At 37.8% G+C, this 72,089-nt stretch overlaps 1 long non-coding RNA gene across 1 annotated transcript; it reads right to left on the reverse strand.

Annotated features, from left to right (window-relative positions):
• Positions 1-6,451: 6,451 nt before the first annotated feature.
• Positions 6,452-41,996, reverse strand: LOC128057880 (uncharacterized). Its single transcript, XR_008200345.1, has 3 exons — positions 41,887-41,996; positions 35,530-35,630; positions 6,452-6,652 (listed from the first exon to the last, which is right to left on the reverse strand). It is a non-coding gene; the product is annotated as an uncharacterized LOC128057880 (long non-coding RNA).
• Positions 41,997-72,089: the final 30,093 nt, after the last annotated feature.

The raw sequence follows: 72,089 nt of genomic DNA on the forward strand, positions 1-72,089 counted from the left end.
CCTTTTGTTGGATCTTGTTATGTAACCAGAAATGAGATAATTAATTATGGTGGAAAGAGCCTTGGCAGAATCAGTACTTCAAACAAGACCTCTCATAGAACTTGGTAGATAGGTTTTGTTGAACCTAAAACCCATGCAAGGCTCAGAACATAGTGGGCATCTTCAAAGTTGGATAGAAAGACATCACAGAAATTAGGGAAGCAGCTGCTACCTGAAGAGCCCAGGCAATTACCACCTTCAGGGATTCTGTCAGTCCTGGATAAGGGAGAAAGGAACTGATCCCATCTCTAGAGAGATGAGACATGCTGGGCAAGTGTATCTGACACAGGAATTCAATCCAGAGACTGAGACACACAGTGGGGGTTGGGAGGCAGTTTAAGAGAGGGTAGTCTTGGAATAAGAAGATTGTTATTAGTATTTGGAGCTCAAGTTCAGAGAATGTAGTAACTTATGTTGTGGCCCCTTGAAATTGAACTTGGCTTCTTAAATCCTTTCCTGACTTAAGCAAGACTGGCATGGGGCTGAATCTTCAGTTGGAAGTCATGTGGGTCTTATTATTCCAGAGGAGAGAGTTCAGAGGTTGTGGGTGCAGTGAAAGTGAAAGGGAAGTCACTCACTCAGTCATGTCTGACTCTTTGAGACTCCACAGACTGTAGCCTGCCAAGCTCCTCCATCCATGGGATTTTCCAGGCAAGACGACCAGAGTGGGTTACCATTTCCTTCTCCAGGGGATCTTCCCAACCCAGGATGGAACCAGGGTCTCCCACACTGTAGGCAGGCTCTTAACTGTCTGGGCCAACAGGTAAGCCCTGGGTGCAGAGGGAGTGGAAAAGCTGAGATTAGGTCTTGAGAGTTTAAGGAAAGTTAACATCCTCCACTCCACAATTTGGTGAACGTCCTTGTCATGGTTTACAGACACACAAGCAGATCCTCAGCCATGGAATGTTGACCCCTTGTGCTTCCAAGCATCTCAGGAATCTTCCCATTCCTCTATCAGCTGCCTGGCACCATTCTGTAGTCCCTCTGGCTTTCCATTTTCTCCTGATAATGTTCTGAGCTCAACCATTCCCAATCTAGTTCTTCTCTTTCCAATACACTCCAGTCCATATACAGGGCAGAACTTTTTGAAAGGGTTCAGTGTTAGGGCTGTATTAGTTCCACTTTGTAGAAAGTACTCAATAAGCATGTGTTGAATTTTGTCAAAAATTTTCTCAACAAACAAAACTTTTTCAATGCATTAGATTTTCTCAAGTTCTCAGCATACCCTGGTGCCAAAAAGGTGGCCTGGGATGGAATCAGGAGCTAGCTATTAACAAGCCCTATGATCTTAAACAAAGTATTTATTTTTTGCTCTCCTTATAAAATGATTCTTTTAAGTCCTCAAAAGACATTCTTGTTCCAAAGTGTTGGATTATCAGGGATCACAATTGCACCTCTGATGCCTGGGGTCTCCCATTTCCTGTAAATAGTTAATCCCTGGCAAGGGCATGAAGCCTTAGGGTTCTATCCCATCATCAGTCTACTAAGCCACACGATATTTCTTTCTAATCATCTTATGACTCCCTCCTGATCTCAGATCCGAAATAAACCTTTTGGATTTGGGGATAAATTATAGCAAAAAAAAAATTGAATTAAACATATAGGGTATAAAACAATGGCTTGAAAACTGGTACAAATTTTAATAATTATTTTCATATTTTGAATACCAAAGATGATTTGATTTATATGCTTGAATAACTAAAAAAAGAATCTTTTAAAGCTGAATTTTTAAAATCTGTCCACTAGTCTCAAACCATTTGGCTTCATTGCTTTTTAACTAAAATAAAGTGAACTAATTCTGATTAAATTTGGGTGAGGTAAAAATCTTCAGCATAGATAACAAATTATATGCCAGATATTGGCTCCCTATGATTCCAAACCATGTTGCTAAAAAGCAGGCTTCTGGCAGATCTTTAATTATCAATGTTAGTAATATGGACATCCAAGCCTAATGCATAATATGAATATAAAATACATGATTAATATAAAATGCACGCTGAAAGAATTTTAATTAATGAATGAACATCACTATTGCATTAGCTTTCTTGAGTAGGTCAGAGCTTAAATCTGTCCAAATAATAGATTTTTATGTTTCTCTTCTTTTTCCATCTATCTCAGGGCAAGAAATTAATTTTTTCCTGTTCCAAAGTCATCACTGGATTAATGACTGTCATATGAAGCCTGGCTACAGGGAGCTCCTCAAGTACACAGCCATGTGTAGCTCCTGAAAAATGAACAGAATCATTTTTCTCAAAGAATATGATTATAGTGGGATATAAAATAGATTATTTTTTTCTGAGAAAGAATTGTTAAATTTGTCCTGATGACAGTAGTGAAATGAGACTCAGAAATATTAATGCCTTTCCCTTCCATCATGCCTAGCTTATGTTGTCATAGACATTGTTTCAACTTATAAAACCATTCTGAGCACACTGTGTAAAACCTTACTGAGCACTACATATGGAAAAACACAAGACTCCTGGCCTGCAAGAACTTATATTCTAATAGAGGTCATACAATCTCATCCACTGATACATGCATATAACACAGGCAAATAAGCATTTTTTAAATGGAAAATTAGTTCTCAAACTGGCATTTCTTTCCTTTTCTAATATTATAAAGTTCCAACAGTGAGAATTTTCTTTGGTAGTCTACAATATCACTTCAGGTACTATTAGCTGGACCTTACATCCAGAAGTTAGAGTGGATGGATGCAGTGAATGACAGGTAGAGTTCTCTGAGATGCGGATTCTGACTAATTAATCTGCCCTTGCCTTGCAGGGGCAGATGAACCTCTTGAGCTCTATGGCAACTGAGACCAGAGCAAGCAGAAAGCTCTTGGAGGAGGATGCTATTGACAGGAATCAGGCATGTCTTAAAAATGAAATGAACACAAAAGTATTAAAGGACTATTTTCCATAATATTGCTCTGTTATACAAGTGCCAAGGACCTTTTAAAAAAAATTGTGGTCTGGAAAAAAAAAAAAAGTAGGTCCTCAAAGCATCTTTGGGACTAGATATGTTTAATGTCCCCTCCAAAATGCTTTGAGGACATAAAATTATTTTTTCCCAAACTGCATAGTGATACTGGGGTATGAATGGTTGGTCAGAAAATTAAACAAGGTACCAGATCTAATTCAGAAATTAGCAGGGAAAGAGAATCATCTGAAAGCTCGTTTTTATTTAAGATGTTATGGGTGTCTGTCTCTTGCATTGAACTGCCTCATGAATCCTGGTTCACCAGTACCTGACTTACTGTAGGTGCTCCATAAATTGCTGGGTGAAGAAGCCAGCCTGTGGGTTAAATGAAGGGGTAAAGAAGTGAGAGAGAAAGTGGGTGAGTGAAGAATAAATGAATGAATGAATGAATGAAATGTTTACCAGGAAGTACATTAGAAGGCAATGATCCTTGAACCTCAAACTGAAGATGAGTAAATGCTTCTTAAATCCTAACTGACATAACATTTGGAATATACCCCTTACTTCTAGCCAAGGGCCTTCTCAAATTCCTCATTTCAATTACGACAATCATACTGAAGAGAAGCAGTCACCTTCTTTATTTTTAAGCAATTCTCTTTCAATCAACATTTAATTATCCTAAAGGAGGAAACCAATGGTGCAGATAATCCCCCAATCTCTTGTTGGAATGCATTATATGATGGCTTTTTACAGTAGTTTGCCTTCCTAATTATGTTTTGATTAGGTTTCTATTACAGTTATCAAGAATTCTCTTAGCAGAGAGGACAGCAGGTCAGGCAGCCCCAAGAACACAGTGATCATTGCACTGAGGTTGGCTGGGACTGATCCACACCTTAATTTAGGCCTTTCTTTTTCAATTGCATAGTGCTAACCACTTTGAGACATACAAAGTCACAGAAGATTTTTAGGGCTAACTTATTCAGCGGCCAGCACTGAGAATCTTTAGAAGGTAGGTTCTTTTCTACCTTTGTCAAAGCAAAGAGGAATAAGATACAATCTAATATAATAAATAATGATATATAAGCTTGGAATTTCAGGAACTCACTGCCTAGCCAGTATGATATAGGCAATACAAGGCAATGTGTGCTAAATGACAAATGGGCTATGGGAGCTAGAAGAGTAGGAGAGGTCACCTGAGGTGAGAACTTAAGGAAAACATTAGAGGAAAGTTACTTGATTCAGGTCTTAAAGAAGTGACATTTGAATGAGTGGCAGAGATTCAGGATTCTCTACAGCAGTGTTGTTCAATGGAAAGACATGAGCCACATGTACAAATTTAAATATTCTAGTAGTCAATTTAAAAGGAAAAAAGAAATGGGCAATGTTGATTTTAATAATGCATTATATTTAACCCAACATGTTCAAAGTATTTTAACATGCAATCAATATAAATTAGATATTTTACACACATTGTTTTAGACTAAGTCTTCAAAATCCAGTGTGTACATTTGCTGCATATCTCAGTTCAGACTGGGTTTCCCTGATGGCTCAGTGGTAAAGAATCTGCCTGCAATGCAGAAGATGCAAGTATAGTCCCTAGGTCAGGAAGATCCCCTGAAGAAGTAAATGGTAAACCACTCTAGTATTCTTGTCTGGAAAATTCCACGGACAGAGGAGCCTGGGGGTCTATAGTACATAGGGTCGCAAACAGTCAGACATGACTGAGCACACACACACGGAAGTGATCACTTCAGACTAGCACACTGCAAATGCTTGACAGCCATATGTAGTTAAAGGCTTCCATACTGAGAAGCACAGCTTTAGAGTCTTGCTTCTCAAGCTATGATTTGAACATCAGTCTCATTGGCAGCATCTGAAAAAACATTAGACAGGCAAGATTTCAGGTTCCACCCTAGACCTACTGAATCAAAATCTTCATTTTAGCCAGATATGTAGGTAATACTAAAGGTTCATATTAAAATTTGAGAAGCACTAGTCTAGGAAGGTGTAGTGTAGAGAAAAGATCTGAATGATAACTGGGAATTAGGAGCACTAAAGAAATGTATAAGAACCACCAATGACTATAATGAGTGAGAAGGAGAAGAATTCAAGGGTATGTAGGTAGTTGTTTATAAGGAACCAGATAAAACCATTTTAATCTGAGTGTTTTATAATCTTCAAAATGAAAATAATCCAGCCCATTTTGCAGGGCTGTTAGGATTAGAGACAGGATGATAAAGCAATTCACATGATGGCCTGGCTTCTGGACATGGAAGTTTTATATAACTCTATTACTGATGATCAAGAGTCAGATGAAGACTCTAGTGCTGCAAGATTTTAACTACAAGGAACGTGTTTGATATGATATGAAAATTAATCAAATAGGGAGAAGTAGAGAGCATCACTGTTGTCACAAGCACAAATTCTGGGTGATTGACAGAATTCTCAAGTGAAAAACTCATGTCAGAGCAAATTCACCCAAGGTAGGATGGGAGAGGGGAAATTCCCTCAGAGGTCAATGCACATGTTAGAATTCATACATTATGTTCATAAGTACACTGTGGCCATCCCTCACCAAAATATGTTGCACAACTTTGGGTGTCTGATTTACCAATTAATTAACAAGACTAAAAGGACCAGATAACTGGTCTGTGTGCTCATCTAACATCTGGCTCTTCCACTAAATGGCATGTTGGTCAAGATGCCTTATTCTGACTATCAAAAGAGGTCAGCGTATTTGGGAACATCATCCAGCTGTAAGTAATGCAATACTAAGGAAACCTACTAATATATTTGCTAGAAGTTTTACCCATCCCTCCTTTATTCTAAGGACTATGTATCAAAAATATCAACTATTACAAAAAGAAAGGGAATTGATTCTGTGGGAATAGAAAGGTTCTGGTTTGGGGAATCACAGTTGTAGTTGAAGCTGTTCTAGTCCTGTAGGAGTTCTAGTTGTAGCTCTGACATATTGTTTTCTTAACTCAGAATTTTAACCTCTTGTGGCCTCACTTCTGACCTATTAAAACAAGGTTTAATAGGTTACTCTCTTCCCTTTCTTATCTTTAAAAAATAGGGTATTGACTGAATAACAAAAGTGCTTTTCTTAAATATACGTTCTTAAATTTCTTTAGTCATTTCCAGTTGTATTTTTGTTTTTTTCAAGTTTTTACTTTTTATTGTGGTGAATACAACATAAAATTTACCATGTCAACCATTTTTAGGTGTACAGTTTGTAGCATTAAATACATTCACATTATTGTGCAGCCATCACCACCACTCATTTCTAAACATTTTGTATCTTCCCAAACTGAAACTGTACTCATTTAACACTAGCTCCTTCGCTCTGTTCCTCCAATCACCATTTTATCTTCTCTCTCTATGAATCTGGTCACCCAAGTACCTCATATAATTGGAATCCTACAGTATTAGTCCTTTTGAGTCAGGCTTATTTCATTTAGTATGATGTCTTCAAGGTTCATCCACTGTGCAGTGTATACCAGACTTTCATTCATTTTAAGGTGAAATAATCTTCCATCCTATGTATGTGCCACATTTTATTAATCTACATTTGGGTATAGTGGCATATGCTTTGAAGATGTAAGTTGCTGAAATTCACTGTAGTGGGGCTGGAACAGGGAAATAGATGCATTGGTGTATTTTCTTGGACGTCAAGGGTTAATGGCGCCTTTTCCTAAACATCAGGAAAGAGAACAAAGAGCATACAAGGTTATTATTTATCACGGTTAGGGGTTGATGCTGAAGTATAAAAACAGAGAAAAGCCTGTCTGTCAAAATGTAAGGGAAGGACAAACCCAACAATTAGAGCCATCAAAAGTCTGAAATAAAGCCGTGCAAAGACTAAGAAGCCACTTAAGCACCCAGTGCTGAAAGAAAAGAGGGAAATAAGGCACATTTTGGTCCCAAATGTGAATGTCAGCTATAGTATCTTCGGTAGGACATTCTTTCCATTGATAATTCCTTCAGATAATGTCAACTCTTAATGCATATGAGTTAGTCGGGGTTCAAAGGTTCACACCAATAATAATGTTTGTTTCCATGTGCCCATTTGGATTATAATAGATCTATGACTATCACTAGGTTTATGAATCATTAAAGTTTACTAACAGTTCCAACAAAGGTCCGTCTAGTCAAGGCTATAATTTTTCCAGTGGTCATGTATGGATGTGAGAGTTGGACTGTGAAGAAAGCTGAGTCCCGAAGAATTGATGCTTTTGAACTGTGGTGTTGGAGAAGACTCTTGAGGGTCCCTTGGACTGCAAGGAGTTCCAACCAGTCCATTCTAAAGGAGATCAGCCCTGGGATTTCTTTGGAAGGAATGATGCTGAAGCTGAAACTCCAGTACTTTGGCCACCTCATGCGAAGAGTTGACTCATTGGAAAAGACTCTGATGCTGGGAGGGACTGGGGGCAGGAGGAGAAGGGGACGACTGAGGATGAGATGGCTGGATGGCATCACTGACTCGATGAACGTGAGTCTGAATGAACTCTGGGGGTTGGTGATGGACAGGGAGGCCTGGCGTGCTGCGATTCATGGGGTCGCAAAGAGTCGGACACGACTGAGCAACTGAACTGAACAGTGACAGTTTTTCTAAAGTAAATTCTATTGACTTCAAGTAGCAAAAGAAAACACAAAGCAACTGAAACAATCTTTCTGGTGTCAGTAACTCTATGAAATTAATGAAATTTGAAAGTCATCTCAAAATAGAGTTCACAGAAAACCTTCAGGGCAAAAAGGAGTGGGTTAGAGGAGGTGATGCTGAAAAAAGTCTCTGCTCATCCCCACTATACTGACCTTTCCAGGAAAAGTTTGAATTGTTGGAGGCTGAAACTAGGTTAGAGATATGAGAAACGTGATTCCAGTTCTTGTTTTACATCAACTAGAAATAGATGTAGGTTAACAAGTTTCTCTTTGAAAATGAAATTCTTTCTCATAGCTTAGTTAGAAAGAAGTTAGGTTGGGGGCCCATCTCAGGGCACTCTGGACATTGGCATCCATATGCTGTGTGGAACCAGAGAGAAGTCAGGGCTCTCTGAGGTTATGTACGGACAATTAGCATATTCTTAATTCAAACTTTTTTTACTGGGCAAAGAGCAGAGATAAAAACTTGGAGAAGAAAAGGCTTTTTTTAACCGATATTTGAGAATTCATAAATGGTCATTCATTCATTAATTCATAATTCATTCACTCATAAATGTTCACATCTCCATAGTCAACTCTCTAAGGCAATATAGGACAAATAAAATATGAGAATATGGGTCAAAAAACTTCTAAGTTTGCTTTCCACCTTGCTATTTAATAGCTGTGTAACCTTGAACAATCTGCTTAACCTGTCTTGGTCTCAGTTTTCTCATCTTTAATTGCTTGTATGAGAATTGTCTGTGGTGTTTCATGATAATGTACAAAGAATGCCGCTGCCTAGTAGATACTCAATAAATGTCAGTAATCTCCCCTTGTTTTGTTAAGTTTCAGTTCAGTTCAGTCGCTCAGTCGTTCTGACTCTTTGTGACCCCATGATCCAGAGCACGCCAGGCCTCCCTGTCCATCACCGACTCCCAGAGTTTACCCAAACTCATGTCCATTGAGTTGGTGATGCCATTCAATCATCTAATTACCTGTCATCCCCTTCTCCTCCTGCCTTCAATCTTTCCCAGCATCAGGGTCTTCTCAAATGAGTCAGCTCTTCACATCAGGGGGTCAAAATATTAGAGTTTCAGCTTTAACAATGAACACCCAGGACTGATTTCCTTTAGGATGGACTGGTTGGATCTCTTTGCAGTCCAAGGGACTCTCAAGAGTCTTCTTCAACACCACAGTTCAAAAGCATCAATTCTTTGGCACTCAGCTTTCCTTATAGTCCAACTCTCATATCCATACATGACTACTGGAAAAACCATAGCCTTGACTAGATGGACCTTTTTTGGCAAAGTAGTGTCTCTGCTTTTTAACATGCTGCCTAGGTTGGTCATAACTTCCCTTCCAAGGAGTAAGTCTTTTAATTTCATGGTTGCAATTGCTATCTGCAGTGATCTTGGAGCCCAAAAATATAAAGTCAGCCACTGTTTCCACTGTTTCCCCATCTATTTCCCGTGAAGTGATGGGACCAGATGCCATGATCTTCGTTTTCTGAATGTTGAGCTTTAAGCCAACTTTTTCACTCTCTGCTTTCACTTTCATCAAGAGGCTCTTTAGTTCTTCACTTTCTGCCATAAGAGTGGTGTCATCTGCATATCTTAAGTTATTGATATTTCTCCTGGCAATCTTGATTCCAGCTTGTGCTTCTTCCAGCCCAGCATTTCTCATGTTGTACTCTGCATAGAAGTTAAATAAGCAGGGTGACAATATACAGCCTTGACGTACTCCTTTTCCTATTTGGAACCAGTCTGTCCTTCAATGTCCAGGTCTAACTGTTGCTTCCTGACCTGCATACAGGTGTCTCAAGATGAAGGTCAGGTGGTCTGGTATTCCCATCTCTTTCAGAATTTTCCACAGTTTTTTCTGATCCACACAGTCAACGGAATTGGCATAGTCAATAAAGCAGAAGTAGATGTTTTTCTGGAACTCTCTTGCTTTTTCGATGATCCAGCAGATGTTGGCAATTTGATCTCTAGTTCCTCTACTTTTTCTAAAACCAGCTTGAACATCTGGAAGTCCGTCGTTCACATATTGCTGAAGCCTGGCTTGGAGAATTTTGAGCATTACTTTACTAGTGTGTGAGGTGAGTGCAATTGTGTAGTAGTTTGAGCATTCTTTGGCATTGCCTTTCTTTGGGATTGGAATGAAAACTGACCTTTTCCAGTCCTGTGGCCACTGCTGAGTTTTCTAAATTTGCTGGCATATTGCATGCAGCACTTTCACAGCATCATCTTTTCGGATTTGAAATAGCTCAACTGGAATTCTATTATCTCCACTAGCTTTGTTTGTAGTGATGCTTTTTAAGGCCCATTTGACTTCACATTCCAGGATGTTTGGCTCTAGATGAGTGATCACACCATTGGGATTATCTTGGTCGTGAGGATCTTTTTTGTATAGTTCTTCTGTGTATTCTTGCCACCTCTTCTTAATATCTTCTGCTTCTGTTAGGCCTGTACCATTTCTGTCCTTTATCAAGCCCATCTTTGCATGAAATGTTCCCTTGGTATCTCTAAATTTTCTTGAAGAGATCTCTAGTCTTTCCCATTCTGTTGTTTTCCTTTATTTCTTTGCATTGATCGCTGAGGAAGGCTTTCTTATCTCTTCTTGCTATTCTTTGGAACTCTGCATTCAGATGCTTATATCTTTCCTTTTCTCCTTTGCTTTTTGCTTCTCTTTTCACAGCTATTTGTAAGGCCTCCTCAGACAGCCATTTTGCTTTTTTGCATTTCTTTTTCTTGGGGATGTTCTTGAACCCTGTTTCCTGTACAATGTCATGAACTTCTGTCCATAGTTCATCAGGCACTCTATCTATCAGATCTAGTCCCTTAAATCTATTTGTCACTTCCACATAATCATATAAGGATTTGATGGGTATGATATAATAGGTGTAATCATAAGGGATTTAATTTAGGTCATACCTGAATGGTCTAGTGGTTTTCCCTACTTTCTTAAATTTAAGTCTGAATTTGGCAATTATGATCCCAGCCACAGTCAGCTCCTGGTCTTGTCTGACTGTATAGAGCTTCTCCATCTTTGGCTGCAAAGAATATAATCAGTCTGATTTCAGTGTTGACCATCTGGTGATGTCCATGTGTAGAGTCTCCTCTTGTGTTTTTGGAAGAAGGTGTTTGCTATGACCAGTGTATTCTCTTGACAAAACTCTATTAGCCTTTGCCCTGCTCATTCTGTACTCCAAGGCCAAATCTGCCTGTTACTCCAGGTGTTCTTGACTTCCTACTTTTGCATCCCAGTCCCCTATAATGATAAAGGACATCTTTTTGGGGTGTTAGTTCTAAAAGGTCTTGTAGGTCTTCATAGAACCGTTCAACTTCAGCTTCTTCAGCGTTACTGGTTGGGGCATAGACTTGGAGTACTGTGATATTGAATGGTTTGCCTTGGAAATGAACAGAGATCATTCTGTCGTTTTTGAGATTGCATCCAAGTACTGCATTTCAGACTCTTTTGCTGACCATGATGGCTATTCCATTTCTTCTAAGGTATTCCTATCCACAGTAGTAGATATAATGGTCACCTGAGTTAAATTCACCCATTCCAGTCCATCTTAGTTTGCTGATTCCTAGAATGTCGATGTTCACCCTTGCCATCTCCTGTTTGACCACTTCCAATTTGCCTTGTCATGGACCTAACATTCCTGGTTCCTATGCAATATTGCTCTTTACAGCATTGGACCTTGCTTTTAACACCACTCACATCCACAGCTGGGTGTTGTTTTTGCTTTGGCTCCATCCCTTTATTTTTTCTGGAGTTATTTCTCTACTGATCTCCAGTAGCATATTGGGCACCTCCTGACCTGGGGAATTCATCTTTCAGTGTCCTATCATTTTGCCTTTTCATACTGTTCATGGGGTTCTCATGGCAAGAATACTGAAGTGGTTTGCCATTCCTTCTCCAGTGGACCATATTCTTTCAGACCTCTCCACCATGACCCGTCTGTCTTGGGTGGCCCCACATAGCATGGCTTAGTTTCATTGATTAGGCAGCTATGGTCCATGTGATCAGACTGGCTAGTTGTCTATGATTGTGGTTTCAGTCTGTCTGCCCTCTGATGCCCTCTCTCAGCACTACCATCTTATTTGGGTTTCTCTTACCTTGGACGTGGTGTATCTCTTCACGGCTGCTCCAGCAAAGTGCAGCCACTGCTCCTTACCTTGGACATGGGGTAGCTCCTCTCTGTCGCCACCCCTGAACTTGAGAGTGGGGTAGCTCCTCTCGGCTGCTGCCCCTGACCTTGGATGTGGGATAGCTCCTCTCGGTTGCTCCTATTTAGGAGTACATATTTGTTCACTCACTCAGTCGTCCATTCTTCAATTACCTATTTATATGTATGTGCCTAGCACTGTTGTAATCAAATGCAGTTATTCGTCAAATCATTCATTTTCAATGTTATTATCTTTACAATGAAGTACTGTAGCTTTAAAAATAATTAATTCCTTCTGAGTTAATTAATAATAAGTTCCTCCTTCCATAAGTCAGTTACTTTGGTATTATAAATGTTCATGGTTTGAAATTATGTACTGTATATGTAAAATGGGATGAAAAGTATATCAACTGAAATACCTTAACAATGAAACAGAAATAAAAGTCTCACTGAGACCTAACAAATTCAAAAGGATATTGTTGGTAAACTTTTGTTTTTATGTAATCTGTTACAGGGTTACCATATTACAATAACTAACTACCAAAACAGCTATAGAGTTGATCTTGGGTCCACTGGGAGTCCAACAATATCCTAAAAATACACTGATTAGAACATTTTTCAAATTTTTTTCAAATCCTACAGGATTACGGTGGGGAAAGCTCTGGGTAACTATCCTCAGAGAATTTTTTCTATAATCATTATATTTTGGGATGGGAATTCTAATGAAAGAGTGATAAATACTGAAACAGTCTAACAAATAGCCTTCTGTTCTTAAAAGCTAAATTACAGGGAAAATGGGCATGAGGAAAAAGCTAATTTAAAAATTAATTGTCTAGAAAATTTTCTCACTTGTTTATGATGTATTTTAAGAAATCAAATTCTAACTTATTTAAACTTGGTTAGCAAGTTCAAAATTAAACACGAGAACATTAATATTTCCTTAAGGCCACTGCAATTGTAATTTTTGAATGAATATTAAAGTTGAGCTTAAGAGTTGGGCTTAAGACGTATTCATTCAATTATGATAGTTTTGATAATTTTTGTATTCCCCTGGGAGTTGGACATTTTGTGTGTGTGTGTGTGTGTGTGTGTGTGTGTGTGTGTGTGTGTATTTTCTAATTCTAAGGTCATGATAACAACAGTCTATCTTGCTTCTGGAGGTACAAAGTGGGGCCATACTGGCCTTGAATCAAACTGATTTCCTTTGATTATTACAACTCATCTACCTCCTTCACATTTTTTTATAAATACGGAGTTCTTTTTTTGGGGGGGGTTTACATGTGGTTTTTAAAATGCATTTTTAAATTAATAGGCTTTATTTTTAGTCCAATTTTAGGTTTACAGAAAAACTGTGTGGAAAGGACAGCATTCCCAAATACCCCATGTCTCCCTCTTTCCCTATCCCAACACTATTTCCCCTATCATCAACATCTTTCATTAATGTGGTGCATTTGTTGCAATTGATCAGTCACTATTAACACATTAATTGAAATCCACAGTTTACATTAGGGTTCACTCTTTCTGTCATACAGTCTATGGATTTTGGCAAAAATTTCATGATATATATTTGCATTATAGTGTCATACAGAATAGTTTGACTGCTCTGAAAATCCCCTGTGCTCCACCAATTCATGGCTCTATCTTTCCCCCAGAGTTCCTGGCAACCACTTATCTTTTCATTTGTCTCCATTGTTTTTTTTTTTCCAGGATGTATGTAGCCTTCTCAAATTGCCTTCTTTCCCTTTGGCACTACATATATGTTTCCTCCATGTCTTTTTATGACTTGTTAGCTCATTTCTTTTAAATGCTGTATAATATTCCATTGTCTGGATGCACCACAGCTTATTTCATTCACCTTCTAAAGTATATCTTGGTTACTTCCAAGTTTTGGCAATTACAAACAAAGCTGAAATAAACATTTGCATGCAGATTTCTGTGTGGACATAAGTTTTCCATCTGGGTAAATATTGAGGGGCACAACTGCAAGATTATATCGTAACAGTATGTTTCATTTTATAAGAAATTGTCAAACTATCTTCCAAAGCTTTACCATTTTGCATTCTCATCATTAATGGAAAAGAGTTCTTCTTTCTTCATATCCTCACCACCATTTAGTACTGTCAATACTTCTGAATTTTAGCCATTCTAACAGGTATGTAGTTGCATGTCATCGTTGGCTTAATTTGTGACCCCTTGGAAGATAATGTTGGGTATCTTTTCATATATTTATGAAAATTTGTCAAGGTATATTTTCTTTGGTGTCCAAGTTCTTCGGACATTTTAAAACTGGGTTGTTATCTTACTGTTGCACACTAAGCGTCTCTATTTTAAATATCAGTCTTTCATCAGATATATATTTTTCAAGTTGTTGTTAGCTTATCTTTTCATTCTCTTTAACAGTGTCATTCACAGAGCAGAAGTTCTGAATTTTTACCTATTTTTTTTCCTGGATTATGCTTTTGGTGTTATGTCTCAAAAGTCATCACCCAACTCAAGGTCATATAGATTGTCTTATATGTTACCCTCTAGGAGTTTTATAGTTCTGTGTTTTAAATTTATGTCTATGATCCTTCTTGAGTTAATTATGCAAAAGCTGTAAAGTCTATTTCTAGATTTATATATTTTTTCCATGCAGATGTCCAATTGTTCCAGCACCATTTGTTGAGAAGATTATCATTTCTCCATTGAATTGCTTGTGTTCCCTTGTCAAAGATCAGTTGATTAAATCTGTGTGGGTCTTTTCTGGGTTCTCTACTCTGGAGCTTATGTTATTATCAATAATTGTGATTTATATCCTTTTGCTTCATTGCATTATTGGTTATTAATAATTTTCTTCTTGTTTTATTCACGTAAAATTTAGATACAGGAAAACACACAGACTCATTCTCTTCTCATACCTGATGAGCCTCTTGATTTTTTAAGTACAACAATATTAAACAGCTGATGTTTCATAATGTAGTATTTATGAGGGAAAAACCTTTTAAAAACTGAAAGCCCATCTTAAGTTCAGTTTAGTTCAGTTGCTCAGTCATATCCGACTCTTTGCGACCCCATGGACTCCAGCACACCAGGCCTCCCTGTCCATCGCCAACTCCCAGAGTTAACTCAAACTCATGCCCATTGAGTCGGTGATGCCATTCAACCATCTCATCCTCTGTCATCCCCTTCTCCTCCTGCCTTCAATCTTTCCCAGCATCAGGGTCTTCTCAAATGAGTCAGTTCTTCGCATCAGGTGGCCAAAGTATTGGAGTTTCAGCTTTAGCATCAGTCCTTCCAATGAATATTCAAGACTGATTTCCTTTAGGATGGACTGGTTGATTTTCCTTGCAGTCCAAGGGACTCTCAAGAGTCTTCTCCAACACCACAGTTTAAAAGCATCAGTTCTTTGGTGCTCAGCTTTCTTTACAGTCCAACTCCCACATCCATACATGACTACTGGAAAAACCATAGCATTGACTAGATGGATCTTTGTCAGCAAAGTAATGTCTCTACTTTTTATTATGCTGTCTAGGTTGGTGATAACCTTTCTTCTGAGGAGCAAGCATCTTTTAATTTCATGGCTGCAGTTACCATGCAGTGATTTTGGAGCTCCCAAAATAAATTCTCTCAGTTTCCCCTTCCATTTGCCATGGAGAGATGGGACTAGATGCCATGATCTTAGTGTTCTGAATATTGAGTTTTAAGCCAACTTTTTCAATCTCTTCTTTCACTCTCATCAAGAGGCTCTTTAGTTCTTTGCTTTCTGCCATGAGGGTGGTGTCATCTGCATATCTGAGGTTATTGACATTTCTCCTGTTAATCTTGATTCCAGTTTTTGCTTCATCCAGCCCAGCATTTCTCATGATGTACTCTGCATATAAGTTAAATGAGCAGGGTGACAATATACAGCCTTGACGTACTCCTTCCCGTACTCCTTTTCCTTTCCTTGACATACTGGTCCCAATTTGGAACCATTCTTTTGTTCCATGTCCAGTTCTAACTGTTCCTTCTTGAGCTGCATACAGATTTCTCAGGAGGCAGGTAAGGTGGTCTGGTATTCCCATCTCTTGAGGATTTTTCCAGTTTGTTGTGATCCACACAGTCAAAGGCTTTGGCATAGTCAATAAAGCAGAAGTAAATGTTTTTTCTGGAACTCTCTTGCTTTTTTGATGATCCAGTGGATGTTGGAAATTTGATCTCTGATTCTTCTGCCTTTTCTAAATCCAGTTTGAACATCTGGAAGTTCACGGTTCATGTACTATTGAAGCCTGGTTTGGAGAATTTTGAGCATTACTTTACTAGTGTGTGAGATAAGTGCAATTGTGAAACAGTTTGAGCATTCTTTGGCATTGCCTTTCTTTGGGATTGGAATGAAAACTGACCTTTTCTAGTCCTCTGGCCACTGCTGAGTTTTCCAAATTTGCTGGCATATTGCATGCAGCACTTTCACAGCATCATCCTTTAGGATTTGAAACAGCTCAACTGGAGTTTGATTACCTCCACTAGCTTTGTTCATAGTGATGCTTTCTAAGGCCCACTTGACTTCACATTCCAGGATGTCTAGCTCTTGGTTGGTGATCACACCATCATGATTATCTGGGTCATGAAGATCTTTTTTGTATAGTTTTTCTGTGTATTCTTGCCACCTCTTTTTAGTATCTTCTGCTTCTGTTAGGTCCATACCGTTTCTGTCCTTTATTGTGCCCATATCTGCATGAAATGTTCCCTTGGTATGTCTAATTTTCTTGAAGAGATCTCTGCCGACCTTACTCTGAGCTTATTTTTCCAGAGTAGAGGCTGTCACCATCATGACTGCCAGCGTCATGACCAAATATCCTGTAGGTGGACTTGGTTCAGTTTAGTCTGAATCCAAGGTCTGTGCTGCATTCACTTGTCATACTTTATGCAAATCAGGTAATCAAGAATCAGTGTCTACAATTAAAGAAATGGAAATAATTATGCATACTAGTCAGGACTGTGATAAGGATTAATGATAAAATGTATCTGAAAGGACTTTTGTAAAATGTGAAATCCTTCAGAGATGCTGGGTGTTGCTTTTACTTAATAATAGAACTTGGAAGCTTTCAAAGTGCAGTATTAGAGAAGACTTTTGACAGTCCCTTGGACAACAAGGAGATCAGTCAATCCTACAGGAAATTGGTCCTGAATATTCATTGGAAGGATTGATGATGAAGCTGAAGCTCCAATCCTTTGGCCACCTGATGCGAAAAACTGACTCACAGGAAAAGACCCTGATGCTGGGAAAGACTAAAGGCAGGAGGAGAAGGGGATGATAGAGGATGAGATGGTTGGATGGCATCACTGACTCGATGGACATGATTCTGAGCAAGCTCCGGGAGTTGGTGATGGACAGGGAAGCCTGGCGTCTTTCAGTCAAAAATGTCAGACATGACTGAGCGACTGAACTGAAGTAAGAACTTGGAAGAACTAATTTAAAGATCAGTACATCTAGATGCCATCAGACAGCTAATGGTTTCAAGTTAGCTATTAAAGCATTGAGTTCAGTTCAGTTCAGTTCAGTCACTCAGTCGTGTCCGACTCTTTGCAACCCCATGATTTGCAGCACGCCAGGCCTCTCTGTCCATCACCAACTCCCGGAGTTCACTCAAACTCATGTCCATTGAGTCGGTGATGCCATCGAGCTATCTCATCCTCTGTCATACCCTTCTCCTCCTGCCCCCAATCCCTCCCAGCATCAGAGTCTTTTCCAGTGAGTCAACTCTTCGCATGAGGTGGCCAAAGTACTGGAGTTTCAGCTTTAGCATCATTTCTTCCAAAGAACACCGAGGGTTGATCTCCTTTAGAATGGACTGGTTGGATCTCCTTGCAGTCCAAGGGACTCTCAAGAGTCTTCTCCAACACCACAGTTCAGAAGCATCAATTCTTCGGGACTCAGCTTTCTTCACAGTCGAACTCTCACATCCATACATGACTACTGGAAAAACCATAGCCTTGATTAGACAGACCTTTGTTGACAAAGTAATGTCTTTGCTTTTCAATATGCTATCTAGGTTGGTCATAACTTTTCTTCCAAGGAGTAAGCGTCTTTTCATTTCATGGCTGCAATCACCATCTGTAGTGATTTTGGAGCCCAAAAAATAAAGTCTGACACTGTTTCATTAAAAGATAATAAAATCACTAAGAATGCTTTTTATAAATGCCTTTCAAAGAAAAAGACTCAACCAAATTTCATCAAGCTGTGTTGAAGTTTGTTACTTAAGGCATATTTTGTTGTTATGCAGTCATCAGGTAGTGTCCGACTCTTCACAACCCCATGAACTGCAGCAGACCAGGCCTCCCTGTCACTCACCATCTCCTGCAGTTTGCTCAAGTTCATGACCATTGCATCACTGATGCCATCCAACCATCTCATCCCTCTTTTCTTTTTGCCTTCAATCTTGCCCAGCATCAGGGTCTTTTCCAATGAGTTGCTGTGGCCAAAGCATTCAAGTTTCAGCTTCAGCATCAGTCCCTCCAATGAGCATTCAGGGTTGATTTCCTGTAAGGTTGACTGGTTTGATTTCCTTGCTGTCCCAGGGACTCTCAAGAGTCTTCAATACCACAGTTCGAAAGCACCAGTTCTTCGCCACTCTGCCTTCTTTATGGCCCAGCTCTCACAACAGTACATGACTACTGGAAAGACCATAGCCTTGACTATATGGACCTTTGTTTTTTAACACAGTTTAGGTTTGTCATAGTTTTCCTGCCAAGAAGCAGTCATCTTCTAATTTCATGGCTGCAGTCACCATCCCACATGATTTTAGAGCACAAGCAAAGGAAATCTGTAACTGCCTCTACCTTTTCCCCTTCTATTTGCCACGAAGTGATGGGACCGGATGCCATCTTAGTTTTTTGAACGTTGAGTTTTAAGCCAGCTTTTTCACTCTCCTCTTGCACCCTCATCAAGAGGCTCTTTAGTTCCTCTTCACTTTCTCCCATTTGAGTTGTTTCATGTGCATATCTGAGGTTGTTGATATTTCTCCCAGCAATCTTGATTCCAGTTTGTGATTAGATATATAATAAAACTATTGTTCTTGCCCACCAATGTTATATACAATATGCTTTGGGAAACAGATGCCTAAGAGCAGGGTTCCAGGACACTGGTGGTTAAGAGAAAGGTAAAATGCCAGGCCAGAGGGTGTCCTAAATATAGGTATTTTCTGAATTCAGTTTCCTAAGTTGAAATAATAAAAGAACAATCTACTTCAGTTATATTTAATATTCTTATAATGCACAATTCATAGATTATCTTCTTTTACTCCAGATGGCTCAGAATACCTATTTACTTCAAAGCATGCCCAATAAAACCTTAATATCTGTTGCCATAATTGTTATCACAGACATGTAGTGACTTTCAGGAAAACCAAGGGTTTTTGCGTACATGAAGACAGCCAGATTTTTCAGCCACTAGTCTTACGGGGACTTTAGTAAATGTTTTGTAATTTTTATAGTGGAATAAATACTCTATTTTTTCCTAAAGGACTCAGGGGAAAACTGACTTTAGCCTGTTGTTTTGGTGAAATAAAATTGCTATTTCTGAGAATTAACTCATGTATGTGTTGTTTTGTTTGCTTGCCTTAAGATAAACTGTAGGATGCATAATTATAATGTGACAGATTTCCATTTGCCACATATATAAATTAATTTCATTATTTGGTATCTTTATCTTTTATAAAGTAGGGTTCCTCCCTTCAAAGCTTTTCCAGACTAGATGGGGAGAGAATATTAATAAATGTGAACCAAAATTAAGTGTAATCTATTTAACTGTGGAAATGGTTTGTAATTCCATGAAACTGAATTTATTTCATGTTAGTTCAAAAGTTAGCATTAGAATCCTTTCATCCTGTTGGTTTTCTTTTTCGTATAAAAATTCTACAAGGTGTTACATATTTTTGTAGCTGTCTGATAGTGCTACCTAAAATCTTTCTAGGCTCAGATCCCTTCAAAGTTTTTCTTTTTTTCTTTGTGTTGTGCTACTACAGGGCATTCTGACCATGAAGCAAAAAAATAGGCAACGGATCAAGAGGCAGAATTTTCCATTTAATTTGGTGTTATCTTAGAAAAAGGGGCTAAAGTTGCTAATTTGAATAGATACTTTGTCTACATGATTTTTATTATAGGGGACAAAAGAGAAAACTCCCTAGAAAAACTGAAAAATAAAGAAAAATAAAATACATCTCAAAGTATTTTTTGAAACTCTTAAAATACATATTATTTATTCAATAGAATAAATTGACTAGTAAGCTCCCCTTAGGACTTGTGCTCTGTGCCCAATCACTCAGTCGTGTCTGACTCTTTGTGGCCCCATGGTCTGTGGCCTGCCAGGCTCCTCTGTCCATGGACTTTTCCAGGCAAGAATCCTGGTGTGGGGTGTCATTTCCTTCTCCAGGGCATCTTTATGACTCAGGGATCGAACCCATGTCTCCTGCATCTTGTGAATTGGCAGGCAGATGCTTTACCACTAGTACCACCTGGGAAACTCTTAAGACTTACTGTGTATATAAAGCATGGATCCAATGAAGTACTGATCTCACAGACATTCACTTAAGATTTATAAGTAAATAGGTTGGCAGGTACAGTAGCAGATACTCACTTGAGCACACATTTCCCAGAGAACTCTATAATCTTTAGGTCAGTTCAGTTCAGTCGCTCAGTCGTGTCTGACTCTTTGCGACCCCATGAATCGCAACACGCCAGGCCTCCCTGTCCATCACCAACTTGTGAATGTAAATGTTAACACTTTTTTAATACATAGATACACAGTGTACTTTATACTTTTAACGTTTATGGTTAATGAGCTGTTTCTTACATAAATGCATTATTTAGGCTTCAGAAGGGTTGACTGGGGCTGTAGTAGCCTAGATTATTCTTGTAATTAGAATAGGAACCCCCATAACCATCACTTTTCACTACAGAGACAACCTAAAGGAATAAAGAACAGAAGCTACAAAGCCATGATTCTTTGTTACAATAATGTAGAAATGGGATATATGTCCTGGGTCGTTTAGTACATTATAGAAAACAGTAGAGAAGGTATTTAAAGAAGCGGTTTATAACCCAGAGCCATTTGAAGAAGTTGCATTATATGAAAGAAAACCTAGCATCCAGAAAGATAAGCTAGGGACAACTGAAAACTGAAGATTAGGATATTACTCTGCAGGCAAGGGAAGCAAAAATGAGATATTTCACTTTGCTTATTTGAGCAAATATATAAAAATTTATGTTTATGCTGTTAAATTTAATTAATATTTCCTAGGCTGTGAGGTATCCCAGCAGGCTGCTGACTTAAGACCCTCCAGTCATTGGTCTAATATTCCCTCTTGTTATTTTCTTTTTCAACCATCTATGCACTGGGTTTTTCACCTTCCCTGTTCTCATAAGCTCCCATGCTCTTAATTCCCAGAAGAAGAATATTTCTAGGTCTTCTTAAATTTTACCCTTCTCACAACACAGTCACACTGCAAAAGGTGAGCTGATTATTTCTGTGGCTGGCAGGCACTTGCTATAGACCATGTAACATCTCATTTCTGGACTCCTGCATAGCATCTTTCTCTCATGAAAAGAGGGAAAGGGTATAACATACCACTCCCCGCATTAAAATCTGTTCAAGTTTCTGTTTGAGAGTTAGTGAACTTGAACACAAACTTACTGCTGACAACACTGCGTAAGAATGTGGTACAGTATAAACAAGGAGCATAGCCCAGGTCTCTGACTGGGGAGCAAGCTCAGTATCTGATTTGTGTAACTAATAAATAATATAAAATATGCAGAAAGATACAAGCACTACAGACAGCTACCACACTTAATTTTTAACTACCAATACATTAGAAATTTTGTTCATTCTCAAAAGCAAAATAACCCTAAAATAAGTTGAATTTGTGATAAAGATTTTAGGGGTTGAAAGAATTTGGTTCATTTTGTGAAGAGTTTCTCACCTGGGTAATTGTGATGGGACGTACTGTGAATTTTAATTGCCAAGCCAACCAAAAATGAAGGTAATTCAACTTGTCATTCCTTAAAGCATAATACTCATCAGAATGGAAACTGAGCTCTTCAGAGAGAAGCAGATGTCTTCCCTTATGTATCTGTTAAATGCCCAGAAACTTCCAAAAGTGCACAGAAGGAGCTATCAGACACCAGACTAGAAATTCTGCCAATCTGTGGGGACTGGAACCTCCACCAAAGGATTCTTCCTTAGGGATACCAAGAGCAAGGTGCAGTGCAATGTCTCCAAATCTCTGGACGCCTGGGGGAACATCATGAATGATGTTAAGAAGCAGCATCTAATGGGCGCATATCATTTACTACCACAGGAGCAGTAGAAGACAGTATTTACATATCCTCCCTTAGCCATGTCTCTAAACATCTTTCAATTAAAGCTTCAAAGAAAATTCCAAAACAAATCCTGAACAAAACCTAGCATGATGTTTTGTTTTTCAACCATGGCTTAATAACCCTTGCTTTTAATGGAGGACTCAGTATGTGTGAAGTAACAGATTCTGAAAGTGCAGGAGGAGGAAGAGCTGGGATTATGTTTTCCCACAGCTGCCCCTCTATGAAACTCTTCTATAGGAATCTGAGTCAGGATCGTTCCCTTAAATTAAGTCGACAGCTTAAATTAAGTCGACAGCTTCGACAGCCTACGGTCTAATAAGGAAGAAAGATATGCATCATCAAGAGATTTCAGTAAACATTTTGGAAACAAATTAGATAAGGGCGAAAGTAAAGAAAAAGTAATCCATTTAGTGATGAGTTGTTACATAATTACATAGGTATGCTTCTTATAAATGTTTGAAGTATGGCTCCTCTACATTCCCTTTTAATACATTATAATACTCTGGTTCAGAAAAGTGGGGGAGAGGTCATTAGTAAGCTTTTATATGGAGATAAACTTGGTAACATTAACTATAAGTTTAAATCATCTATTGGTATCTTGATACAATGCAAAATTTTGCTTATTTTGTGCCAAGATGAATGGTATTACCATCCAGTTGATAGAAAAATCATATCCTCAAATAATATAACATGCACTTGAGAATAGGTAGCTGGTTTTAGAGACTGTCACTTCCTGTCCCATACTCTTTCACTAATCTATCGATGCAGCTAGAGGGAGGCCTAGCTTAAAGAGCCAATAATACAATATTCTTTACATTAAACTTGTGCTTAGAAGAAACCAGCCACATGCTTGTTTTTTTCCTTTGGATAGCAAATTTTTAACATAAAGAAGAGTAATTAATATTTCTGCCTCAAAGTTTAGTTGATTATTTATTCTGTTCCCATTTTATCATAACCAAAATAAATACAGGACAAAAATAATTGGTATAATGCATACTGTATATTATAGTTTAAAAGTGAAATAATGTAAATCCATTAAATTTTAAATTTGTGATGAAATACTTGCTGTAATTATCATTTCCAGACTGATGCAGGCTTTTTTAAAATCTTCCTCTTCTAACTGAGATGTTACCTCTATATGCTGAAATTGCCTTCTATTCACTTTCTCATTTAATGCCGCTTTCCTCTAACTTCATGACATAATTATCATGTAAAGGTATTAAATCCTCAAAATGCCTTCCTATTTTTAAATATAAGCTCTTCTTTAATCATAAATAACTTACCTAATCAGCCCAGACAGGGGATTCAGGGAAGGCTTCCTGGAAATGGTGTTTTTCTTATGAGCTCCTCATGTCATGACATTTATATATATTTTTACGGTCATTGGAAGGACTGATGCTGAAGCTGAAACTCCAATACCTGGACCACCTCATGTGAAGAACTGACTCACTGGAAAAGACCCTGATGCTGGGAAAGACTGAAGGCAGGAAAAGGGAACAACAGAGGATGAGATGGTTGGATGGCATCACCAATTCGATGGACATGAGTTTGAGTAAACTCCTGGAGTTGGTGATGGACAGGAAAGCCTGGTGTGCTGCAGTCCATGAGGTTGCAAAGAGTTGGACACAACTGAGAGACTGAACTGAACTGAACTGAACTGAACTGAACAGTCATATGTAGGGCTTCCCAGGTGGTGCTAGTACTAAAGGATCCACCTGCCAATGCAGGAGATGCAAGACATGGGTTTGATTCTAGGGTCTGAAAGATCCTCTGGAGGTGGAAATGGCTATCTGTTTCAGTATTCTTCCCTGGATAATCCCATGGACAGAGGCACCTGATGAGACACAGTCCATAGGGTTGCAAAGAATCAAACATGACTGATGCAACTTAGCACACATGCACACCATTGTCATATTTAATATTGTCAAACTGTTCTTCAAAGTATTTGACCATTTTACACTTTTACCAGTGGATATGAATGGGAAGCAGCACTAAAGCTTACATTGCTTTTCTTGCTTTTTTGACAAATAATGTTGATATAACATCATATATAAGATTATTTAATATATTTAGGTCAGCCATTTAATATATTATGTATACAACTTAATATTCTCCCCACCTTCAATATGTAAAATTTCTAGACCTAATGCTAAATAAGCTGATTTTTTAAACAATATAAAACAGATTTATTTGCATGCACAACAATGAGGATTAGGATCTGAGATGAAAAGGCAAGCATGCTTCTGTCAAACAGAGAAGATCAAGATTCATAAGAAACTGTCTTTGGGACCTGCTGGGTGGGAAGACCTGCTGTGTTACCTTCAGATACTGTCTCTTTACCTGACACATTGGATGCTTCAGCAGCCTTTTTGGATTGTCCATCCTAGGCTGCTTTTTCTAAGTCCTTTAGATAGTTAAGCTAGTATTACTGATAGCTTATGTTCCTGATCTGTTCACCCAGGAGCTTTTTCATGAAGCATGAGTTTTTGTTTTTTTCTTTTATTCTTAGAAGCCGAGGTTCTTAGGTTTTTCAGGAGCTTTCTGATATATTCAACAACTCAAGAAACTAACTCTTACTCAATTATTAGTCCCTGGTGCTATTTACACTCAGTTAAACCAGAATGGCTGTTTACCAAAAGGGAAGTTCCCATATTCATTTTCTCTTACCCAGTTAAAACTGTGATTTCTATTAAGACAATTTCTATTAACACAGTAATGGTTATTCGTAGTTGAAAAAATGATAAGGTAAATATATAGGAAAACTCAATTCCTTAGCTTAATAAGTCATTAGAATAATTCTGTCCAAAAGTAAAGCTTAAATGTATTTCTTTTTCAGTTTATTCTGAATTTTATACAGACATATATGAAAGCAACCATACAGTACTTAGGGAACAACTCATTAACACTAGGTGGATAAACACACACACACACAAACATACATAATATGTATAAATGTGTGTGTGTATATATATATAAATAAATATTTTTGAAATATGTTAACAAATCTCCCTTGGATAAATATATAGCTAAATCAAATTCTATAAATTATGTCCAGGCTTTCAGTTCAGTTCAGTTTAGTCGCTCGTCGTGTCCGACTCTTTGGGACCCCAAAAATCACAGCACGCCAGGCCTCCCTGTCCATCACCAACTTCCGGAGTTCACTCAGACTCAAGTCCATTGAGTCCGTGATGCCATCCAGCTATCTCATCCTCTGTCATCCCCTTCTCCTCCTGCCCCGAATCCTTCCCAGCATCAGAGTCTTTTCCAATGAGTCAACTCTTCACATGAGGTGGCCAAAGTACTGGAGTTTCAGCTTCAGCATCATTCCCTCCAAAGAAATCCCAGGGCTGATCTCCTTCACAATGGACTGGTTGGATCTCCTTGCAGTCCAAGGGACTCTCAAGAGTCTTCTCCAACACCACAGTTCAAAACCATCAATTCTTCAGCGCTCAGCCTTCTTCACAGTCCAACTCTCACATCCATACATGACCACTGGAAAAGCCATAGCCTTGACTAGGTGGACCTTTGTTGGCAAAGTAATATCTCTGCTTTTGAATATGCTATCTAGGTTGGTCATAACTTTTCTTCCAAGGAGTAAGCGTCTTTTAATTTCATGGCTGCAATCACCATCTGCGGTGATTTTGGAACCCCCCAAAATGAAGTTTAACACTGTTTCCACTGTTTGCCCATCTATTTCCCATGAAGTGATGGGACCAGATGCCATGATCTTCGTTTTCTGAATGTTGAGCTTTAAGCCAACTTTTTCACTCTCCTCTTTCACTTTCATCAAGAGGCTTTTTAGCTCCTCTTCACTTTCTGCCATAAGGGTGGTGCCATCTGCATATCTTAGGTTATTGATATTTCTCCCGGCAATCTTGATTCCAGCTGGTGTTTCTTCCAGCACAGCTTTTCTCATGATGTACTCTGCATAGAAGTTAAATAAGCAGGGTGACAATATACAGCCTTGATGTACTCCTTTTCCTATTTGGAACCAGTCTGTTGTTCCATGTCCAGTTCTAACTGTTGCTTCCTAACCTGCATATAGGTTTCTCAACAGGCAGGTTAGGTGGTCTGGTATTCCCATCTCTTTCAGAATTTTCCACAGTTTATTGTGATCCACACAGTCAAAGGCTTTGGCATAGTCAATAAAACAGAAATAGTTTTTCTGGAACTCTCTTGCTTTTTCCATGATCCAGCAGATGTTGGTAATTTGATCTCTGGTTCCTCTGCCTTTTCTAAAACCAGCTTGAATATCTGGAAGTTCACGGTTCATGTATTGCTGAAGTCTGGCTTGGAGAATTTTGAGCACTACTTTACTAGCATGTGAGATGAGTGCAATTGTGCGGTAGATTGAGCATTCTTTGGCATTGCCTTTCTTTCGGATTGGAATGAAAACTGACCTTTTCCAGTCCTGTGGCCACTGCTGAGTTTTCCAAATTTGCTGGCATATTGAGTGCAGCACTTTCACAGCATCATCTTTCAGGATTTGAAAGAGCTCAACTGGGATTCCATCACCTCCACTAGCTTTGTTCGTAGTGATGTTTTCTAAGGCCCACTTGACTTCACATTCCAGGATGTCTGGCTCTAGATTAGTGATCACACCATCGGGATTATCTTGGTTGTGGAGATCTTTTTTGTACAGTTCTGTGTATTCTTGCCACCTCTTCTTAATATTTTCTGCTTCTGTTAGGTCCATAGCATTTCTGTCCTTTATCAAGCCCATCTTTGCATGAAATGTTCCCTTGGTATCTCTAATTTTCTTGAAGAGATCTCTAGTCTTTCCCATTCTGTTGTTTTCCTCTATTTCTTTGCATTGATCGCTGAGGAAGGCTTTCTTATCTCTTCTTGCTATTCTCTGGAACTCTGCATTCAGATGCTTATATCTTTCCTTTTCTCCTTTGCTTTTGCTTCTCTTCTTTTCACAGCTATTTGTAAGGTCTCCTCAGACAGCTATTTTGCTTTTTTGCATTTCTTTTCCATGGGGACTGTCTTGATCCCTGTCTCCTGTACAAAGTCACGAACCTCCGTCCATAGTTCATCAGGCACTCTATCTATCAGATCTAGGCCCTTAAATCTATTTCTCACTTCTACTGTATAATCATAAGGGATTTGATTCAGGTCATACCTGAATGGTCATACCTGAGGTGGCAAGAATACACAGAATGGTTTTCCCTACTTTCTTCAATTTCAGTCTGAATTTGGCAATAAGGGGTTCATGATCTGAGCCACAGGCCTTACAAATATACTAAACAGAAGGGGATGACAGAGGATGAGATGGTTGGATGGCATCACTGACTTGATGCACATGAGTTTGAGCAAGCTTCAGGAGTTGGTGATGGACGGGGAATCCTGGCATGCTGCAGTCCATGGGGTCACAAAGAGTTGGACACAACTGAGCAAGGGAACTGACAGATTTAGTGTATTCACTCTTTAATCTCCCCATTCATATGCTGGGACTTTCTGATATATTCAACAACCCAAGAAACTAATTCTTACTCAATCATTTAGTGCCTGCTTCTGGATAGCAACCCTGTTCAGACAGGGGACACCAAACCAAAACTAGACTGAATAACAAGTGAAATTAGTTGATAACTTATCTCTGGTATATACTATTTCCATTAAATGCTGCTATCCCTAGGAAATATTTAAGAAAAGCTTCAAAGGTTTTTCCAGAGTCTTATTACAAATAATTGTCCCAGAAGTGTGCTAATCACCTTACAGAACCTTACAAGTCATATGGCCCCAGTGAGCTACATGGTAGTTTCCCTATCACTGCTACCAAATCAGGCCCTCACTCAACACTGGCATGTCTAAAGTTCATCCTCGGTTTTTCATACCCATTTACTACCCTCTCTGCAAGCCTAAGATTCCTCTCTTTGTCTTTATAATGATTTACTGTAAGTATGAAAGCAAGATGGCAGGAGTCCCCATAAAAACACACATCATGATAAAAGATTCCATACTGCAAAGAGACTGGGAACAACTACTCAGAAATAACGCCGCTAAGTTAATAATGTCTGTTCAACAAAGTCGGCTTAGTTTCCCAAGCATTTTCTCCCTAACACCTTATGCTTTAAAATATCTCAAATATTCATTTAAGTGATGGGCAAATCAGAAAATTCCTAAAAAACAGTATCTTTAAAAATAATCTCATTTCCTACAGAAATGCAAGCTCATAAACATATTTTAATATTTTATTACCAGTTAGTGATGCATGGCCCTATACACAGACTTCTAAGTGAAACATCAGTAATTTCAAGAGAAGAGGGACTCCCAGCATGAAGTGTGCACAGAGCATTTGACCCAGCTATTCTGACACTGGGGATGTTTCAACCCTGTGTAAGTACAAATATTTCAGTCAGAAGTATGCTGATTTTGATGAAAAAATATGCCAGAGCAAATTTATTAAGCTAATTTAGCCAACAGATCAATTCTCTACACAATGCAATTGAGCCATTTTCACTTTTGTCTTTTTTCATTTCAATTTTTCTGAAATGATCTATTGCTATCACTTTTCTATATAAATTAAATGAAGATCTGATTCCTGGATTTGTCCATAAAAATTTTATCAATTATAGCTTGGTCATTTTCCCTTTTGACCACTATTTCTATGAAATCCCATATTGTTTAAGTATTACCAAGCTTTAATTCTACTGTTGATTTATAGTCTCTGGCTGATTCCACCTCGTGAAGTTTTACCTACTGTCACTTAAGTTATATTTTGCCACAGTTCAGTTCAGTTGCTCAGTCGTGTCTGACTCTTTGTGATCCCATGGACTGCATCACATCAGGCTTTCCTATCCATCACCAACTCCCAGAGCTTGCTCAAACTCATGTCCATTGAGTTGGTGATATCATCCAACCATCTCATCCTCTGTTGTTCCCTTCTCCTCCCACCTTCAATCTTTCCCAGCATCAGGGTCTTCCCATGAGGTGGCCAAAGTATTGGAGTTTCAGCTTTAGCATCAGTCCTTCCAATGAATATTCAGGACTAATTTTCTTTAGGATTGTCTGATTGGATCTCCTTGCAGTCCAAGGGACTCTCAAGAGTCTTCTCCAACACCACAGTTCAAAAGCATCAGTTCTTTGGAGCTCAGTTTTCTTTATAGTCCAATTCTCACATCCATTCATGACTACTGGAAAAACCATAGCTTTGACTAGATGGACCTTTGTTGGCACAAAGTAACATTTAATATGCAACTTTTTAATATGCTGTCTAAGTTGGTCATAACTTTTCTTCCAAGGAGCAAACATCTTTTAATTTCACAGCAGCAGTCACCATCTGCAGTGATTTTGGAGCCCCCCAAAATAAAGCCTCTCATTGCTTCCATTGTTTCCCCATCTATGTTCCATGAAGTGATGGGACCAGATGCCATGATCTTAGTTTTCTGAATGCTGAGTTTTAAGCCAATTTTTTCACTCTCCTCTTTCACTTTCATCAAGAGGCTCTTTAGTTTCTTTACTTTCTGCCATGAGGGTAGTGTCATCTGCATATCTGAGGTTATTGATATTTCTCCCAGCAATCGTGATTCCAGCTTGCGCTTCATCCAGCCCAGTGTTTCTCATGATGTACTCCACACAGAAGTTAAATAAGCAGGTGACAATATACAGCCTTGATGTACTCCTTTCCTGATTTGGAACCAGTCTGTTGTTCCATGTCCAGTTCTAACTATTCCTTCTTAACCTCCTGATTTCTCAGGAGGCAGGGAGGTCTGGTATTCCCATCTCTTGAGGATTTTTCCACAGTTGGTTGTTATCCACACAATCAAAGGCTTTGGCATAGTCAATAAAGCAGATGTTTTTCTGGAACTCTTGCTTTTTTGATGATCCAGAGCATACTGGAAATTTGATCTCTGATTCTTCTGCCTTTTCTAAATCCAGTTTGAACATCTGGAAGTTCACAGTTCATGTACTATTGAAGCCTGGTTTGGAGAATTTTGAGCATTACTTTACTAGTGTGCGAGATAAGTGCAACTGTGGAACAGTTTGAGCATTCTTTGGCATTGCCTTTCTTTGGGATTGGAATGAAAACTGACCTTTTCTAGTCCTGTGGCCACTGCTGAGTTTTCCAAATTTGCTGGCATATTGAGTGCAGCACTTTCACAGCATCATCCTTTTGGATTTGAAAGAGCTCAACTGGAGTTCCATCACCTCCACTAGCTTTGTTCATAGTGATGCTTCCTAAGGCCCACTTGACTTTGCATTCCAGGATGTCTGGCTCTACGTGAGATATCACACCATCGTGGTGATCTGAGTCACGAACATCTTTTTTGTATAGTATTTTGCTACACTGTTTATTATTTACACTGCATGTGATCTTCCCTGGGTCACTAATTGTGGTTTCCACAAAGATGTCCTCATTTTTCACTGTGCTCTCCAGTTACAATTTAGCCATTTTCAATCTTATTTTGTGTTTACTATTCTTACCAGAATACTTGTTAGGAGTTTTATTTAAAAGTTAAGTCTTTGTATTTATTTCTTGGAGCAAAAAAAATTAGTGGTTGTTGTAGGTAGCAGGCAGGGTGTAAGCATTCTGCTTCAACAATAAATCTTTAAATGATGACCAAGTGAAGCTTAAATAGTTTGTGAAAGCTGATGAGTGCAGTAAAGCACAAGAAATGCACTGTGGGAATACTGGAAGGGCACTCAATGGCTTACTTCAGATGTAGAAGAATAAGAAATTACTAAATCATCAAATTATACAACTAAGAAGACACTGAAAACTGAAAACAAAATACAAAATTATTTAGTGTACAGGCTAGAACCAATATATGTTAAGAGATTGCAGGCCTGCTATAAGGTACAGAAGATGAGAAATAGACTGTGGATGGATGGAATTTTGGATGCCCTTGATAATGTGAGCTTCCACAGCTCTCCTTTGCAGGTTCCACAGAAATGAAAGTGAGAGCAGCCTTAAAACAAAGGATAGAATGTTGATCATAAAATGAAGTGCTATGATTATACTGAAAGGGGAAAATCTTTTCTTATACAGGTCTTCAGAAATGACAGAAACTGTGCTAGTGGCTTAACCTGTACTATAATCTCTTGTACTTAGTCTCTATCTAGGCAGTTAATGAGGAGGTGTAAGAATTGTGGTGCATTCTATAATAGATATAGGGACAAGTGCTTTAAGAGTGCAAAGGAGAAAGTAATTTATTGCACAAGGCAAAGCCTTCCCAAGAAATGGCATTGATTTGGGTCTTGAAGGATGAATAACTCGGAAGGTTATTATTAGAGAAGGAAAGAGAAGGGAACAGCTAGGGTGTCTTGAATTAAATCCCTGGCTGTGAGTTGCCAATAATGATGTCTATCAACTACACAATTCTTTGATCTGTTTTTGAGGCAGATCTTGGGTTGAGTGAGAATCTGCAGGTGCCTATAGGCAATTGATGGTCTCATGTGCTCTCCATTCCGAGGTTAGGAGGCTCAGGTCATAGATCACAGTGGTATGCAAAGATTCCAGAATGCATGGGTAATTCGCTTTCTTTAAATTTTACTGGTGTAGCCCTTTATTTAACGTCACCAAATAGGTTACTTATTTCATCAAAATATACCTTTTAAAAATCTTTAACTTGACCAAAAGCAACAAAGCTGTTAAAAAAAAAAGTGGGGAAAAAAAACCTTAGCAGTATTTTACCCTGTTCATTTTTAACAGCTCCTGCAACACTTATGCTCAATGTGATTCTTGGTTTACAAGGATTTCCTTGGTTGTTTTTGTCTTCTCAACTTCCAACTATCATGCTAGGAAATCCTCTAAAATGTATACAATTTTACTTATAATTATTGATATTTTTAGTCACAGTATATTTGCAAAACACGATTTCATTTTTTTAATGAGTCAACTGAGCTAAATTTATCCTTTTACCCATAAAATTAACCTTGTTTTGCTATATACATAGTTCATTTATTTTAACAAATATATAGTGATAGCTTAGGACTCCAGAATGAGTAAGACAGGATCCCTGAACTCTGGAGAATTAAAGGTGTACATTTTATTAATTAGGTGTACTTTTCCTAATTATTAAGCACGAGAAGTTAAAAGTATATACCATATGATTTCAGAAGAAAAAAGAGATTTACTGTTTTTTTGTGGAGAATCTAGAAAGGTATCATGGAGGAAGTGCCATCTGACCTGTACTTAAGTGTTGACAATGAACACATGGGACTAGAAAAAGGTTATTCTAGGGAAAGAGAATAATAAATAAGGCCATATATGCTAAAAGGTATATGTAGCCACACTGAAGAATAAACAAAGGTGTGAGTCACCTGGGGGCATGGTTATTAAGAAAATTACTGATGACATTACTTTCTCAGTTTAAAAAAAAAAAAAAAACCCATAGGAAACAGCTGAAATAAATGTGAAGATTTGAATTTCTAAATTTGGACACAGTTCTTAAAAAATCACCACTAACGTACATTAATCCCAAACTTCACACTGGCCCTAGATCTCATAGCTAAAAGGTAACAAAGAAATGAGGTTTGGAACCAAACAGCATTCATTTAAGAATATAACTCTATTACCCTCAGATAGCAGTGGAAATGTTATCTCCACTGTTATCGTCACATATTTATGAACTAAAAAAAAAAAAAAACCTGAAGTGAGATATTAAGCTGCTAAAGTTGAAAAAGACAACCAATTTTTTCAGGCTGACTGAGAAAACCAAAGGCCAGAATGTGTTACTCTTCAATTTGCGGCTGTGGTTTCTGCAGAAAAAAATGACAGAGCATTAGTCACATTATGTAGTACAATAATGGCCCCGGGGTGGGGTAATTATCAAATAATGACACCTTTGAAACTGTTTGACTAATGCTGTAAATGATTTCTGTATTATACAAAAAGCATTATCTTATGATTTTTTTGATGACTTTGGATTGCAAGGGATTAGCTAGTACTGCTGAAAAGCAACTCATTTAGGAGAATTTAAAATGAAGAGCAGTCTGAAGTTTTCATGGCTATTAACTAAACTTGATACACTGGAAGAAGCAATCAAGACTTTCAGTCAGGTACGCCAGCCCAGATCTCTGAAGTCCAATTTGTAATACACATCTAAAGTCATTCACAAAGACATTTTAAAAATAGAAAAAATGTAATGGAGGAAAAGAGGCATTTCTAAGAATTGAAATTAAAAAATAACAAAAAAAGAATATTTCTGGCAGTAATCACAAGGACTACCTATACAGTTTCAAAAGAAAACACCTTCGATTTGGGAGCAAACACTTGTAGAACAAACGAAAGAACTCAGTAAATAATTTTTTATCAGTGTGTCAAAAAAAAATCTTCCGGTTTATTGCGAAGGCTTTTGTGGCTCAGCTCGTAAAGAATCCGCCTGCAATGTGGGAGACCTGGGTTTGATCCCTGGGTTGGGAAGATCCCCTGGAGAAGGGATAGGCTACCCACTCCAGTATTCTGACCTGGAGAATTCCATGGACTGTATAGTCCATGGGGTCACAAAGAGTCGGACAGGACTGAGTGACTTTCACTTTCACTTTGAACTCTAAATTCTATAGATCATTTTTTCTTTTTTAATCTAAATTAACAACATTCAGGATTTAGTCTTTGTTCAAAGCTAACATCTATCTGTCAGAAATCCAGACCTCCCCTCCAATAAATCCTTCCAAGTTTACTTGGATTAATAACTTTACAAACCTATGAATTTCTATAGCAAAGAAGAAAGTAAAAAAGGTTAAGGAGGTAAGAAGGTAACAGAAAGACAAGATTCTTAAGCATTTTTTAATGCAGTGGCATCAACAGCGGCCTTGGAGAGAAATAACACTTTTCTAAAGCTTATTGATGCCTGCACTGAAGGTACTGAGAAAAATATGCCATCCGTACAAAGAATGCAAGCCTGTGGAACTATTATCAACAGACTGCAAAAGAGACGGAAAGACCTCAAACCAAACACAAGATGGCTTTAAACTGTGTGGAGCTTTATCTGAAGGACTCTGATTTGGTATTCCTAAATCTTTTCATTCCAACCAAAGCATAAAAATATAAAGCTAAAACTTACCTGATAATATTACCAATTCTGAAATACATATATTAATATTTAATGAGTAATCAGGGGTTTTAAGAGTTTTTAAATGGTGGACAGCTTGTGTATACAAAATAATTCTTTACTTACATACTCTCTAAAGGGGTTGGTTCTCTCTGGGTGGTTGTTGCCAAGATTTGTTCAGTTTCACCTGGCAACAATTTTTATGATGCCTGAAAGGACCCCTTTCTTGTGGTCCAATATTCCCAAGATTTATTATGTTCAGTTCTCCCACATTTTCAGGTGGCATTTCCCATTTTTTTCAGTCAAGTAGATTCCATGGAAAAAAACCAACCAACCTAGGCCTTTCTTCTTTTGAAGGCTAATCCTTTTCCCTTTAAAATAATTTCCTCTGTTTCCCTAAGATATTATGCTTTGAAACAGTCTATAAAGAGACTGTTTCGACATTTTTAAAGATAAATTTGAATTTAAGTTTGTAAACCAAGGTAAAGTTCTGTCAGAGAAAATATTTATATATAAAATACTTTAAAAAATGTTACATTATGATGCAGTTGAGTAGACAGGTAAATAAATATATACAAGTTGGCTTAAAGCTCAACATTCAGAAAACGAAGATCATGGCATCTGGTCCCATCACTTCATGGGAAATAGATGGGCCAACAGTGGAAACAGTGTCAGACTTTATCTTTTTGGGCTCCAAAAGCACTGCAGATGGTGATTGCAGCCATGAAATTAAAAGACGCTTACTCCTTGGAAGAAAAGTTATGACCAACCTATATAGCATATTCAAAAGCAGAGACATTACTTTGCCAACAAAGGTCTATCTAGTCAAGGCTATGGTTTTTCCAAGGGTCATGTATGGATGTGAGAGTTGGACTGTGAAGAAGGCTGAGCGCCCAAGAATTGATGGTTTTGAACTGTGGTGTTGGAGAAGACTCTTGAGAGTCCCTTGGACTGCAAGGAGATCCAACCAGTCCATTGTGAAGGAGATCAGCCCTGGGATTTCTTTGAAGGGAATGATGCTGAAGCTGAAACTCCAGTACTTTGGCCACCTCATGCGAAGAGTTGACTCACTGGAAAAGACCCTGATGCTGGGAGGGATTGGGGGTAGGAGGAGAAGGGGACGACCGAGGATGAGATGGCTGGATGGTATCACTGACTCGATGGACGTGAGTATGAGTGAACTCCAGGAGTTGGTGATGGACAGGGAGGCCTGGCGTGCTGTCATTCATGGTGTCGCAAAGAGCTGGACATGACTGAGCGACTGAACTGAACTGAACTCAGGATATTACCTACAATGTCAGTGACTGTCATTAATAGTTTATATCAAGCTCCCAGAACATGAAAATAATACCCACATATAACTCAGGCTTATAGAATAAAATACCACAGACTGGGTGGTTTAAACAATAGACATGAATTTCTCACAGTTCTGGAGGCTGGAAGTCCAAGATCAAGGCACCAGCAGGTTTGGTTCTTGGTGAGGGCTCTCTTCCATGTTCATAGAAGGTTGTCTTCTTCCTGTGTCCCTATATGGCAGAGAGAAGAGGCTCTGGTGTCTCTTCATATTCTTTTACGTGCACTAATCCCATTATGGGGGCTCCACCATCATGACCTCATCTAAACCTAATTACCTCCTGAAGGCCTCACCACCTAACACTCACAATGGGTGTTAGTGCTTCAACATATGATTTCAGGGAGAACACATTTAGTCCATAACACCAATTACATGATATTTTGAAGTGCCTTAACTCCTCTATTCTCTAGTTTTACTGTATTCCAATTGTACTCAAATCCTGCCAAAGCTAAGGTATATGTGAATGTCATGTTTTGTGCTTAAATGAGATTTCTTTTAGCTGAAAAATGTAGGTGCTCTTTTGGGGAAATAAGACATAACAGTATAAAGAACCTTCCCAAAGCATCCCATTTTGAGTTTCCAATAAAGAACATAATAGCAGTTCAAAAAAATATTTCCAAAGCACCTAGTATATAGTAGACACAGGGCCAGTACTAGGATTACAAAGATGAATGAGACAATGACCATGCTGAAGAAAGTATACCAAATAATAAAACAGTAAATCTTATGAAGAATTTGAATTCATAAACTTCAAAAAAGCAAGAAATCATTTCCCTGAATAAGCTCATCATAAAACTAATGGCTACAGGTCTCAAAACATTTTTGAGGAATATTATGTGAAATTTCAAAAGGAGATTTTTTTCCCCTAGATTTGTAGAGAATTACTATGCTACTTGGAAATAATCATTTCTTGGAAATAATCACAAGTCAGTAAAATGCCTAAAGTCAAGTCTGAATTTTAAAGTATCAAGTTCAGTTTATTTAAAGTTCTAAAAGAGCAACATAGTATCCTAATTTATACACTGATATCTATGGCTAAAGGAGCAACATTAGGATTTCTTTACACAAGATATCTTATCTCATGTTAACTTATAAACTCAGTGATGCCCTACAGACCTGAATGAGAGGCAGGATGATTTCATCTAGCTGGGAGTTGCTTTGATAAGTCTGTTTCTCTTTTCGCATGATCAATCACCAAATGTCTACTTCAAGAAGTAGGACTCTAAATATCTGACTCATTACCAAGGAATACAATGTAAGCATGTGGAAGTTGATAGACCCATAAACCCAGAATATTTAAAATTATTTTTATAAGAAATTTCCATAATGGGAACAAATAAGTGAGAAATAAAAGTACAGAAAGAAAAAGATAAGGGAGGCAGGAAGGGGATGAATCCAATACCTAACCATTATTATTCCACAAGAACAAGAAGGAATCATCTTGATTTTACAACGTCCATTTCTTTATGAATTTCTCTATCAGAAATCATACATACTGAAAGTCCATTATATTGTGCAGAATGCCAGTCTTAACTGCAAATATGACAGCATTAACCTTCATTTGTTATTACTTTTGATGGTTCTTCCTTCACAAGTTAAGAAGCCTGTGTCTGGGGAAGTTTCACAGCCACAGTTGTGTCATGCACATTTCTGAGGAAGAAACATGGTTATCTCCAAATGTGGGTCTTCAGAAATAAGACAGACTATAAAAATGAACCTAATATTAACTAAAGATGGAGTATTACAGTCAACAAAACCCTTTACCCGAATTCTGACATTAAGACCTAATATCTTTCTCTCAAGTTTTTAAGTGAAGATAGTGAAGTAAGGAGAGGATCAGTTTTGCCCAGAGTCACTTAATAAATAACAGCAAGGGCGTGTTCTCCCAAAGGGCATCATTAACCATCTTCAGTAAGTCATTTCAACTTCCAAGTTAAACTAGCATATCATCTGTTAATAATACTTTCTCTCACCCACTACATTCCTATTACATTCTCTTGAATTTGCAGGACATTTCAATGTAAAATTGGTGAGAACAGAATTCCCTATGTATCCTACTTTTAAAGGGAATAACAGTATTTTACTTTTAAATAAGGTTAAAATGGGTGTTGGTTTGAGATAGACATCCTAACATACGAAGGAATTAGCCTTCTAAGTTATGCTTTTGGGAAAATATTTAAGAATCAAGTACAGAATTTTCCCAAATGACTTTTGTAAACACAATGAATAAAATTATACAGGATTTTCTTATTTTACCTATTGATACAATGTGATACCAATACATTCCTTGATACTGAAGCATCTTTATTAGTTTCTGCTGCAGTAACCAAAAATAAAAAACCAAACCACACGTTATGTTAAGGCAGTGGATGGCAAGCTCTGTTACAGCCTGCAGGCTGACTGTACATATGCTCCACTGTTTTCTCTCTGCGTCCAGGCTGAAGGAGCAACAGTAATCACAGCAGAGGGGGTAATACAGAGAGACTGAGTGAATCATGCAACTGTTCTTAATGCTTGTGCTTGAAAATGGCAAATCTGACAACCATTCAGATTCCACTGGCCAAAGCAAGTCACATGGTCAAGCACAGTATCAATGAGGTATAGAAATAAACTCCTTCAACAGTGTGGGGAAAGGAGAATGAATATTTGTGAAAAGTAACACAAACTGTCATACTTACAGTCAAAGAACAGACCCTTTCAGGCCATGGTAAATTATTCTTTTAATACACTGCTAAATCTATGTGCTAATACATTATATATATGCATAATCATAAGTGAGAGTGGGTATATAATTTTCATGCTTTTTTCCCAAGGATTTAGTAGGCTGATTTTATTTGCTTAGTAAAATGAAATGGGAGGTGGGATGGGGAGGGAGATGGGAGGGAGGTTCAAGAGGAAGGGGACATATGTATAATCTGCTATGGCTGATTCATGTTGATGATTGACAGAAAAAAAAATTCTGCAAAGCAATTCTCTTTCAATTAAAATTTTTTTAAAGTAAAAAAAATGAAATGGGTAGCTTTCTATATTTTATGTTCTATATGTGGTTTTATCTCTTAAGGATAAAAGATTTCACCAGTACTACCTAGAACTGGATCCTTTGCTGGGGGAAGTAGTTACCCAGATAACTTTAAAAAACATTTTTATGTTAATGGTAGAATACCATTAGATTTTTAAGTAGTTTTTTATTTTCCTAGAAATCATCCACATCATGATTTTCAAATTTGATAGTGATATATTATATGTACACATTTAACATGTTTTCTACATGTTATAACTCCTCCATCACTTCTAATCTTTATGGGATGTTCCACATTTACTATTTTGTGGTTTCTTTACCTTTTCCTCCCCATTTTCTAACAGTTTTACTATTATTGCTTTTATCTTTACAGTAGTCTTCCTTTTGATTTCTCCTTTTCCATATTCTAAATTATTTAACAAAAGTCTTGCTCACAGAATAAAAAAAAAAATCTAGCCAGAATATTTTTAGAGCAGCATTAATTCCATTAAAATGAAAACTCAGTGAGAGCTGTATTTCTACCCCTTTGTTCACTAATAATCCTTAAGCATCTAGCACAGTATCTTCTTCACACAGAGGAGTTTCACAGTATTCACTCAGAGAAATCTGTTTCTGTAGTCTTTGTTTCCTTTTAGACACTATGGTTATTTCTTAATTCAAAGAGGCTTGAATTTTTGTTTAAACTTTCAGTATCTTAAGAAAAAAAAACTTTCAATATCTTATCTAATTCTGTGGTTCTCAGATTTTGACACCTATCAGACTAGCTTGAAGAACTTAGGGAAAAAAACACTGATTTTTACATTTTAAAACTTAGGCTCTCCCCTCAGTTTCTGATTCACTAGGGTCGAGGTTTGGCTCTAGAATTTATATTTCTAATAAATTCCCAAGTGATCCTGAAGTCATGCCGGGATCCACATTTTGAGATTTACTGGCTATTTCATTGTATGAAAATGTTGGTTCTGCTTTGGAAAATTTATTTGAGTTAGCTATCATTTTAACTATGTTTTTACAACCCTAAGGGTTGTCACTTACTTTTTGTGTAACTGAAGATAGACTAACAGTTGTACAGTACAATATATATTAAACAAGTCTTGTTTATTTCTTGGTATTAGAATAGCCTCCTCTGTCCATGGAATTTTCCAGGCAAGAATACTGGAGTGGGTTGCCATTTCCTTCTCCTCACCAGTCTACTCCATAGCAATAGCCTTAGTCCTTTTTCAGGAAACTATGTTGTATCAAGAAGTTTTCTATGCAGTGTGCTCACAATGAATTCATTCCTTTATTTACTTCAAGGCCATTATTAAAATCGCTTTTGACTCATAAAAACTTTACTGAATTATTGCCAAAGTAGCATTTCAGTTGTCTTCACTGATTGTTTCAAGTGAAAGCATTAGTGGCTCAGACCTGCCCTACTCTTTGAGACCCCATGGACAGTAACTGGCCAGGCTCCTCTATTCACAGGATTCTCCAGGCAAGAATACTTGAGTGGGTTGCCACTCCCTTCAACAGGAGATCTTTCCAACTCAGGGGTCCAACCTGGGTCTCTGGCATTGCAGGCAAATCCTTTACCATCTTTCCTGAGCCACCAGGGAAGTTCTCATTGATCTTTAATCAATATTAAAGATCTTTAATCAATATTAAAGATCTTTAATCAATATTAAATGTCTTTAATCATTGACATTTAATTAATATTAATTTTCAAATCAAGGGTGTATCAGTTATTTTTCATCATTAAGGTCAGTTACATCAGAGCAAACACTCTAAACTTTTTAAAAGTTTTAGAAATGATTTCAGCTATGAACATAAAACCTCTCCAAAAATATTTGTATTTCAATTATGTGCAAGGAAAAAACTCACAGTGCACAGCACACTTTTCTCACTGAAAGTAAATGCAGTGACATAGTCAAGATTTGACAGAATTAACTGAAGAGAAAAAGCCTGCAAACAAGATTAAGCCATTTTCACAAATGAGATGACCATGTTTAGAAATGAAAACACTGTGTATATTTGTACTGAATAAACAGCACAATATGGGTGGAATAGGGTTGGTAGAGGAGTTAGAAAAAAAACAAAAGAATCTGGCAAGATGCTGAAGGACTTTGGAAAAGCCTGGTGTCCACCAAAAAGCAAAACGAGAAAGGTAGGTAGGGCATTGCAACTGTGTCCTTAATTCTAGTCATTTCTTACTTACTGACTTTTAATAGCTAATGGGAAGGGCAGAAATTCCAACAAAAATCATTGAAATATTTAGTATACCTGGTATCACAGCACCCTCTATCACATTATAATTTACAGAACACATTTATGTGCAGCAACGGCTTTAACTGTGAATATTCATTTATGTGCAATTTTCTGGATCTAGTCCTTAGTTCATTACTTTTCAACAATGGATTTCTCCGGTTTCTATCATTAGCATCCAACCATAAGAGCATGACTGCACGTGCTGACAAAGTAACTCTGAACTCCAAATTATTGCAGGTGTGATCCTAGTACCAAGGACCTAAGTATTAAGCATCACCAGATAATTTATCAGAACTATATTAGATTGGCAAAAAAAAAATTCATTCAGGGTTTTCCTTAACATCTTAAGGGAAAACTGGAAGGAACATTGCGACAACCCAATAGAATTCTACTCCCTGACGTTCTCAGTTAAAAACTTTAGGGTTAAGGCCCATCTGGTTTAAAAAGCCTTCCAGGGACATCTAATGAGTGGACATCTAATGAGTTTGAGAACCACGAGTAGGAGAAACGCCCAGTGGAGCAGTCTAGTCAGTGGGAGCTGGAGTCTACAGGAAACTTACTTCACTAGCTTTCACTAGTATTCCCATACTCGGTTACCACAACATTCCAATAAGGAAGTAATAACCACCCAATACTAGCTACATATATATCATCAGGTCTACACCTTTCCAGGAAAACCGAGGTTTCCAAGCAACATCCAGGGAGAATCTACGTTGATTTTGCTGCCTTGGGAGAAATGATGTTTCTGTTAATCTCTAGAAACACGCCAGGCAAACAAACCTACATACACCATGCGTGTTCCTGAGACTACCTTTCTGAAATCTCTTTAGCCTGTTTTTATAGCAAATTCCCCACTTCCTCAGGGGCTCCAGACACATGCTGTATGTTTTTACAACACAGCTTTAATAAGCAAAAGGAAACAAAAGCTTTTATAGCACAGAGCAGTCTAAGCCACAAGGTCTGTGCCATCTTCCCACCCAAGAGAGAAAGAGTGGACTCTTGTCTCTCGGGACTAATGAACTGATAACAGAAAAATGCCTGAGAGGTATTCAGGAACAAGTCATGAGGAAACAAAAAAAAAAAACGTTTTGTTTTGTTTTTCTGGACTTAAAACTAGAGAAAGAACTCAGCTTCCTCTCCATCTTGGGTATTTATAGCTAACACGTACAAGAAGCTTCCGCTGCGAAGTCCTACAAAGTACCTCCTGCGTGAGAACTCGGCAGGGCGAAAGCTCGGCTCTCTCCCTTTCCGAGGGCGAGTGACGAAAGCACAGGCCACATTTTCTCTGGAAGATTCCCGGAGAAAGGCGCGCGCCCCCTCTGCGGGCAGCGCGAGACTCAGCACCAGATGGCGCTGCCGCACCGAGAGCCGGAGCCTGGGCGGCACAGCAGAAGGGAAGAAGCGTCACCAGATTCTTTCCTCTGCGTCCGTCGCCGGAAGTGGGCGCTGGCGCTAGCCTCTGGTCCCGGATATTAAGGCTTTGGATGGTTACCGCGTGAGGGCGGGGTTAGAACCGGAACCGAACGGCGACCGTCAGGCCTCGGGGCGGAAGCCCCGGGCGGCGCTAGTGGGGGCTGATTTCTGGTGCGCGCGCCTCGGCGGGAGCGTGAGGGGGCGGGGCCTCGCCGTGCGCTTGCGCATTGTGAGGACGTATGCGCAGCGCGTACGTCTTTCTCCATATTTGCACGTTTGCTGGCCCGGCAAGGCGGAAATGGTGGCGTAGTAGGTGTTTTTTTTTCCCGCTCACAGGGTTTGAGTTTCTGGCTCAGAGTCAGGTTTCTGGAAGTCTTTGTGGAAAATTAATAGTATACTCGAGCTGTATTTTCCTCTTGAGTATTATGTAAGCCAAATGCCTTCTGGGCGCGGTCCCAATGCTGTGATGGGCCCAGCCTTTCCTTCTAAATGTCTTCCTTAACCGGCTTGACCCACCCACTGTGTCTTTAAGCACCAGTCCTGAGGCGGTAGGGGTGTCACTAAGAAAAAGGAACGCAGGCAAATACACTATTCGTGAGGAACATAAAAGCGCTTCTTATTATGTAAGGAAGCATGTCTTTTGGTCTTTTAGCAGTGCTTAAGAATTTAAGGAGTTAATTAGCTTTATTTTTCCCTTTCTGTCAAAAACACTTTATATTCTGTGTTTTACTGTGTTGTCTTGGTCTTACCAAATTTTAGCTAAAGTAAGGCTGTCCGTGCTGTGTTTGAAAGGAACAGCATGTCCCTTTTCCATTATTACGAGTCAGAGGCAAACCACTTAATAGACGGACCGTGGTAAACTCGTGAGAGTTCACTGCCTTTGTTTTGTGATGCAACATGGAAACAACCAAGAAGGTTGCAAAAATAAAATCTGTGAAACTGTACCCACCCAATTTTAATTTTAGACTGTTTCTGAAAGTGTCAGATGCAGGTACTCAGTTCTTCCAAGAAATTTCTTCAGCTTTGGTAAACACTTTTAACTTTGTATTTCAGAATTCTTCCCAGTCTGATGCCTACATAAAAACTAAGTACTTGTGCAAGCCAGAGCAGTAGAAACTTTTCAGCAGTTATACTGAGAGAAACAGACTGGGGAATACAAGAAAGATAGCCTGCAGTAGCCATTTTACGATTTTTGGATAAAACCTTTTCATGGTTTTGGTTGTAGGTGTTGTAAAGAGAGCAATTGTGGGTTGAGGAGTACCTTGATTATTTATGTGAAAAGCCAAAAAAAATTTTTTTCCAAAAAGTGGGCAATACTAGAGGATCATTGAAGACTCATCACCAATAGTGTGAGAAGGACGCAAGATGGAGTGGGAAGTAATGGAAACACTAATATGTAAACATTAGCCTTCCTTTAGATAAAATTAGATAAAGATCATGAAAAGGTCAGAGCTAAAGCAAATAGATGTGGAAAGCCTGATGAGGAAGACAGGAAAAATAGATTTTAGACCTCAAATGGAATGCGTAGAATAAGGAGTAAGTTCATTATATGGTTCAGTTTTGGAAATACTGCATTTATAGCTGCTTATTTTAACTTTTGGTGCATTCCAGTCTTCCCTGTGTCTCGTATATAACCAACCTTAAATTGAGACAATGCTTAGTTTTGCCACCATTATACTAGTAACTTACACTAGCATAGAGCTTCATAGTAAAGAATTATTAATTCTGGCTATATGTATATATTAACAAATAGTGGCATTAAAGCCAGTTCCCTGCAAATACCCTCAACTCTTTATCCCTGACTTCTGCTTTCCTGGCAAAACCCAGATCATAAATGAATTCACACGTTTATCTTTTCTTGCCTGTACTTAAACCCAGGCAGCTTAACAATTGGGTGGACTAATGTGACCGCATCCAAATGGTCTCTCCTACTCTTTTCTGTAGTTATTTTGCTTGCTTTAAACGAAGTGTCTCATTCTTTCTCTACACTTTTGGAATCACTAACTTTCTCCTCAACCAGTGACTTTGCCTCATCCTTATTGGAAAAAGAGTTGTGAGCCTTGCCAAGAATTCTCTCATCTTCCACCATCTAGTCTACTTGCATCTGCCTCTTTATCTTTCCTTTAGTTTCACAGAATGATGAGTCTTTCAGTCATGTGGCAACAGTTGAGATTGTTTTTAGTTTTAGCCATTTGAATGGCTATATAGTGCTATTTCATTTTTGTGAAGTATGTTAAAAAACTTTGCCCATTTAAAAAATTGAGTTTGTTTCCTTGTAATTAAGTTGTAGGAGTTATTTGCATACTACGTACATATCTTTTTTCTTTGTTGAGATATGATTGGCAAACAAAGCTGTACGTGTTTATGTAAACACCTATATGTATACATGTATATGTATAGAACTTAATAAGTTTGGAGTTAAGTATACATCCACAATATATGTCATAATTAGACCCATCACCTCTAAAAATTTCCTCCTGCTTTCAATTTTTATTATTAAGTGATAGGAACACTTAGCATAAGCTCTACCCTCTTAGCAGATTTTAATACAGCATTCTTAGCTGTAGGGACTATATGTACAATAGAGTTCTAAGACTTAGTGATTGTGTTTAGCAAACTTTGTACCCTTTGGATAATACCTCTCCTTTCTCCTTCCCCTGTATACTTTTTTTTTTTTTTTTTTGGTCAAAATGTGTGTTGTGAATATTTTTATTCCAGTTTGTAACCTGTCTTTCATTTTCTTAATAACATTTTGAAGAAAAGTTGTTGTAGCTTGTATTTTTCTAGGGATTTATACGTATCATCCAAATACTAAAGTTCCCTAGCATAAAGATGTAAATAAAGCCCTCTTACTTTCCTTTTAATATTCACAGTACATTACATTTAGGCCTAGAATGCACTGAAGGTTAATTTTTCTATATGGCATTAATATAACAATAGGGAGTGATACCTTTATTTAAAAAAAATAAGAATCCAGTTATTCCAACAGCATTTGTTGAGAAGATTCTCCTTTCCTCTACTGGATACCACCTTTGCACCTTGGTCAAAAATCAACTAATTTTCTGAGTCTATTCAGTTCCCTTGATAAGCATGATGTATCCATGTGCCAACTTACCCAACTTTTTTTTTTTTCATTATTGTTTTGGCCATTCCAAGTTTTTGTGTGTTTTTTGCATTTTAATATAAATTTTACAATTGGTGTTTCAATGTCTATAAAGTCTATTGGGATTTTGGTTGGAATTCTGGTGAATCTATCGATCAGATTGGGAAGAATTGACATTTTAAAAATACTGAATTTTGCTGTCTATGATTATGTCATATCTCTCCATTTATTTATTTTGATGTTTGTAATTTTCAGCATAGAAGTCTTGCACATATATTGTTACATTTATTCTTAAGTATCTCATGTCTTTCATTATAAACAAATTTAAATTTTTAAATTTATTATAAATGTACTTTAAATTGCATTTTTAGTTTATTGAGTCATAGTTTTCAACTTCAGGATTTGTATTTGATTCTTATTTGTAGATTAATGTTCTCTAGTGAACTTCTGACATGGGCCTAATAGCTTCAACATTTTGGTCATCTATGGATCTTATTTATATTCCCTTTTCTTATTTTTGTTTTATAGTATGCCCAGAAATTCTTAATGGAATGCTGTCTTTGTTTGTGAAAAATATTAGGCTCTGAGTCATGGTTTTTTTTTTACTTCCAGAGAAGATTTTACTTTTGCTTCTGTTAGGAAACTAGGCTCAGAGCAAAACACCTTAGCTTAAATGGCTTTCAGTCTGTTAGTTGCCTCCAAAGTCCAATTTATATTTTCTCAGAACTATGGGACTCGTGAAAGCTCTTGGCTTCCATTCTTCTAAGCTGCCTGCTTCTAAATCACTCTTTCTGAGTGATTTCTCAGTCTCTGGAACAACTTTCAAATTAGCAAATGAGTCAAGAGGAAAAGCAGAGTTGAACATAGGCAGACTTCTCTGCACCTTCTCCTTAGGATCTTGTCCATTCAAGATGCTATCAAAAAGATATTTTTTATATTTTACCCAGCTTTTCTAGTTCACAGTTTATAGGGGTGAGACTACTTTTTTAAAAAGTCTATTACTGGCAGAAATAAATGTCTTTATTCTGAGAATCTCAATGATGCTAATAAAGGTAGTACTCTTTTTTTCTGTACCATTGTCACCACTTCTTGTCCCCACACAGCAGAAACAACCCAGAAGACACACCAATGGCTTGCTTTCTTGCTTCTGGAGGTGTCTCTAGGGCCTCCTAAGAAGTAATATTCTCTAGCCACAGATGGCTCCCTAAGGAATACTGTTAACTCTCTTTAGGGTTTGCCTGACTCTGTCTTCTGCCCTGGCCTCCTTCCAGTGAGGAACTATGATGGTTCTTCTGCTGCTGCTGTTGCTAAGTCGCTTCAGTCGTGTCCGACTCTGTGCGACCCCATAGACGGCAGCCCACCAGGCTCCACAGTCCCTGGGATTCTCCAGGCAAGAACACTGGAGTGGGTTGCCATTTCCTTCTCCAGTGCATGAAAGTGAAAGTGAAGTCACTCAGTCGTGTCCGACCCTTAGCAACTCCATGGACTGCAGCCTACCAGGCTCCTCTGTCCATGGGATTTTCCAGGCAAGAGTACTGGAGTGGGTTGCCATTTCCTTCTCTGATGATGGTTCTACTTCTACCCAAACCAGCGTTACTGTGCTATAGCTGTAAATTCAGTCTCTCTCCATTGGTGCTTTCACAATACAAATACATGTTACAGTCAGGCAGGAAGAAGTGCATCCTATTATTTTTTATAGCTAATTAGTAATATATATTGGAGAAGGCAATGGCACCCCACTCTAGTACTCTTGCCTGGAAAATCCCATAAACGGCGGAGCCTGGCAGGCTGCAGTCCATGGGGTCGCTGAGGGTCGGACACGACTGAGTGACTTCACTTTCACTTTTCACTTTGATGCATTGGAGAAGGAAATGGCAACCCACTCCAGTGTTCTTGCCTGGAGAATCCCAGGGACCGTGGAGCCTGGTGGGCTGCCGTCTATGGGGTCACACAGAGTCAAACACGACTGAAGCGACTTAGCAGCAACAGAAGCAGTAATATATATATGCTTCCCAACAGAGAATGGATTTGACTTCTTACTGTAATTTCAAGTAATAATTATATACATTGCCCCCCAGTTTGTGCTATAGAAACGACAGAATGACCAGACTTTAACCCAGATCCTACCACTTCTTCCATGGATGAAATTGAGTAAGTTAAGTTTTCTAAGCTTCAGTTTCCCTAATTTGAAAGATGTCTGCTTTCCAGGGTGAAAAAAAAAGATGGGCTTAAAAAAAAACATACTGCTTGTAATGTCCTATACATGATAGGTTCTATTATTACCTATACGGTTTTTTTCTGGAGAAAGATAATTTTAACTTCAAGGGGAAGTGGTAAGCCATAACTTCCTCGTGTGGCAGCCATGTTTAAGAATCCATAATATTGCAGATTTTTGCTCATCACATAGTTTATTTTATTCAGTAAACATTGATTGAACCTCTATTAAATACTGAGCACTGCACCAGTACAATGGGATGCAAAAATAGTGGAATATCTTTCCTCCTAGCAGTGTAGATATAGCTTTTCCATTTTATTGAAAGACAGAACTGTTCATTCGAAACGGTTTTACTTTTACTTAGTGTTCAAATGTAAGACTTTATTGTTTCATTCTCTTGCTGCTATGTAACAAATCCTGAAATTGTATATGTTACCTAGAATAAAACTTATTAGAATAATCTAGAGTAAAATTTGGTTTAAAGAAGCTCTAATATGAGTGACTTCCAAGGGACTTGTGTTACTAACAAACCAATAGACCAGCGTACTGATTGCCAGGAGAAATATCAATAACCTCAGATATGCAGATGACACCACCCTTTTGGCAGAAAGTGAAGAAGAAGTAAAGAGCCTCTTGATGAAAGTGAAAGAGGAGAGTGAAAAAGTTGGCTTAAAGCTCAACATTCAGAGAACTAAGATCATGGCATCCGGTCCCATCACTTCATGGCAAATAGATGGGGAAACAGTGGAAACAGTGGCTGACTTTATTTTTCTGGGCTCCAAAATCACTGCAGATGGTGATTGCAGTTAAGAAATTAAAAGACGCTTACTTCTTGGAAGGAAAGTTATGACCAACCTAGACAGCATATTAAAAAGCAGAGACATTACTTGGCCAACAAAGGTCCATCTAGTCAAAGCTATGGTTTTTCCAGTAGTCATGTATGGATGTGAGAGTTGGACTATAAAGAAAGCTGAGCGCCGAAGAATTGATGCTTTTAAAGTGTGGTGTTGGAGAAGACTCTTGAGAGTCCCTTGGACTGCAAGGAGATCCAACCAGTCCATCCTAAAGGAGATCAGTCCTGGATGTTCATTGGAGGGACTAATGTTGAAGCTGAAACTCCAATACTTTGGCCACCTCATGGGAAGAGCTGACTCATTTGAAAAGACCCTGATGCTGGGAAAGATTGAGGGCAGGAGGAGAAGGGGACTACAGAGGATGAGATGGCTGGATGGCATCATTGACACAATGGACATGGGTTTGGGTGGACTCCAGGAGTTGGTGATGGACAGGGAGGCCTGGCGTGGTGCAGTTCATGGGGTCACAAAGATTCGGACACGACTGAGCGACTGAACTGAACTGAACTGAAGCAGTGTCATAAAATAGAACCTGAATTCTGCTCTAGTGTACTAATAATTAGCTTGATTCATCCAGAGATTAGAGAATAGGCTGTTAGCAAACAATGGAGGGAAGTTCTGTTCAGCATGCTGGTGGAGGACTTACTTTAAAGAGGAAAACTAGTTGGTTTTGTAGTTGGATGTTCACTAAAAGAACTGTCTTCCAGCTTTTCCCTTTTAACTCTGCTCTTTACATCATTCTAGTTCAGACAGTTGTGGTGGTGGTAGTGATTTAGTCGCTAAGTCGTGCCCAACTCTTGCAACCCATGGACTTATAGCCTGCCAGGCTTCTCTGTCTGCGGAATTCTCCAGGCAAGAATACTGGACTGGGTTGCCATTTCCTTCTCCAGGGGATCTTCCTGATCCAGGAATTGAACCCAGGTCTCGTGCATTGCAGCAGATTCTTTAAGAACTGAACTATGAGGGAAGTTGTAAGCTCCGTGAGTAGAGAGCCTTGTCACACAGTTGTAAACTGCTTGAATACAGAGCCTTGTCTTCAATATTTATCATGTCTGCTCATACCCATCCCTAATGTGTACCCAATTCCTGTCCTACCAGGGAGCATAATGGCTGTACAGTAAGAATGGACAGTAATTTCATAACATCCTCATATCCAGTACGAGATTCTCCCATGATAAGAAAATATCTTTCAAAATTGAATATTCTGTTTTCTGAGGCTGATTTGCTTTATTATTTAGTGGTTTGCTTTCATTTTCCTAATAGTAGAATAAACAAATGTAGCTTGAAACAGATTTTTTAAAATTTTCATAGTTATGATCATAGAATTATCCAAATTAGTCACACAGATTAAATTTTATAATTTAATTACTTTAAAAATGTGCAAAGAAGTAATGACAATACAATTTCATCATCTTATTGACCATTTCTGTCATACTGCACCGTTTTGTTTTCCGTGTTTGAATTTGCAGTTATTGTATCACTGTGAAGTGAAGTGAAGTGAAGTCGCTCGGTCGTGTCCGGCTCTTTGCAACCTGTGGACTGTAGCCCACCAAGCTCCTCCATCCGTGGGATTCTCCAGGCAAGAATACTGGAGTGGGTTGCCATTTCCTTCTCCAGGGGATCTTCCTGACCCAGGGATCGAACCCAATTCTCTCATATTGCAGGCAGACGCTTTAACCTCTGCACCACCAGGGAAGCCCTTTGTATCACTGTGGTTTCCTTTTTTTCAATTGTATCTATTCTATAATTGGTAAACTTATTTGTATTTCCTTTGGAACGGTCACATATTTAGTTCACTTACACGCACACAGAAAATGACATGCCGAATCTAGACTAGCTTTCCCATAACCCTGCTCTATTAATGTCTTAAAAATCACTAAATACTCTTATTCCAGATCCTAATTAGGTCGAGCTAGAGTGTCAGATCTGATCTCTATGTGTTCCATAAGGGATTTCTCAGTCCTGTTACATTCCAGTAATTTAAGTATAGATTTTCTGGCTATCATCTCGCCTTTTATAATGTGCTTAGATGGAATCAGTAAAACAAATCTGCCCTTCATTTCCCTGAATGGGGTTATTGTAGAGAAATAATAAGTCATAAATAAGGATTCAAAATTTCCTTTATCCCCAAAGCACAAATAGTCATATTGAGGGTTGAGGGATGGAATGTATTTACTTCAGTTTTTGTGGTAAGAAAAAAAATAAGCTTTATATAGTCAAGGTAAAGTTGACATTAGTACAAAACAACATGATATATTCTAAGAACTACTTCCCAAACACACACACTTTGAACACCTTTGTCATATCCTTTTACCATATAAGTGAATTATTTTAAAAATCAAAATAATTGATATTTGCTCTCAGTTTATCTATGTCTTGAAGCTTTAATTTTAAACTTTGCAAAAATTATATCCTTAATTTATTGCCTAAAATTTTCCCTGATGAAACTTAAAATGCAAATTTTTACATAGATGTATTAGTGTGGAATTGTTACAGTTCAAAAATAAATTTTACTTCCTAAACTTCTCTTAAATCATCAATATTTAAATTTTATCATGATTAAATACTTGATCATCTATCCTATACTGCTTTTAAGTCGCCAGTATCAATATTTAAAGGAATACTTGGAGCTAAATTTTCCAGTTATTTTTTTTACTTGTTAAAAAACTTTTGTCTACTCATATTCAGATTTATATACAATAATGGAAACTGATTTTTGCTTTTCCTTATATTCTGTGCAGAATTTGAAAAAGTTACTAGATGAGAAAGGGATGATGTCTTCTTTCATTGAGAAAACAGTTTATTTTGGTTTTCCCTACTGTCTTTGGGGTTAATGTTTCACATGTAATGAATAATTTACATAACAGAAGGCCATAGCTTATGGAATAATGAAACAAGATTGTTTTTATAAAGTAATGTTAAAACAGATGCAAATCCTACCCTCATGGTGCTTGTAGTAGGTACTTAGTGACTAGACTGAAAAGGAAATATATCCAAAGAGCATGTAAATGTTCTATAACCATTTTTAGCAGTGTTTCAGCAGTGAATTCTGTGTGTAAAGGAAATATATTAGAAAAAAAATATTGGGCTTCCCAGGTGGCACAGTGGTAAAGAATCTGCCTGCTGCAGCAGGAAACTGAGAGATGTAGGTTTGATCCCTGGGTCGGGAAGATCCCCATTTTCTTTTTCATCTACATAACATTGTACACGATCACAAAAAATGGGTATGAAAATAAATCAATAAAACTTCCAGTTGTAAGCATCTTTAAAACAAAGGTTACGTAACTAAAGTAATTGAAGAGCAAGAGACCTTTTAAAAACATTGAATTCAGAAGCCTACATGTAGAATTACATTTAAATCTAAAGAGAAAATGCCCTTCTTTTCTGTCGTAACTTTCTACTTCTTAACCAACTCTTTCCATGCTTTATGCAGAATATTCATATATTGCTTAGACACAACTTTACACAGACAGAAGTATTGTTATCCAGTTAATTCATATGGCTCTCACTGAACTTGGGTACCATTCCAAAGAAGATAATCTTATTCCAAAAGTCTGATACCACAAAATAACATAAATTTTAAAGTCCTGATGTTTAATAGTAGGAGACTTCAAGGCATAAAATAAAGAGACATTTGATTAATAATGAGAAATTTGAGACAGAAAAAGTGAAAAGTTGACTAACAAAAGGGTACAATTTTAGGGCTGCTTATTGGTTTCCCTGGCCTACCCCAAAACATTTCTGTTGTGATGTCCTACTTATTGATCAGTTGTCAGTTATTATTGAAAAATTCTATATTCAAAGTTCTAACCAGTATTCTAATAATTTTGATATCAATTGGAGAAAAAACAGACACTCACCCAATGGGAAATACCTTATGATCAAGTGTGATGTGGTGTGTCTCAACTGTAGTAGCAAAGAAGGGCAGGATAAGAAGAGCCATCATTTGTTAAGGGCTTAGTATGTGCTGAGAGTTGTCTACACACCATCTCTAATAGTCCTTATAGTCAGATCAGGATGGCTTCTCCATGGAACAGGTCAAGTTTACTCAGGAGTTTGAAGCTTTGATTGACAAGAAAACTTTGCAATTGTAAACAAGGGCCATGGTTTTAAGCTAACATATGACCTAACCTTGTTATTCCTGACCTTTTTCAATCTATGTCAGCATAAACTAATTTGTTTTTTACCAAATGTAATCTTTTACTGAACAGAAATAACTTTATAAGGTGAAAAGAAAGCTTTATTTTTTCTTTCTGTCTACCTTCAACTCTATAGAATGGACTATTTCTTCACCTTTTAAATGATTTCTATGGAGGGTCTCATAGCTTTTCCAATCATTAAAAACATCCTTTGGTCACCTTTGGACAGAAGAAGTGTCACTTAAATATTCTGAATCTCCAGGCCATGTGTAATCTTACAACTGCATAGTCTTACCTTATTTGAAGCTTATCCTCAGTGTTGAGAGTGTTTCAGGTGGAGAGACTTGGCAGCGTTTGGGTTCTCCTTTGTTTCTTTCTCATTCTACTGCTTCCTCATGCAGTGTGCCAGTTCTGGGGTCTGATCCTCCAGGGCTGGACCACTGTTAAAAGGATCGGAGAAAAAGACTCAGGTTTACATGGCCACTGTTATGACAATTTGGAACTGACAGTCTGGGTACTCTGATATTTAAAGAAGGCTCTTTAGATTCTTCTGCCTGGAATTTCCAACTACAGTATTCAAATATTGTCCTTTTTCCTGAGTGACCACTGAGAACTTCAACCAACACTTAGTCGTAGACATCAGATTTCACCTCACCAAGATCCTTTCTGTTGAAACCCCAGTGCCCTTTCAAGTGGCTTTCTCCTTTAAGGTGCATCTCTTGGGTAAATTAGTCTCTTTTAAAAGACATTTGCTTCCCTGGTGCATGCGTGTGCGTGCTCAGTCACTTCAGTCGTGTCCGACTCTCTGCAACCCCATGGACCATGGCCCGCCAGGCTGCTCTGTCTATGGGATTCTCCAGGCAAGAATACTGGAGTGGGTTGCCATTTCTTTCTCCAGTGATAAAGTATGAAGTGAGTGAAGTGAATGAAGTGAAGTCTCAGTTGTATCCGACTCTGTGACCCCATAGTCACTCTGCAGGCCACAAGGCTCCCCTGTCCATGAGATTTTCCTTGCAAGAGTACTGGAATGGGTTGCCATTGCCTTCTCCAACTTACCTGATGACTCAGATGATAAACAATCTGCCTGCAATGTGGGAGACCTGGGTTCAGTCTCTGGGCTGGGAAGATCCCCTGGAGGAGGGCATGGCAACCTACTCCAGTATTCTTGCCTAGAGAATCCCCACGGACAGAGGACCCTGGCAGGCTACAGTCCATGGGGTTGCAAAAAAGTCGGATGTGACTAAGCGACTAACACTTCCACTTCCAAAAGATATTTTGGCTTATCTCTCTGGTCAATGTTCGTATGGTTAGTAAGACCACTTGTCTTTCCTTGGCCTGCTTGTGTGTAAAAGAGCTCCTAAAATGGCTCTTTCTGTCTGCTTTGCTGCCTTAAGCCGATATGGCCACTCCTACCCTTTTACATTTCTCAGGTCTGAGTCAGACATCAAATATTAATCAAATTAATTCATAATTTCATGAGATACAAATACATGATTTGTCAGAAGCACAGCTTTTTTTTGTAACCCAAAAAAATAAACTTTTATCCTGTGTTTTCAGGAAAAAAATTGGTACACACATCTCACTATACACAAAACTCAATTGCATTTGTATTAAGAGTGCTCAAGAGTAAAAGTCAAAGTTTTAAAACTTTCAGAAAGATTTTTATGACTTTTGTTGTTGCTTAGTTGCTAAGTCATGTCTGACTCTTTTGCAACCCCATAGACTGTAGCCTGTCAGACTCTTCTGACCATGGGATTTTCCAGGCAAGAATACTGGAGTGGGTTGCCATTTCCTTCTCCAGGGGATCTTGCCAACACAGGGATCGAATAGATATCTCCTGTGTGTCTCCTGCATTACAGGCAGGTCCTTTACTGGCTAAGCCAATTTGGGTAATTTTTAAAGGACTTTGGGTAACTTTTAAAAAGGGACTGAGAAAAAGAGCAAGATATCAAAGAAGAAGAAAACTGAAGGGACCAGAAGAAATGCTGAAAATTATAATTCAGGAAATTTTTCTAAAATAAGGATTTGAAGTTGCTCATTATATACTTAAGAATATTGATCCACAATGACTAACACCAAGATATTTTAGTGTACTGGGTTTAAAGAAAAATAAAATATCTGACTATCTAGAAAGAAGAAAAGAACACATGATTTACAAGACATTTCAATTAGATAATTACCAGACTTCAAGAGTAACACTTTATGCTCATAGAAAATAAGTTTATCTTATTAATACTCTCAAGGAAAAAAAAATGAATCAAGCATTTTGTATCTAGCAAAATCGACTTACAAGTAAAAAGGGCACAGGGGCTCATTAGCCCTTTCTGAAGAAATCTGCTAGAGAATCAACTTCAGGTAATCACATGACCAGAAAGACATACAGTTTGTAAAATTGAGACTGGAAAACTATGTAGAAAAACTCTTGGGTTTTCCAACAGATAACTTGTAGCAAAAATAAGTTTTGGATTAAAGGAAGCTTAAAAGACATACAAAAAATATATAAAGGAGCAAGACTAGCATTATAGGGTACATATTTGACTGCTGAAACTGAAAAATGCAAAGAAATAGTTACTGTAAACAAATAATGATTCCTTACAGAAGGAAGAATGGTCTTGTAGTCGGTGTGGAGTATTTAGAGATGTTTTGCATTGTGGAGGGGAAGTTCAGGGACACTTTTACTTCTTGACCTGATGGTGGTTAGATGGTTCACCTTTGAGTAATTCATTAAGCTGTGCATCTGTTTTGTGTATTTTTCTATATTTGTACTTTCTTTTACAATAAAAATATTATTTTGAAAAACTGGTCACAGAGAGGAGGGAGCAGAGAGGCAAGGGAGAGTTAAACTCCAATGAGAAATGTTGAGATACTAGTGTCTATAATGAATGTTTAAAATCTTTTGATATGTATATAATCTCCTTATATTTCTTAATATAAGTCTCAGTTGTAAAATATAATACAAAAACAAAAATCCACAAGATTCCTGTTACCTACAGACAAAAGTCAAATTCCTTAATATGTAGCATTTTATCTGAGGACTACATTTCATTTTCATACATCATTTGCTTCCATTATCCCCTAGGCATCAACAGATGGAGTCAGATAAAAATCCTAACTATTGTTTGAGTATGCTGTATTCTTTTTGTGTTTTTATGCCCTTGGGATTCCCTCCCTCTGAAATACTAGTATTATTCCTTCAAAACTCAGTTAAAGGTTATTTCCTCTATGAACTCTTCCTTTTCCCCAGGCAGAATTATTTACTCTTTTGTCTGTGTTCTCATATCATTTTATATGATACTTTGTCTTAAATCCCTGTAATATTATCTGTCTACATGACATTTTCTCTGTAGACTAGAGCTCTTAAAGAAAATATGTTGTATTTATTTTGTTTCACTGCACTTGGACAGTAATTGGCATATGAGTGAATGAATGAGAAGAGACAGGAAATTGATTAGCTCCAAAGATACTTTACCTCAGAAAGCCTTTGGGTGCAGGGAAAAGATGCAGTTACCTAATCAACTGTGTACAAGTGGAAAAACAAACAAAAGGCCATGAGACTACAAACGCTTGTCTTATATGTCACTATGTTAAGTAGAACTGTGCATCATGTGAGTCTTCTGTGTTCACACATCTCATGTTTTATTCTGTCACTTTTATCCATCTTTAATGGGTCATATCGCAGGATTTAAAAGAGACGTATTAGTTCTTCAACTAGTATGGCGCTTTCTTCTTAGTCTGTTCATGTTGGTGATGTATTGTGGTGATTGATCAGAAAGGGTATAGTCATAGCTCTCACAGAGAATACAATGCAGTTAAAACTCTGGCATCTTGAAGCTGTGACAATATTCTGGGTAAAATATGGGCCAAAAAATTAAATGGGAAGTAATAAATAAAACTTTATGACTAGATCTTATTAATATTCCCATTTTAATCCAATGAGACAGCAGAGGCATAGAGAATTTAAGTAACTTGCTCAAGTCACCACAGTAAGCACGGAAATCAGGACCTGAATTTAGCCAGCAGCCTGCGTTCACTACACTGAGTACAGCACTAAATAAAGGATAGTTATCACTATTCTGATGGGGAAAGGGACTCTTTGTGTCCAGCTTTAGGAATATGAAAAATGAAGGCCTCTCATTTCTCAGATAGATCTGGAATCAAATGTCTTTCTTGGCCATTTAGCAGGATAAGTTAATTAGTCTCAGTTACGGGAAGAGCAGATTAGAAAAAATTGTCAAAAATAAATTTAATACAAATTACATAGCTTGGGAAAATTTTCACATGTGCTTAAATTTCTTCTTTGTGTTCTTAGTGTTCCTTGAAAGTTAATTACACAAGCTTTTTTGAGATACAGAAATAATCTATTACTTGAAAAATAAATGGCAAGGGCAACTTTCAGTCTATGCATGGCTTTGACCATTTATATTTGGGATCAGAATTCATGTTACATGATTTATATGTGCTGTTGCAACTAGATATTAATAGTTTAAGTGTTTTAAAATATTTTAGTTGTTTTTAAAATGGATGTTTCTTTATAAACATTGTGCTTTCCTCCAAAAAAGATCAAATTAATTATCTTAAATCTCTAAGTCAGTTAGCTAGTGAGAGTCTTCTTTGCAAATAAATTAAAGGATGGCATACTACACCAGTTTGGACAATCAACAGCAGTGAACCACCTCATTCCTTGCTATATTTGCGTAAGCTTAAATGTCTTATCTTAGGAAATTTTTCCTAAGCTTTCTTTATATGAAATTCAAACAAAGATGAGGAAGATAATTTTATTATTATTATTATTTTTTTTTGCAATCCTGTGTCATGGTTTGGTTGTATGTAGCAGAAAAAATTCAATGATTATTACAATCAATGAGGTTTAGTATTCTAGGGCTAATACCTATACATAGGAAACTTTGAAAATAGCTACAAGGATAGCATTTACAAGTTTTCTTATTGAAGTAGGAAAAACAAAGAGACATTGTTTAAATAAAATGTGAACTATAAAAAGTAAGTAATGGATAAAGATCCAGGAAAAAAGTATTTCAAAGTCAGATATTATTTCTCAGAAAGCTAAGTCTCAGGAAAAATTCTTGTTTGGTTATGTTGTAGTTACAAAAAAATTAAACTATTAAAACTATGTATTTAGAGTATTGTAGTAGAGGATAAAAATAAATTTCAATGAAGAACAAAACCTAATTAAGTATTTCTCTGCCTTCATCCATTTTTTCCAAAGAAGAAAACAGTTATGTTCCTCTAGCCACTAGGGCTTCCCATTTGTAATGATGTTAATAAAACACCTCAAATGCTTGTCATTATTTAAAACTCACATCACTTGATCCTCAGAACAGCCCAGAGGCAGAGCATGTATTGTATTTTCTCTGTTTTGGCAGTTTTATTCTTTTATCCATTCATTTACCTGTGATGTACTAACATAACAATAGCTAACATTAATTCACAACTTGCTATGTACCAGACACGCTTTCAAGTATTTCACACATATAAACTCCCTACAATCTATTGAGTACAAAATTACTTATTTCTGGTTTTACAGATGAGGCAACCGAAATACAAAGAAGAAATGTTTATAGTCCCACTGCTAGTGAGTGGCACAGCCTGACTTTGAACCCATTACTGTAGCTCCAGAGCTCATATTTTTAATCACTCTTCTCCTCTCTTGGCATGGTAGCTATAAAAACCCATTATTACTATGATCTTATGAAATAGACAAGCAGAGAAGGACATGGGAAAAAGTATTGTTTATTCAACAAAGATTTATTGAATACTCATTCTGATTCAAACACTGTGCTAGGTATTTGGTGGGAAATTAATCAGACCTCCTCTTTACCCTCCTAGGGCTTACAGTTTAACATAGAAGTTGCTCATTAAACAAATTACAATAATTATGCAAGACAAATGTTTTGCTAGAGGAAATATAAGAATTCACAGAAACATCTGCCAGGAGTGGTGAAGGGCTTCCCAGAGGCAGTAGTGATTAAGCTGATATTTAACAAGTGAGTTGGCTTATCTATCTTGAGTCTGTCTAACCTAAATTCTAGTCTTTTTCATCTAGACAATATAAATAGAACAGAAACAAGAAGGCTATAATATCAAATACAGTATGATTTACAAAATGCAAGAATCTACATGGGTCTGCTAATAAATTTGAAAAACTTCATGTAATAGACAATGTAATAACATTTTTTGTCAAAATTCGCTCAGTAGTTACTTATCAAAATAGACCGTAAACCAATAGGAGAAATCTTTAAAGTTATCAAACCACCTCTAACAGTCAAACAGTTTTGTCTATGGGTTCTTTGAGATTTTCAAAAAATGGATAATTTTCACGCAATATAAATTTTCTATTTCTTATTTACAAAGATGCACAACTTCCATATGTATTTTATGAAACCAATGTTTTCTTGACACAAAATAGGACAAAAAAATGAATATGAATTCAAAAAGACCAAAGAAATTCTTCCCAAAATGAAAATCAAGAAAATTAAAAGGAACTGCTTCCCACAACCATGTACAGTTGGTCTTAAGAATACAAGGATAGTTTAATAATTATGAATCTATTACTACAGTTCATTGATAAGATTAGTTATCAAAAGGGCATTTGGCAAATTCCAACCTTCATTATGATAAATAATCTTAAAAACTAGAAAGGTACTTTGATAATATAATACAGAAGTGCATGATTGGTTTAACATGGTAAGATTAATGTAATTTATAAATTAAGTGATTAAAGAAGAAAAATTTGATCATCTTAATACATGGAGAAAATACATTCAGTAAAATTCGGCATCCTTTCATATAAAAATTTTCTATCAAAAGAAAAACTGCATGATTTAGAAAAATAAAACTCAGTACATTCAGCATCATGGTTAAATGATAAAATACTGGAAGCACTCTCCTTAAAATCAGAAGTAGAATCAGGCAGAATGTATTTTCTTCCCACCCCTGACTGGAGGCCTAGCGTATTTCTAAGGAAAATAAAAGAAAGGAAAGTATGAGGAATGGTAAAGAAACAAAATTACCATTTGTCCCCTGTGTAAGAGTACAAAGACAATCCCCCCAAAATATATAAAATTGATCAAAGGCTTACAAATATTTATGGAAACATCATCAATTAAAAAAATCAGTTGAATTACTATGTGCAAGTAACAGGACTAAGAAAATGTAATTTTATGAAAGAATCTTATTTAAAACAAGCTTCAAAATTATGAAGTGGCTAGCATACTTTCAATAAGTGCTGTAAGTGGCCATGTCTGGGCCATAGGAACCCTGCAAAACAGCTGGGTTGTAGTGGTTAATTCCTTCCTGCAGTTAGAACCCCATTTCCTTGTCTTCACAGGTGTCTGTCTTCAGTAGGGCTAACAGGATCCCAAACCCATTATCCAGCTGACCAAAGACTGTGATAGAACAGACCTTTGCTGAGATTTAGACTGGAGAGGTTGTGGGAGTGAGACTGGGCCAAGATACAAAGAGAAATATGGAGGAAGAAAGAAGTAACTGAGAAGAATCAGGAGATCTTAGCACTCTCAGTTGCTGTGTGATCCTAATCAAGCAACTTGTTCTCTTTGGGAATTATTTTTATAAAATTCGACCAACAAGGCCTACTGCACAGAATTACTAAGAAGAGAAAAATGAAGTAGTCCATATGAAAGTATCATACACAGGCTGTTGTGCTTAATATTCTGTCATCAGATGTTAGGTTTTCCTGAATAAAATTCAGTGCCTAACTTCTCAAAAAAAAGAGGCTGTGTTACAACAGCCACCATAACAGTACTGAAGGGGCTTTCATGTAGCACCCTATTGAAACAGGTGCCAGCATCATCCTCATTTTATAAATTAACCCACAGTGGTTATTCCTCTAGGTACCTGTCAAACTGTCCACACCCACCAGCAGAAATAGACATTATCAGTAGAAGAATGTAGTACTTATTGGCCAACTCATTGGTCAGCTCTGTGTATTGCCAGCACCCCTGACTGCCTGTCCAATGTGTTCTAATTTGTCAGTGTTTTTTCCCCAATTTAATAACTTTCATACCTTTTAAAATCACTGTGCATGTGAATTAAGACAAGACCCCATTAGATCCTTCATGGTCTTTTCTTAAGGGTAGAATGTATACATACTCTTCTATGCCCTTTAAACTCTCCTCAAAAAATAAATAAGTAAACTCTTCTCGGACAGTTTTGAGTTAGTAAATTTCTGTTAAAAGATCAAATGGGGAATTCTTCCCAAAACGTAAATATGTAAACCATATTATTACTAGCACAGCATATCATTATTATTCTCATCACTGTTTTTCTTTTCCCCACAGTAGAATTTCTATAAGCATCAAGAATAAGAAAACTATAATTTCCATGCAGAATATTTAAAGATTCTGCTCAGACTTGGCATGCTCCTTTGTACTCACATTCCATTGGCCAAATATGCCAGGCACAAAGAAGTGTTCACTAGAAGTCAGAGGTATTCTTTTATAGGTGATTAAATTTAGATTTGAAGAAATTAAGTCAAAGTTTATATAGTCCGTATTTGACAGTGCTAGATTTACACATAAGCCAGTGTATTCTAGATGTATTATTTTCCACCCTGAAGAACAACCTGATGAGCAGTGACTAAACTTTTAGTTAAGTGAAAAATTCACATTTCCAACCTTTTCTTCTGAAAACATTGGTCCTTTTTCCAGAAACAATAAACCAGGACAGGAAGCAGTAGAGGCTTCTAGGTAACTTACATAAGGCACGTAGACACAGAGAGATGTGACAGACTTCTAGGTGATGGAAAGAATTAGTGAAGGAAAACTTGACTCCAATAAGAATTAATCTAACATTTTGGGAAAAAAACTCATTCTGTATTTGAAAAGTTTAAGATTCTCTTTATGCTGACCACTTTACTTCACTCGTTTTACTTCTACACCTAACCTTTGGAAATAAAATTTTATAATTTGTTCCCTGCTGTTACAAAATATAAGTCTTCCCTAGAGGCTCAGTCAGTAAAGAGTCTGTCTACAATTCAGGACACCCAGTTTCAATTCCTGGAGAAGGAAATGGCAACCCACTTCAGTATTCTTGCCTGGAGAATTCCATGGACAGAGGAGCCTAGTGGGCTACATAGTCCATTGGCTCACAAAGAGTCAGACACGACTGAGTGACTAACACTTTCACTTTCATTACAAAATGTATAAATTGAGATCTTAAAGTTTAAAAGCATACTGTGGCTCTAAATGAGCCACCTCTTATTTCAAGTTTTTAACAAACTTTTGGTTTTGTTTTTTAAAAAGTTTTAAAATATGTGGCAATATAGTACTATGTATTACCTTGATAGTTTAAACATATTTACTTATAAACGTATATTTACAAGTTCACAGGCATTACCAGGGTTGATCTTACTGAGCCTAAGTATAAATATCTCTGGAAAAATAATTACTATTTAGGAATATTCTCACATTTTATGTTAGCTTTCAAAACAGTCCTGGTTTTTTAAAAATGTGTTTTTATTAAATAATTCATTTGAATTATTAAGAGTAATTCTTTATATGTGTAAAATTTGTTTAAAAATGTTTTCTACAGAATTCTATAAACCTGAAGAGTAATCTTTTAGAAAAATCATCAGAAGGAGGGAATTTGTGAAAATAAAACTGGAAACATTCAGAATCTTGATGGTGTGCCAAACCAAATGTCAACTGCAGCTCGGCCAAAAACTCAAGTGAGTAGCTTTCTTACAGAATATTCCGGGTGTAGTGCCGTGCCCCACTCATGCAGTGAAGAGAGTGCCATACTTGAACATTCTCTTACTTTTTGTGTTTTAAGTTAAACATAAAGGTTGACTTTCTTTTTATTGTAACATGATTTGTAATGAAAAACATATATAGTTAATATTTATAAAATTGCAAAAAAATGCATTCTGTGATTTTAAGATAAATCGGTAGTCCATTGTGATATGTAGAGTTATAGCAGTGGATTGTATACACTTCAGTTAATTTAATTATTAATGAAAATTCCTGATGCAGTTGAAGATTTCCTTGAAATACTATTATAAAGCTTTTTCCCTAATAAGATAGTACACATCTCTGTGATCAGCATTCCAGCAAAGAGACATCAGACTGGGGAATACATCTGTAAAACATCACTTATGAACACTAAGTTCACTTTATTTAAATAATTGTCTTTGCTCCACCAAGCTAAATAATTCCCAGGAATTTGTTTTTGCTGTTGTGTTTGTTATATTTTTAATAAATAAAAAATTGACTAGCCTTTTTATAGATATTTTACAGTTTTTAATCTTTATAACTTAAATTTCTAAACTTTTTTCACATTTTCTATTTGAATCCAAAAGTAGATCTTCATAAAATTCTGAACAGTATTGGGATATAGAAGGATAATAGGGATAACATGTAAGAGTTAATAGGGTTGTTTATGGTTTTGGATTTTATGATTCACTGGTTGCTTTACAAAGTAAAAGAGTAACAATAATTTTGCAAGTAAACATAAGGGAAAATATGTGTCTGACAGGAAGCAGCAGAAATTTTAAAATTATTTGCAAAAGAGATAATTTAAGAGATTAATTACCAAAGTCTGGTCAGGGTTAGATAGGACACTGAGAGATGAACTCTCCAGGTCAGTAGGTGCCCAGTATGGTACTGGAGATCACTGGAGATAAAACTTCAGGAAGAATGAAGGGATGGAGCCAAAGCAAAAACAATACCCAGTTGTGGGTGTGACTGGTGATAGAAGCAAGGTCCAATGCTGTAAAGAGCAATATTGCATAAGAACCTGGAATGTTAGGTCCATGAATCAAGGCAAATTGGAAGTGGTCAAACAGGAGATGGCAAGAGTCAACGTCGACATTCTAGGAATCAGCGAACTAAAATGGACTGGAATGGATGAATTTAACTCAGATGACCATTTTATCTACTACTGTGAGCAGGAATCCCTTAGAAGAACTGGAGTAGCCATCATGGTCAACAAAAGGGTCTGAAATGCAATACTTGGAGGCAATCTCAAAAACGACAGAATGATGTCTGTTCGTTTCCAAGGCAAATCCAAGCCTATGCCCCGACCAGTAATGCTGAAGAAGCTGAAGTTGAACAGTTCTATGAAGACCTACAAGACCTTTTAGAACTAACACCAAAAAAAGATGTCCTTTATCATTATAGGGGATTGGAATGCACAAGTAGGAAGTCAAGAACACCTGGAGTAACAGACAGATTTGGCCTTGGAGTACAGAATGAGCAGGGCAAAGGCTAATAGAGTTTTGACAATAGAATGCACTGGTCATAGCAAACACCCTCTTCCAAAAACACAAGAGAAGACTCTACACATGGACATCACCAGATGGTCAACACTGAAATCAGACTGATTATATTCTTTGCAGCCAACGATGGAGAAGCTCTATACAGTCAGCAAAAATAAGACCGGGAGCTGACTGTGGCTCAGATCATGAACTCCTTATTGCCAAATTCAGATTAAATTTAAGAAAGTGGGGAAAATCATTAGACCATTCAGGTATGACCTAAATCAAATCCCTTATAGTTATAAAGTGGAAGTAAGAAATAGATTTATGGGATTAGATCTGATAGATAGAGTGCCTGATGAACTATGGAATGAGGTTCGTGATTTTGTACAGGAGACAAAGATCAAGACCATCCTCAAGAAAGAGAAATGCAAAAAGGCAAAATGGCTGTCTGAGGAGGCCTAACAAAGAGCTATGAAAAGAAGAGAGGTGAAAAGCAAAGGAGAAAAGGAAAGATACAAGCATCTGAATGCAGAGTTCCAAAGAATAGCAAGGAGAGATAAGAAAGCCTTCCTCAGAGATCAGTGCAAAGAAATAGAGGAAAACAATAGAATGGGAAAGACTAGAGATACCTTCATGAAAACTGGAGATACCAAGGGAACATTTCATGCAAAGATGGGCTTGATAAAGGACAGAAATGGTATGGACCTAACAGAAGCAGAAAATATTAAGAAGAGGTGGCAAGAATACACAGAAGAACTGTACAAAAAATATCTTCATGACCCAGATAATTACAATGGTGTGATCACTCACCTAGAGCCAGACATCCTGGAATGTGAAGTCAAGTGGGCCTTAGGAATCATCACTACAAACAAGGCTAGTTGAGGTGATGGAATTCCAGTTGAGCTGTTTCAAATCCTGAAAGATGATGCTGTGAAAGTGCTGCACTCAATATGCCAGCAAATTTGGAAAACTCAGCAGTGGCCACAGGACTGGAAAAGGTCAGTTTTCATTCCAGTCTCAAAGAAAGGCAATGCCAAAGAATGCTCAAACTACCGCACAATTGCACTCATCTCACATGCTAGTAAAGTAATGCTCAAAATTCTCCAAGCCAGGCTTTAGCAAGAACCGTGAACTTCCAGTTGTTCAAGCTGGTTTTAGAAAAGGCAGAAGAACCAGAGATCAAATTGCCAGCATTCGTTGGATCACTGAAAAAGCAAGAGTTCCAGAAACCATCTATTTCTGTTTTATTGACTATACCAAAGCTTTTGACTGTGTGGATCACAATAAACTGTTGAAAATTCTGAAAGAAATGAGAATACCAGACCACCTGACCAGACTCTTGAGAAACCTGTATGCAGGTCAGGGAGCAACAGTTAGAACTGAACATGGAACAACAGACTGGCTCCAAATAGGAAAAGGAGTACGTCAAGGCTGTATACTGTCACCCTGCTTATTTAACTTCTATGCAGAGTACATCATGAGAAACACTGGGCTGGATGAATTACAAGCTGGAATCAAGATTGCTGGGAGAAATATCAATCACCTCAAATATGCAGATGATACCACCCTTTTGGCAGAAAGTGAAGAGGAACTAAAGAGCCTCTTGATGAAAGTGAAAAAGGAAAGTGAAAAAGTTGGCTTAAAGCTCAACATTCAGAAACTAAGAATATGGCATCTGGTCCCATCACTTCATGACAAATAAATGGGGAAACAGAGGAAACAGTGGCTGACTTTAGTTTTTTGGGCTCCAAAATCACTGCAGATGGTGATTGTAGCCAAGAAATTAAAAAGATGCTTACTCCTTGGAAGGAAAGTTATGACCAACCTAGATAGTATATTAAAAAGCAGAGACATTACTTTGTCAACACAGGTCCATCTAGTCAAGGCTATGGTTTTTGCAGTAGTCATGTATGGATGTGAGAGTTGGACTATAAAGAAAGCTGAGCGCCCAAGAATTGATGCTTTTGAACTGTGGTGTTGGAGAAGACTCTTGAGAGTCCCTTGGACTGTAAAGAGATCCAACCAGTCCATCCTAAAGGAGATTAGTCCTGGGTGTTCATTGGAAGGACTGATGTTGAAGCTGAAGCTCCAATACTTTGGCCGCCTGATGCAAAGAACTGACTCCTTGGAAAAGACCTTATGCTGGGAAAGATTGAGGGCATGAGGAGAAGGGGATGACAGAGGATGAGATGGTTGGATGGCATCACTGACTCAATGGACGTCCGTTTGGGTGAACTCTGGGAATTGGTGATGGACAGGGAGATCTGGCGTGGTGCGGTTCATGGGGTCGAAAAAAGTCGGGCATGACTGAGTGTAAACTGAACTAAGCAACTAAAGATGGTTGCCCAGCAAAATCTTTACCCTTTGAAGAGGATTGCAGCCACAGCCAGACTCCAGCTTGACAGAGAATAGACAGAGGGAGAAAACATCCATCTCTCTCCCTCCCAGCTTCTACCTTTCTTCTTTCTATATTGAACTCATCAGGAAACCAGGAGGGAAGGGCACTCACTTAATGTGTTCTTAAGCAATTGTGTCCCACAAAGGAAGACGGAAAAGAGCAGAGAGTCATTTAGAAGGTCAAAGAGAAAGTATTCAGCACACATTAAAATGAGATTTGTCAGCTACTATTATTAAATGTGTAATATGTTCCTGTCCCAGTGCTAGCCTTTTCACACACATTGCCTTTTTAATCCATACAGCAACCCTACAACGTAGACATTATTACCTCCATTGTTCAAGGAAAGAAACCTAATTTTCACAACAACTCATAGAAGTCTGTGGGATATGTATTAATGTTATCCTCGTTTCACAGATGAGCAAACCAAGGTCTTTGAAAAGTAAATAACTTAACCAAAGGGGCAAACCAATACCTGAGTCTGAGTTTTCATGCTCTTTGCCTTTCTGCCACATCATTCATTGCCTTGGGAATTTTGTAATGCCTTTGGGGAAAAATTGCATATTATTAAGTGAAAGAAGCCAATCTGAAAAAGGCACATACTGTGTAATTTCAACAACATGACTTTCTGGAATAGGCACAACTATGGAGCCTGTTAAAAGATCAGTTGTTGCTAGGGGTTAGGGAGGAGAGAGGGGTGAGTAGGTAGAGCACAGAGGATCTTTAGGGCAGTGAAACTATTCTGTACGATACTATAATGGTGGATACATGGCATTTTACATTTCTCAAAACCCATAACATTTACAGCAAGGGTGAACTCTAAGATAAACGATGGACTTTAGATGATGATGTGTCAGTGTGTGTGTGTGTGTGTGTGTGTGTGTGTGTGTTGTGTGTGTGTGCTCAGTCACTCAATCGTGTCCGACTTTGCAACACCGGGGACTGTAGCCCACCAGGCTCCTTTCTCCATGGGATTTCCCAGGCAAGAATACTAATGTGAGTTGCCATTTTCTTCTCCAGGAGATCTTCCCTGGAGTAGGACCCAGGAATCAAACCTGCATCTCTTGCATCTCCTGCACTGACAGGCAGATTCTTTATCATTGTGCCACCTGGGAAGCCCTGATGTGTCAGTGCAGGTTCAAGTGTAATAAAGGTACCCTCTGATGGGGGAGACTCTGTATGTGTGTGGGCTCCATCAGTGAGTATATGGGAAATCTCTGTACTTTCTACACAGTTTTCCTGTGAACCTAAAACTGCTTGAAAAAATATTTTTAATAAACAATTTTAATTTAAAAAAGAAAAGAAAAATATAGCACATGTTTAATTATGTTTACTGTGATCCACATTTTGTTTCTTTTTGATGAAGAATGACTGATAGAGAATATCAAACTGTTTCTCAAGCTTTGTTAGAGCATTTCTCAGCCCAAGAAGAAAGGATTTATTACAAATCTATTGATTTTCTTTTTTTTAAGATTAACAATGGACGTTAAAAAGGAGAAAGCCATTATCTTTAATGTGATGCTATAATCCACTGGGTTGTTACCTTTTAAGGGAATGTAATTTATTAAAGAGGCATTTGGGACCCATCTTAGCTGATTTTCTAATGTTTCTTTTCTTTTTTTTTTTTTTCATTCTGGCTACTTTGTTTTTACAGTAAGCTCTTAATTATCCCGGGACAGGTAATTTATCTCCATTAGCTAATTTAGGACAGGGACAGGATAACTTTATAAGCTATTAAGTAAGAAATCTGAGATTATTTCATATTTTGACCCATTCAGAACAATGTATAATTTGAGTCCTTAGCCAGTTCTCACTGACATAGGTGGTGGAGAAAAGGAATACATAGCCTCAGATATTGATACTGGGATTATATTGCCTCTGAAAAATCTTTCTCTGTTTTCTTTTGTTCACCATCAACATGTGCCATAGGCATTCCTTCCAAGTTCACATATAAGTGGGCAGCATGCAAACAGGGATCAGTTGGGCAGAAGAACTTTTTTTGCTGTTTTACCTGTGAATCTTTGAGTAGATAAACAAGTTTCTGAAAACTTTCGCTGCTGTTTTCCTTTTCTAGGTAATACTTTCTAAAAGTCAACTCACTTCTATTTCCTCTGAATATGTCATGAACTCAGAGGCCCCCATAATAGAGGAAGTTTGCCACTGGCTAGATCTTTTCCAAGATAGGAGACAAATCCTTCCACAGAGATTTATGTCAATGCAATGGACATTCATTCATCTGACTTACTGTAATCTTACTTTCTCAGGCTAGGCTGCAAAACACAGTTTTACTCATAAAGATGTGCCAGATTCACTATCCTGTGGAATATGTCTGAGGAATGGGTCCTCATTTCTAAATGTAGCCCTGGCTGCCAAATATTGAGGGCAAGGCCTCTGCCAGCCCGAGGCAGGTTTCCCATGAGGCTGTGCAAAGGATGAAGGATCAAGATGTCTAACCCTTTATTGCTTGTCAAGACTTCTATATACTTTTAGTAGAATATTTCCAAAGTTTGGAATATGGGCCTCTACCTTCATTGGGCTATTTCTGTCTACTCATCTCAGTTGTCATTTGCCTAGGGGGAACGTGAAGAAAGCTGTTCATGGTAGCGGTCAGTATAAGTGAGACACCAGAACTGCTCAGGGCTTAAACTGAGCATAAACATCCTCAACAGTCAGATATCTCAGTCTGAAGCTGGGTCAGAGCTGCACATACAGATGATATGCCCTGTGCAAGTGTCACCTTTTTTAATTGGCACAAAGGTATCTTCTGCTCCCCAGTTTGTGAGTCCTTGAGATGGTGAATGCCAGCCAGAGAGGATATTTTTTTTCCTAATTTTTATGAAAACATCATATGGGCTAGTGCAGACTGTGACCTGACTAAGGGGACAGTCCAGGTTTGGTTGACAGAAACAGAAAATCCAGGGACCAGATTATAAATTCAGATAGCCAGGTTGCCAAGACTAAGAATGGTATTTAAAAGAAAGCAAAGCCATACAGCAACCAGTTGAAATTCTGGGGCTATTCTGGATCTCTATTCTCACCTTACGTGAGCAGGTCAAGCCCATTTCTGAAGCCAGTGACTCACAAGCAGCTTCTGATTTATTCCCAGACTTGTGGGTGGGTGGAAGGGACAGGACAGGGTGATGCAAGGAGGTATATTCTGGGCAGGGAAGTATGGGTGGGGTGGGGTGTGTCTAGCCAGCACCATTGAGTCTGTTCTCCATAACCAGTATCTATATCCTCATCTCCCTCCTGAGCCCGAGGCACTTGCGCCTGACTGGATGTCTTGGCATCTTAAACTGCATGTTCTGGTGCACCTCAAACTCAGTCTTGAATTTTACTGTCTTCTATTAATATCATAGTGAAAGACACTTTCAGTCAACTCATCATTCAGCCAGAAACCTGGAGTCACCCTAGTTTTGTTCTTCTCTCTTAAATTTACATTCCTTGTCACCATGTCCTCTCCAGCCTGCATTTCAAATGAAGTGTTAACTCATCTCCTTTGCATCCCTAATGCTACTGCTCTGATTCAGCTATCTGTCATCTGAAATGCAGCCTACTAACTAATCTTTGGGGGCTTCCCAGGTGGCGCTAGTGGTAAAGAACCCACCTGCTAATGCAGGAGACTCAAGAGATGTGAGTTTGATTCCTGGGTTGGGAAGATTCCCTGGAGGAGGGCATGGCAACCCACTCCTGTATTCTTGCCTGGAGAATCCCATGGACAGAGGAGCCTGGTGGGCTATGGTCCATAGGATCTCAAAGAATTAGATATGACTGAAGTGACTTAACATGCATATGAATTGGTCTTTGGTATCATATACCCCTCATCCATTATCTAAAATGCGAACAGAGTGACCTTTTAAAAAGTTAAATCATGTTGATGTATGGCAAAACCAATACAATACTGTAAAGTAATTAGCCTCCAATTAAAATAAATAAATTTAAATTAAAAATATATAAAAATTAAAAAAATACAGAACATAAAAAGTTAAATCTGATCATGTCTTTGTTCTTTGGGAAAATCCTTCTATGTCCTCAGTTTTTTGGGCTGGTGGGCTGGGGGGTAGAAACTCAAATTTCTGTGCATGTTAGACCAAGTACTTTATGATTTAGCCCTGCCTGCTTCTTGTGTCTCTCTCTCTTTTTTGTCTACTCCATCTTTTACTCAATATTCCTGCCACATCAAATTACTTTGGGATTCTTTATTCTTCATGCTTGAATCATTCATGCCTTTAACTTAAAATTCTGTCTTCAACACATTGATTCCCTTTGCTAGGTTCTCAATACCCAGTCTATAGGAAGAGTCCTGTTCTTCTAGCAGTTGTCACATTAATGTTACTTATGTATTTCTTTGTTTTTCCTTTCACCAACCTTGAAGCAGTTTGAAGTCCAGACTGTGTCACTCGTCTCAGTAACCTAAGTGCTTACTTAGCGCAGTAACTGAAAATTACAGGCCTTCATTAAATGTTCAGATTGTAGTATATTCTAATTATTTCAGTAGGGTCTCTATTCTACTGTGGAGTAATAGGAGGAGTTGCTACTCAGATACATTTAGGCTAATGTTTTGGCAAAGTTTTAATACTAGAAAGGAAGATGTATATACACTCACACCACAAAAAGTTTTGGGTTTCAGGATGTTAAAAATTGAAGCGTTGTCATGGTGAAGACTTTCAATGTAGGAGACATTTCTAGAGGAATTTTTTCCCACCCAGGTCAGATTTCTGGTCACCCCCTCTTTTTTTCCCTCTGAGAGAACTGCGGTTTGGGTATCTTGCTACCTTTTCCACTGCCACCTTCTTTATTTTCAACTGTTACATCTTTCAATCCTTGACGAATGAGAAAGTATCTTGCAAGGATGACTGTTTGCAAGTTTTATAAGGGTTTCCATTGGAAGTTGTGAGGTAATGAGCAAAGGGGCTCCACATAAAATCCTCCTTTGAATACTTTTTCTTTTTCCCAAAAGAATGTTGGAAGGAGATAAGACAGGTGGTGGGTCTCATATAATGTTTATCTATACTTTGGAGGCCACCTGTATTCAGTGAATTTCCTGGAAGCTAACAAGCTAAGCAAGAATTAAGAAATAGCTGGGGGCTGTGTAGGAGCTGGGATGGTACAGGGGCTAGAGATTTGATATGATCCTGTGCCTTAGTTGGAGGAGACATAGCAACAGAAATGGAAGTGAGGAGAAGCCTCAGTTGATGACACTCCAGGAGATATCCAGCCTCTCCTTCCTTCCTCCCTGCCATCATTTCTAGCATAACTACTCCATGGATCTTTGCTTTGGTCTGCAGTGGGGAAGTTCAGAGGATTTTTGCATGGTCAAAGGAATGATGAGAAGGACGTGTGAAACATAGCCTCATAGCAGCGGCTATGGGGAAGCAGAGTTATTTTGGCCACCAGACTAAGGTAGTAATTCCCAGGGACTCTCTGTATGTAAATAGTGGTCCGGCAGATGTACAGTAGATGCTCATTATTGTTCTTAAAAAAGTAACACCCTAGAGAATAAGACACTAGTAGTTATGCTGTATTTCATGATTAACTATGACTAACTATTCTAGGTTCTTCCTTTTTGTCCCCTGCGGATTTAGAAAGTATTTACTGGAGCTAGTACATACAGAGCCACATCTGTGTAAAATGACATCTGTTTCAGGACCACAGCCCAGTTGTGGAGTTGAAAATATGCAGTCACAAGCCTCATGTGGCCGTTGCATTCCTAAAGCCCTGGCTAGATGTGTCTGCCCATGAGATCACCCCAGCTACCAACCGAACATATTTCTCCTCTGAATTATTGAAAAGTATTTTAAAACATGACGTATCTGAAAAATTCATGGCTTTCGTTTGGTTTGTTTTATAGCTTTTACTGATTACACACATTTCCTCTATGGCTTGAATGGATAGCAGCATGGGCTGTGGTAATAAATCCTTCCCTCTGCAGACCTATGTCATGTATACACCTGGGCCAGAGTTGCACACCAGATGGCAACTGAAAATGAGTGGATATCTATGGTAAGATGGTATTTAG

Source organism: Budorcas taxicolor, chromosome 12 (genome assembly GCF_023091745.1).
Source record: "Budorcas taxicolor isolate Tak-1 chromosome 12, Takin1.1, whole genome shotgun sequence".
Taxonomy (NCBI): Eukaryota; Metazoa; Chordata; class Mammalia; order Artiodactyla; family Bovidae; genus Budorcas; species Budorcas taxicolor.